Source organism: Pseudopodoces humilis, chromosome 31 (genome assembly GCF_049639895.1).
Source record: "Pseudopodoces humilis isolate 2021_Gansu_Grassland_sample_001 chromosome 31, ASM4963989v1, whole genome shotgun sequence".
In the NCBI taxonomy this organism is placed as follows: domain Eukaryota; kingdom Metazoa; phylum Chordata; class Aves; order Passeriformes; family Paridae; genus Pseudopodoces; species Pseudopodoces humilis.
In genome coordinates this window covers 350816-407815 of record NC_142230.1, presented here as the reverse complement: position 1 = coordinate 407815, position 57000 = coordinate 350816, and the positions used below count along the sequence as shown (strand labels likewise).

General features: G+C 49.7%; 3 protein-coding genes and 1 long non-coding RNA gene across 8 annotated transcripts in view; all 4 read left to right on the top strand.

Annotated features, from left to right (window-relative positions):
* The first annotated feature begins 635 nt into the window (after positions 1–635).
* LOC148182365 (uncharacterized) lies at positions 636–4445 on the top strand. Its single transcript, XR_015774747.1, has 2 exons — positions 636–714; positions 2188–4445. It is a non-coding gene; the product is annotated as an uncharacterized LOC148182365 (long non-coding RNA).
* A 4024-nt stretch (positions 4446–8469) lies between these two features.
* Positions 8470–26201, top strand: LOC106628973 (SLAM family member 8-like). 4 transcript variants are annotated; one of them, XM_088068499.1, is made up of 8 exons: positions 8470–8599; positions 13753–13845; positions 17858–18199; positions 19605–19925; positions 21915–22034; positions 23409–23497; positions 24329–24618; positions 25892–26201. In XM_088068499.1, exons 1-7 carry the CDS (start codon positions 8527–8529, stop codon positions 24608–24610), a joined length of 1320 nt encoding a protein of 439 aa, XP_087924625.1. In that variant the 5' UTR covers positions 8470–8526; the 3' UTR covers positions 24611–24618; positions 25892–26201. The 4 variants fall into 4 exon arrangements, with proteins under 4 accessions (XP_087924625.1, XP_087924627.1, XP_087924626.1 ...); XM_088068501.1 differs by lacking the exon at positions 13753–13845; XM_088068500.1 differs by lacking the exons at positions 17858–18199; positions 19605–19925; positions 21915–22034; ... (1 more) ...; positions 24329–24618; positions 25892–26201 and adding an exon at positions 16213–17823.
* Positions 26202–29651: 3450 nt separating this feature from the next.
* On the top strand, positions 29652–41832 carry ETV3 (ETS variant transcription factor 3). 2 transcript variants are annotated; one of them, XM_014262843.2, is made up of 5 exons: positions 29652–29771; positions 32529–32584; positions 34341–34578; positions 36125–36240; positions 40648–41832. In XM_014262843.2, the coding sequence occupies exons 2-5, from the start codon at positions 32539–32541 to the stop codon at positions 41709–41711; spliced, it is 1464 nt and encodes a 487-aa protein (XP_014118318.2). In that variant the 5' UTR covers positions 29652–29771; positions 32529–32538; the 3' UTR covers positions 41712–41832. The 2 variants fall into 2 exon arrangements, with proteins under 2 accessions (XP_014118318.2, XP_087924630.1); XM_088068504.1 differs by lacking the exons at positions 29652–29771; positions 32529–32584; positions 34341–34578 and adding an exon at positions 35246–35360.
* A 6763-nt stretch (positions 41833–48595) lies between these two features.
* SCNM1 (sodium channel modifier 1) overlaps positions 48596–57000 on the top strand; it is an 11079-nt gene continuing 2674 nt past the window's right edge. Inside the window, exons 1-6 of the mRNA XM_088068462.1 lie at positions 48596–48769; positions 53088–53170; positions 54684–54782; positions 56094–56143; positions 56276–56333; positions 56869–56995. Coding sequence (XP_087924588.1) covers positions 48738–48769; positions 53088–53170; positions 54684–54782; positions 56094–56143; positions 56276–56333; positions 56869–56995 — 449 coding nt within the window. The 5' untranslated portion in view covers positions 48596–48737. The remainder of the gene's footprint in view (positions 48770–53087; positions 53171–54683; positions 54783–56093; positions 56144–56275; positions 56334–56868; positions 56996–57000) is intronic.

The window sequence follows — 57000 nt, the reverse complement described above, 5'->3', positions numbered from 1 at the left end:
GGGTTCCATGGATCCAGATGGGATTTGGGGATGGAATTGGCACCTGGCAGAGGTTGTCCCCAACCCTGGGAGTGTCCCCAGGTGTCCCCAAGTGTCCCCAGGTGTCCCCAAGGCCAGGCTGGAGCCACCTGGGCTGGTGGAAGATCTCGATGATCTTGAAGGTCCTTCCATCCCAGAGAATTCCAGGGTTCCATGGATTTGGGGATGGAATTGGCAGCTGGGATGGTGAAAAGTCCCAAGGTCTCGATGATCTTCAAGGTCCCTCCCATCCCAAACCATTCCATAATCCCACAGAATTCCACTGAATTCCACAAAACTCCACAAAACTCAAAAAAACTCAAAAAAACTCCACAAAATCCCACAAAATTCTACAAAACTCCACAAAATCCCACAAAATTCTACAAAACTCCACAAAATCCCACAAAATTCTACAAAACTACACAAAATGCCTCAAAATCCCACGAAACTCCATAAAATCCCGCAAAATCTCAAAAAACTCCACAAAAATTCCACAAAAATTCCACAAAACTCCACAAAAAATCCACAAAACTCCGAAAAACTCCACGAAACCCCACAGAACTCTATAAAATCCCACAAACTCCCACAAAATCCCATAAAATTCCATGAATTTTCCAGTCGTTCAAGGACGACGTGGACCTGAAGCAGGACCTGCGCTGCGACACCATCGACACCCGCGAGGAGTACGAGCTCAAGGTCCGCTCCCGCCGGGAATTTTGGGTGGGAAAATCCCAGATCCCGGTTTTTTTATTTATTATTATTATTTTCTTTTTTCCCGTTTTTGGAACGGGTGGAAAATTCCCGGGATTTCAGGCGTGAGGAGCTGGGATCATCGGGATGGGAATTTTGGGAATCCGCGGCTCGCGTCTCCGGGGATGGAACGGATGGAGAGGGTCCGGGGAGGGATCTGGGATGGATTTTAGGGAAAAACAATTCCAAGAAATTCCCATCCTCCCAAACAATTCCCGAGGAATTCCCACCCCCAATTCCCGTACCCTGAAGCAATTCCAAGAAATCCCCAACCCTCCCAACCAATCCCAAGGAATTCCCACCCTGAATTCCCATACCCTGAAGCAATTCCCAAGAAATTCCCATCCTCCCAAACAATTCCCAAGGAATTCCCAACCCTCCCAAACAATCCCAAGAAATCCCAACCCTCCCAAACAATTCCCAAGGAATTCCCAATCCTCCCAAACAATTCCCAAGAAATCCCCAACCCTCCCAAACAATCCCAAGAAATCCCAACCCTCCCAAACAATTCCCAACCCTCCCAAACCATTCCCAACCCTCCCAAACAATTCCCGAGGAATTCCCAACCCTCCCAAACAATTCCAAGAAATCCCCATCCTCCCAAACAATCCCAAGAAATCCCAATCCTCCCAAACAATTCCCAAGGAATTCCCAACCCTCCCAAACAATTCCCAAGGAATTCTCAACCCTCCCAAACAATCCCAAGAAATCCCAACCCTCCCAAACAATTCCCAAGAGATTCCCAACCCTCCCAAACAATTCCCAAGAAATCCCCAACCCTCCCAAACAATTCCCAAGGAATTCCCAACCCTCCCAAACAATTCCCAAGAAATCCCCAACCCTCCCAAACAATCCCAAGAAATCCCCAACCCTCCCAAACAATTCCCAACCCTCCCAAACAATTCCCAAGAAATCCCAACCCTCCCAAACAATTCCAAGGAATTCCCAACCCTCCCAAACAATTCCAAGGAATTCCCAACCCTCCCAAACAATTCCCAAGGAATTCTCAACCCTCCCAAACAATTCCCGAGGAATTCCCAACCCTCCCAAACAATCCCAAGAAATCCCAACCCTCCCAAACAATTCCCAAGAAATTCCCAATCCTCCCAAACAATTCCAAGGAATTCCCAACCCTCCCAAACAATTCCCAAGGAATTCTCAACCCTCCCAAACAATCCCAAGAAATCCCAACCCTCCCAAACAATTCCCAAGAAATCCCCAACCCTCCCAAACAATTCCCAAGAAATCCCCAACCCTCCCAAACCATTCCCAACCCTCCCAAACAATTCCCAAGGAATTCCCACCCCTCCCCCACCAACCCCAAAAAACCACCCCCCACAAACTCCCCCCCCCCCCCCCCCCCCCCCCCCAAAAAAAAAATTTCCCGAAATCCCATGGAATTTTTTCCCCCTCTCCCAGGACCCCACCAACGGCTACTACAACGTCCGCGCCCACGAGGAGCGGCCGGCGTCGCGCTCCGTCCTCTACGGCGATTACCGCGCCGCCGCCGCCGCCCGCTTCGACGCCCGCCCGCCTTCCCGCTTATCCCACTCCAGCGGCTACGCCCAGCTCAGCTCCTACCCCCGCAGCGGCCCCGAGTTCCCTCCGGAATCTTCCGCGCCCCCGGGGAGCGCCGGGGCCGACGCCTCCAGCCAGCTCTCCTACGAGAACTACGGCGGCGCCGCTTTCCCGGCCGCGTTCCCCGGCGCGTATCGCCTGGGCTTCGGCGCCGCGGCCGCCGGGCTGGAGCGGGGAGCCTACGACGCCTACGAGGCCGTGGGGAAATTCGGGAACGCCGCCCGCTTCTCCTACACTTCCCAACACTCGGACTACGGGCAGCGCTTCCAGCAGCGGATGCAGACGCACGTTTAGGGGGTGGGGAGGGGTCTGCAGGTACCTCACGAGCGTCCCCTGATATTCAGGGGTTCATCCCGATCTTCCTCCCGCCCCCCGATCCCGGGGTTCCCCCGGAGATTCCGTTCATTCCGTTGGTTGTTTTTGCCGGTACTTTTGCCGCCCCGCCTGGAGGAGGGTGAGGAGTTGGTGGTGCGCGGCGTCGTTCCCGGGGTTTTCACAGGGAGCGGTTGGGTGGGGTGCCGGATCCGGAGGGACGCGCAGATCCCAAAAATTCCCTGATCCCCCAAAGCGTTCCCATTCATTCCTCGATCCCACTGGGATCGGCAGGAGGGCTCCGTGGGATCCCGGATCCGGAGGGATCCCAAAAAACATCCTCATCCCAAAGCATTCCCATTCCTCCAGGGCTCTGCAGGATCCCAGATCCACAGGGATCCCAAAAATCATCCTCATCCCAAACCATTCCATTCCTCAATCCCATTGGGATCGGCAGGAGGGCTCCGTGGGATCCCGGATCCGGAGGGATCCCAAAAATCATCCTCACCCCAAACCATTCCATTCCTTGAGGTCTCTGTGGGATCCCAGATCCAGAGGGACGCGCAGATCCCAAAAATTCCCCAATCCCAAACTGTTCCCGCTCTTTGATCCCACTGGGATCGGCGGGAGAGCTCTGCATGATCCCAGATCCAGAGGGATCCCAAAAATCATCCTCACCCCAAACCATTCCATTCCTTGAGGTCTCTGTGGGATCCCAGATCCAGAGGGACGCGCAGATCCCAAAAATTCCCCAATCCCAAACTGTTCCCGCTCTTTGATCCCACTGGGATCGGCGGGAGAGCTCTGCATGATCCCAGATCCAGAGGGATCCCAAAAATCATCCTCACCCCAAGCCATTCCCTGAGGATTCTGCGCGATCCCAAATCCACAGAGATCCCAAAAAATTCCTCATCCCAAACCATTCCCATTCCTTGATCCCACTGGGATTGGCAGGAGGATCTGTGGGATCTCTGTGGGATCCCGGATCCAGAGGGATCCCAAAAATCATCCTCATCCCAAACCGTTCCCTGAGGATTCTGCGCGATCCCAAATCCACAGGGATCCCAAAAAATTCCTCATCCCAAACCGTTCCCTGAGGGCTCCGCCCGATCCCGGATCCAGAGGGACGCGCAGATCCCGAAAAATCCCCGATCCCAAACCATTCCCGTTCCCTGTGCCTTGATTCCGGGGCCACCCCTCCCTCAGGGACGGCTCCGGCCCCGTTTTCCCTCATCCCAAAAATCCCCCCCCGGAGCCGGAGGCCGCGGGAATTTGGGAATTTTTGGGAGCAGCCCCTCCCCCGTTCCACGCGCACATCGTTCCCGTGGGAAAGGCCGGGATCCCCCCGATCCCGGATCCCCGGGATGATCCCAAAGTTGGGATCTGGGAAGGGGGAGGGGGGGAGGTCCCTCCCATGAATGTGAATCCAGGTGGGAACGGCATTCCCGGGAATTCCGGGAGAACCAAAACCTTGGGATCGGGAGCTCGGCCACGCCCCGGTTCGGGAGCCGGGAATTTGGGGGAGAATTCCCAGCCCCAAATTCCCAAATTCCCAAATAAACCCTGATTTGGGATGGGGGAATTTGGGGGATGAATTTTGGAGGGAATTCCCAAAAAAAATAACCCCAGGAATTTTGGGATTTGGGGGATGAATTTTGGAGGGAATTCCCAAAAAAAAAAAAAACCCCCGGGAATTTTGGGATTTGAATTTTGGAAGGAATTCCCAAAGAATTCCCAGCTCCAGTTTGGGATTTGGGGGATGAATTTTGAAGGGAATTCCCAAAGAATTCCCAAAAAAAAAAAAAAAAACCCGGGATTTTTGGGATTTGAGGGATGAATTTTGGAGGGAATTCCCAAAAAAACCCCGGGATTAGGTACGAGACCCCTCCCCCAGCTCGGGATCTTCCCAAACCCCCCCCGAAATTCCCAAATTCCTCATTCCCGGTACGAGCCCTGGGACCCTCCCCCTTTAATTCCCTCCTCCCAAAATTCCCAAAATTCCCCCCCCAAAAAAATCAAAAAAAAAAACCCCGGGAATTCCCAAAGTTTTCCTGATTTCACCCCAAAAAATTCCAGAGTGGGGAGGAGAGAGAGGAGGGGGGGGAGGAAATTCCCGCTCCAGGTGCTGCATCCCAAAATTCCAGAGCAATATCCCACGGGAAAAAAAAAAAAGGAGGAATTCCCGCCCCGGCCAACGGGAAGCTTTAAAATTCCAACCTTTTTGGGGCTGGAAAATGGGATTTTCCCCCTTTTTTTTTGTTATTTTTTAGGTTGGTTTAGGCCCCTCCCCCTTTTATTTTGTTGTTTTTCCGGAAAATTCCGCGATTTTCTGGAAAAATTCCGCGATTTTCTGGAAAAATTCCGCGATTTTTCGCCGTTCCCGGATTTTATTTTTAATTTTTACGTTGGGTTTTTCCCTGTTTTTTGTTTTTTTAAATATTCTGTACTATATTTTTAGTCTTAAACACGATATATTATATATATTTAATTTTTTTATATATATATATATATATAAATATAAATGGTTAAAAAAACAAACAAAACACGAGTTTTCCTTGGATTTATTTTATTTTATTTGGGAGCATCCGGAGGAAAAAATTCGGTCGAAATTCCCGTTTTTATTTCAGGGATTTTTGCCTCTCCCGGCTTCGTTTTCCATCCAAAATTTGGGATTTTGCCCAATAAAAAATTAAGATTTTAGTCATTCCTGAATTTTCCCACAGCGGGAAAATCTGGGAATGGATGGAGGGAGGAATATTTTCCTTTTCCATGAGAAATTCCCGCAATTCCAGCGTTTTCCAAAACGCCTGGAGGGGATTTGGTGGGGAAAAAAAAAAAAAAGAAATTAAATTAATTCCATAAAAATTTATCCCGAGGATTATTCCAGGGATTTCTCCGATTTATTCCTGGCTTTATCCCGATTTATTCCCCGGGAATTTTCACCGCAAATCCCTCGGTCCTTTATATAAAAAGCGATTTTAATCCGAAAATTAATCGGGATTCCCTCGAGGAATCCCAAATTTCAGAAGGATCACACCCAAAATTCCCATTTTTTTCCCCAATCCCGCTGGAATTTCGCTTTCCAGCCCTTCCCTTCCCCACCCTGGTGATAAAACCCAACGAATTAATGGATAGAATTGGATTTTTCCTTAAAAAAAAGCTGTTGGAAGCCAAAAAAAAAGGAGGAATCGGGAAGTTTTTATTCGCGGATTTTATGTGGAAAAATGGAAAAGCGCGATCCAGCGTGCCTCAGTTTCCCCCAGCCACCCACGCCTAGCGACCCCACAGCGGGACGAGGAGACAGCGGCGTCATTCCAAGGTGGAATTCGGGAATTCCCGAGGCGAATTCCCGGGATTTATCCTTTAATCCCTCATAAATCCCGCCGTGACGAGGCCTGGTGGCGCCACCAGCACAGCGCGCCCCTCCCTTCCCGCGCCCGCCCCCGGCCGGGCGGGCTCTGAGGGCCGCAGCCCTCAGGCGGGGCTATTTATAACCTCGGGATACCGCGCGATCTCGCGAGATTTGCGTTCCCGCCATTGCCGTGGTTGTTTACATGTGACGTCATCGCCCCGCGCCAGCGCTGGGGGGGATTTGGGGGTCCCGAAGGGTTTTGGGGACCCCAAGGAAGGGAAAAAATCCCCAAAAACACCAAAATCCTTCATTTTCCTCCTCTTTCAGCCCTTCGTGGGTGGCCCGAGGGCGCCGCGGCCTCGGGGAGCTCCTGGAGGGGGGAGGGTCCCAAACGGGGCTTTGAGGGGTTCCCCCCGCCCCCTTTTTTTGGGATTTGGGGTCCCTCATCCCTAAATTTGGGTTCCCCATCCCTGGATTTGGAGATCCCGGTTTTGGGTTTGGGGTTTCCCTGGATTTGGGGGCCCTCATTCCCTGCCCAGGGCACTGATCCCAAATCAGGGAATGAGAGACCCCAAATCCAGGGAAAAAGACCCCAAATCCAGGGGAAATGAGACCCGAATCCAGGGAATGAGGAACCCCAAATCCCGGGAATTAAGGACCCCAAATCCACGGAAAGGGGAGCTCCAAATCCAGGGAAATGAGAAACCCCAAATCCAGGGGAAAAGACCCCAAATCCAGGGAAATGAGGGACCCGAATCCAGGGGAATGAGGGACCCCAAATCCATGGAAAGGGGAGCTCCAAACCCAGGGATGGGAGACCCCAAATCCAGGGAACCCCAAATTCAGGGAAAAAAGACCCCAAATCCAGGGAATTAAAAACCCCAAACCCAAAAACGGGAGCTCCAAATCCAGGGAATGAGGGACCCCAAATCCAGGGAACCCCAAATCCAGGGAAATGAGACCCAAATCCAGGGAAAAACAAGCCCAAATCCAGGGAACCCCAAATTCAGGGGAAAAAGACCCCAAATTCATGGAAATGAGACCCCAATTCAGGGGAAAAGACCCCAAAACCAGGGAATTAAAAACCCCAAACCCAAAAACGGGAGCTCCAAATCCAGGGATGGAGACCCCAAATCCAGGGGAAAAAACCCCAAATCCAGGGAAATGAGACCCGAATTCAGGGAATGAGAGACCCCAAATCCAGGAAAAAAGACCCCAAATCCAGGGAATTAAAAACCCCAAACCCAAAAACGGGAGCTCCAAATCCAGGGAATGAGGGACCCCAAATCCAGGGAAAAAAGACCCCAAATCCAGGGAAATGAGGGACCCCAAACCCAAAAACGGGAGCTCCAAATCCAGGGGTGGAGAACCCAAATTCAGGGAAATGAGACCCAAATTCAGGGAATGAGAGACCCCAAATCCAGGAAAAAAGACCCCAAATCCAGGGAATTAAAAACCCCAAACCCAAAAACGGGAGCTCCAAATCCAGGGAATGAGGGACCCCAAATCCAGGGAAAAAAGACCCCAAATCCAGGGGAAAAGACCCCAAATCCAGGGGGAAAAAACCCCAAATCCAGGGGAAAAAACCCCAAATCCAGGGAATGAGGGACCCCAAATCCAGGGAAAAAAGACCCCAAATCCATGGAAATGAGACCCAAATCCCGGGAATTTGGAGCAGGTCCCGGGATCAGAGCCCTGGGAGCAGCCGGACGGATCCCTCTGGAATTCTTCCCCAAAAAAAAAAAATAAAACCCGGGAAAAACAACAGCCAAAAAAAATTACAGGCGGGATTAACCCCTTGGACGCCAACCCAGCGCCGCCCACATTCCCGATCTCCCTCCCCCATCCCGATTTTCCAGCGGGAATCCAACCCCAAAACAAAACCCCAAAACCCCTCCCCCCCCCCAAAAAAAAAAAATCCCGCAATTCCCAAATCCCAAATGCTTCTCCCGCATTCCTTGAGAGAAAAAAAATAAAAATAAAAAATAAAAAAAAAAAATTAAAAAAAATGGGAAAACAGAGAGAGAAGCGGAAAAATTCCTCGAATTCCTCATCCCCGCGGGAAGGGGGTGGAAAACCAACCCCCAATTCCAAAAAGCTCAGGAATTGCGGGAAAAGGGATTTTTTTTCCAGGTTTTTTTTAATTTTTCCAACCTCCCCCCCGCCCCGGGAATGCGGCAGGGCCGCAAATCCGGGCACTGATCCGCAGGGTCGGGGGTCACGGGCGGCCCCCGCCATGCTGGAGCCGTCCCTCCGCTCTTCCCCAGCTCTTTCCCGGAATTTTTTCCATCATTCCCGAATTTTTTTGGGTTTTTTTTTATTTCATTTCCATCCCCTTTTCTCTGATGGATAAACGCGCGGTGCTCCCGCGTCTCGCTCCTCCTTCCTCCTCCTCCTGATTTATTTAATTTAATTTATTATTATTTTTTTTTTTTGGGGGGGAGGGGGGGGAGGGGGGGGGGGTTTCTCCTCCTCCTCTCCCTGAAAAAATCAAAAATTCCAAGAGAATTCCAAGGATGGAGCGGGAATTCCCCCGGAGCAAATCCCGGCTGCCCTCGCTGCTCCTGGCGCTGCTGGGGCTCGGCCCAGGTGAGTTTTAAAGGGGGAGACCCCCCCCCAAAAAAAAACCCAAAAACCCCCCGCGGGATATTCGGGAAGCGCTGATCCATGGAATCCTCTGGAATGTTGTTGGAATTCCTCGCTTTCCTTAAGGCGGATTTATTTTGGGTTTTTTTGGGATTTATTTTGGGTTTTTTTGGGATTTATTTTGAGTTTTTTTGGGATTTATTTTGGGTTTTTTTGGGATTTATTTTGAATTTTTTTGGGGGTTTAGTTTGATTTTTTTTCGGGATTTCTTTTGAATTTTTTTGGGGTTTAGTTTGAATTTTTTGGGGATTTCTTTTGATTTTTTGGGGGGATTTATTTTGAATTTTTTGGGGGATTTATTTTGATTTTTGGGGGATTTATTTTGATCTTTTGGGGGATTTATTTTGAATTTTTTGGGGGATTTATTTTGAATTTTTTGGGGGGATTTATTTTGAATTCTTTGGGGATATATTTTGAATTTTTTGGGGGGATTTATTTTGAATTCTTTGGGGATTTATTTTGAATTTTTTTCGAGGATTTATTTTTAATTTTTTGAGATTTATTTTGATTTTTTGGGGATTTATTTTGAATTTTTGGGGGATTTATTTTGATTTTTTGGGGATTTATTCTGAATTTTTTTGGGATTTATTTTGAATTTTTTGGGGGATTTATTCTGAATTTTTTTGGGATTTATTTTGAATTTTTTGGGGGATTTATTCTGAATTTTTTTGGGATTTATTTTGAATTTTTTTGGGATTTATTTTGAATTGTTTTGGGTTTATTTTGATTTTTTGGGTTTTTTTTTTGCTGTTTGGGACTGGGGGAAAAAGCGGCTCCTTCCGTAAATCCCACAGCGAGGGAATTCCCTGGAAATTCCCAAAATTCCCGGGAAAAAAAAAACACCGTCCCGGGGAGGGAATTCCTGCGGGAAAAGCGTCCAATGGCACCGGGAGATTAATTAGGGATTTAATTAACCTCGGGGATTAATTAACCGGGAGGGGGCGGGGCCGATTCCTCCTCCCCTCCCCAAAAATAAAACCCGGGAAAAGTGGGAAAAAATTCCCGAATTCCCGGGATTTGGGAGCGATTCCAGCCGGGAGAGGAGGAGGAAAAGGAGAAGCGGGAATTGGGTTGGAATTGGGGATTTTTTGGGAATTTTTTGGGTCGGGAATGTGGCGGGAGTGTGGATGGATCCCGAAATTTTCCTTCTCCTCCTCCCCAGCGCCCAAAATTTGGGATAAACGGGATGGATCCCGCGCTTTTCCCGCTCCTAAATCCCACCCCGGGATGGGAAAAGTGGGGAAAAAATCCTGGAAAAAAATTCCGGGGAAAAAAAATCCCTGGGGAAAAAAATCTGGGAAAAAATCCTGGAAAAAAATTCCGGGGAAAAAAAATCCCTGGGAAAAAAAATCCCTGGGAAAAAAAATCCCTGGGGAAAAAAAATCTGGGAAAAAAAATCCCTGGGGAAAAAATTTCCAGGAGAAAAAAATCCCTGGGAAAAAAAATCTGGGAAAAAAAATCCCTGGGGAAAAAAATCTGGGAAAAAAAAAATCCCTGGGAAAAAAAATCTGGGAAAAAATCCTGGGAAAAAAAAATCTGGGAAAAAAAAATCCCTGGGAAAAAAATCTGGGAAAAATAATCCCTGGGAAAAAAAATCCTGGGAAAAAAAATCTGGGAAAAAACATCCCTGGGAAAAAAATCTGGGAAAAAAATCCTGGGAAAAAAAATCCTGGGAAAAAAAATCCTGGGAAAAAAAACCCTGGGAAAAAAAATCTGGGAAAAATAATCCCTGGGAAAAAAAATCCCTGGGGAAAAAAATCCCTGGGGAAAAAAATCCTAGGAAAAAAAATCCCTGGGAAAAAATCTGGGAAAAAAAATCTGGGAAAAAAAATCCTGGGAAAAAAAATCTGGGAAAAAAAATTCCTGGGAAAAAAAATCCCTGGGAAAAAAAATCTGGGAAAAAATCCTGGGAAAAATAATCCCTGGGAAAAAAAATCCTGGGAAAAAAATCTGGGAAAAAAAAATCCCTGGAGAAAAAAATCCCTGGGAAAAAAAATCTGGGAAAAAAAATCCCTGGGAAAAAAAATCTGGGAAAAAATCCTGGGAAAAAAAATCCCTGGGAAAAAAAACCCTGGGAAAAAAAAATCTGGGAAAAAAAAATCCCTGGGAAAAAAAATCTGGGAAAAAATCCTGGGAAAAAAAATCCTGGGAAAAAAAACCCTGGGAAAAAAAATCTGGGAAAAAATCCCGGAACCCCTCGGGGGTGGGAAAATGAGGGGGGGGAGGGGTGGATGCGGAATTCCTGGGAATTCCCTGGGGAGGGTTTGGAATTCCCGGGCGGATTTTGGGAAGCGCCTCTGTCCCTTCCCGAAAAAAAACCTGGGCCGAGAGCTCAAAAAATTCCCTCGGGTTTTAAAATCGGGAATGAAATCCTGGAAAAGCGGGAATGAAACCCGGGAAAAGCGGGAATGAAACCCGGGAAAAGCGGGAATGAAACCCTGGAAAAGCGGGAATGAAACCCGGGAAAAGTGGGAATGAAACCCTGGAAAAGCGGGAATGAAACCCGGGAAAAGTGGGAATGAAACCCGGGAAAATCGGGAATGAAACCCTGGAAAAGCGGGAATAAAACCCGGGAAAAGTGGGAATAAAATCCTGGAAAAGCGGGAATGAAGCTCTGGAAAAGCGGGAATGAAGCTCTGGAAATGCGGGAATGAAACCCTGGAAAAGCGGGAATGAAGCTCTGGAAAAGCGGGAATGAAGCTCTGGAAATGCGGGAATGAAACCCTGGAAAAGCGGGAATGAAGCTCTGGAAAAGCGGGAATGAAGCTCTGGAAATGCGGGAATGAAACCCTGGAAAAGTGGGAATGAAACCTTGGAAAATCGGGAATAAAATCCTGGAAAAGCGGGAATGAAGCTCTGGAAAACTGGGAATGAAACCCGGGAAAAGCGGGAATGAAGATCAGGAAAATCGGGAATAAATCCCTGGAAAATCGGGAATGAAACCCCTGGAAAAGCGGGAATAAAATCCTGGAAAATCGGGAATGAAACTCTGGAAAATCGGGAATAAAATCCTGGACAATCGGGAATGAAGCTCTGGAAATGCGGGAATGAATCCCTGGAAAAGTGGGAATGAAATCCTGGAAAAGCGGGAATGAAGCTCTGGAAAACTGGGAATGAAACTCTGGAAAATCGGGAATGAATCCCTGGAAAATCGGGAATGAAACCCTGGAAAATCGGGAATGAAACCCGGGAAAAGCGGGAATGAAATCCTGGAAACGCGGGAATGAAATCCTGGAAAATCGGGAATGAACCCTTGGAAAACTGGGAATGAAACCCGGGAAAAGCGGGAATGAAATCCTGGAAAAGCGGGAATGAAACCCTGGAAAAGTGGGAATAAATCCCGGGATAATGAGGATTTCCCCAAGGACCGGTCCCGTGCCCGGCTGGAGCCGCCGATCCCGAAATTCCCGAAATTCCCGAAATTCCCGCAATTCCCGCAATTCCCGAAATTCCCGAAATTCCCGCAATTCCCGAAATTCCCGCAATTCCCGCAATTCCCGCAATTCCCGAAATTCCCGAAATTCCCGCAATTCCCGAAATTCCCGCAATTCCCGAAATTCCCGCAATTCCCGCAATTCCCGAAATTCCCGCAATTCCCGCAATTCCCGGCGCCTGCGGGTGGGGGGAGGGGGGAGGAGCTGCCGGGAGCGCGAGAATTTTCCAAGGAAATTCCAAAAAAAACCCCCAGAATTCCCGAGTGGAATCTCGGGAGCTTCTCCCGGGATTGGGACGAGGCTCCAGCACAATTCCCAAATTTTTGGGGGGTTTTGTCCCTGCCTGGAGCTCCCGGGAGCGGGAATTTTGTAGGAATTCTATTCCCAAAAAAAATGGGATTTTTCAGGAATTTTCCCCTAAAAAAAACCCCAAATTTTTCAGGAATTTTCCCCTAAAAAAACCCGCAAAATTTTGCAGGAATTCTATCCCAAAAAACCCCCCAACCCCCCCCAATTTTGCAGGAATTTTCCCCTTAAAAAAACCCAATTTTGAAGGAATTCCACCTCCAAAAAAAACCCCCCCAAAATCCCAAATTTCTCAGGAATTCTCCCCAAAAAATCCCCAAATTTTTCAGGAATTTTCCCCTTAAAAACCCCAAATTTTTCAGGAAAAAAACCCCAAATTTCCCAGGAATTCTCCCCCAAAAAAACCCAAATTTTTCAGGAATTTTCCCCTTAAAAACCCCAAATTTTTCAGGAAAAAAAACCCAAATTTTTCAGGAATTCTCCCAAAAAAACCCCAAATTTTTCAGGAATTCTCCCCCAAAAAACCCCAAAGTTTTCAGGAATTTTCCTTAAAAAAACCCAAATTTTCCAGGAATTTTCCTTAAAAATCCCCAAATTTTTCAGGAATTCTCCCCCAAAAAAACCCCAAATTTTTCAGGAATTTTCCCCTTAAAAACCCCAAATTTTTCAGGAAAAAAACCCCAAATTTCCCAGGAATTCTCCCCCAAAAAAACCCAAATTTTTCAGGAATTTTCCCCTTAAAAACCCCAAATTTTTCAGGAAAAAAAACCCAAATTTTTCAGGAATTCTCCCAAAAAAACCCCAAATTTTTCAGGAATTCTCCCCCAAAAAAACCCCAAAGTTTTCAGGAATTTTCCTTAAAAAACCCCAAATTTTCCAGGAATTTTCCTTATAAATCCCCAAATTTTTCAGGTATTCTCCCCCAAAAAAAACCCAAAATTTACAGGAATTTTCCCCTTAAAAAACCCAAATTTTTCAGGAAAAAAACCCCAAATTTTTCAGGAAAAAAACCCCAAATTTTTCAGGAAAAAAACCCCAAATTTTTCAGGAAAAAAACCCCAAATTTCCCAGGAATTCTCCCCCAAAAAACCCCAAATTTTTCAGGAAATTTGCCCTTAAAAACCCCAAATTTTTCCGGAAAAAACCCCAAAATTTTCAGGAATTTTGCCCTTAAAAACCCCAAATTTTTCAGGAAAAAACCCCAAATTTTTCAGGAAAAAAACCCCAATTTTTTCAGGAATTCTCCCAAAAAAAACCCCAATTTTTTCAGGAATTCTCCCCCCAAAAAACCCCCCCAAACCCCAAATTCTCAGGAATTCTCCCCAAAACCCCTCCCGATCTCTCGGTTTTCCGCAGGGCTGTTGCAGGAGGCGCCGTTTGAGGCGGAAAATGAGGTTTTGGAGATTCTGGCTGGGAATTCCACCCAGTCCCTCCTGGAGCGTTGTTCCGGTGAGATCCCGGAATTCCCGCGGGGCCGCGGCTCCATCCCAAAATTTGCGCTTTTTTGGCCGCTTTTCCCCCCAAAAATTCCGTCTTTTCCTTGGCTTTTTCGCAGGAAAAACTCTCTCCTGGAATTCGCCTTTTTTTGCTGATTTTCCCCCGAATTCCTGTCCTTTTTTCCCTCAAAATTCCAGCATTTCCCACAAAATTCCCATTGTTTTCCCCTAAAAATCCATCATTTTCCCTCAAAATTCCAGCATTTCGCGCAAAATTCCCATTGTTTTCCCCTAAAAATCCATCATTTTCCCTCAAAATTCCAGCATTTCCCGCAAAATTCCATCCTTTTTCCCCAAATTCCATCATTTTCCCCCAAAATTCTGTCGTTTTCCTCTGAAATTCCATCATTTCCCTCAAAATTCCCATTGTTTTCCTCTAAAATTCCATCCTTTTCCCAAAAACTCTGTCCTTTCCCCTAAAAATCCATCATTTTCCCCCAAAATTCTGTCGTTTTCCTCCAAAATTCCATCCTTTTCCCTCCAAAATTCCATAATTTTCTCATAAATTCCATCATTTTCCCAAAATTTCATCCTTTTCCCTCCAAAATTCCGTAATTTTTCCCCAAAAATTCCATCATTTCCCCCAAAATTCCATCATTTTCCCAAAAATTCCAATGATTTCCCCCAAAATCCAGTCCTATTTCCCAAAATTCCATCATTTTCCCCCAAAATTTCATCCTTTCCCTCCAAAATTCCCATCATTTTCCCCAAAATTCCCGTCTTTTTCCCCAAAATTCCATCCCTTCCCTTCAAAATTCCATCATTTTCCCAAAATTCCATCATTTTCCCCCAAAATTCCGTCATATCCCCAAAAATTCTGTTATTTTCCCCCAAAATTTCATCCTTTCCCTCCAAAATTCCATCATTTTCCCAAAAATTCCCATCATTTTCCCAAAATTCCATCATTTTCCCCCAAAATTCCATAATTTTTCCCAAAAATTCCATCATTTCCCAAAAAATTCTGTTATTTTCCCCCAAAATTCCATCATTTTCCCTCCAAAATTCCATCATTTTCCCAAAAATTCCATCATTTTCCCCAAAATTCGATCCTTTCCCTCCAAAATTCCATATTTTTCCCTCCAAAATTCCATCGTTTTTCCCCAAAATTCCACATTTTTCCCCAAATTTCATCCTTTTCCCTCCAAAATTCCCATCATTTTCCCAAAAATTCCATCATTTTCCCCAAAATTCGATCCTTTCCCTCCAAAATTCCATCCTTTTCCCAAAATTCCATCATTTTCCCAAATTCCCGTCCTTTTCCCCTCTTTTTTTTGGGTTCGTTCCCACCCGAACCCGGAGTTTTTCACTTTTGACCATTTTTGGCCGCTTTTCCCCCAAAATTCCCGATTTTTTCCTTCTCTTTTTTCTCGGGAATTTCTCTCTCCGGGAAGGAATTTCACCTTTTTGGCCGATTTTTCCCCCAAAATTTCCGCTTTTCCCGCTTTTTTTTGGGCGCTCCCGACGCTCCTGCTCCTCCCCCGCCTTTGTCCCGCCGCCGCTTTCAGCTTTGACCCAAAATGTCCCCAAATGTCCCCAAAATCTCCCAAAATGTCCTCAAATGTCCCCAAAATCTCCCAAAATGTCCTCAAATGTCCTCAAATGTCCCCAAAATGTCCTCAAATGTCCCCAAAATGTCCCAAAATGTCCCAAAATGTCCTCAAATGTCCCCAAAAGGTCCCAAAATGTCCTCAAATGTCCCTAAAAGTCCCCAAAATGTCCCAAAGTGTCCCAAAATGTCTCCAAATGTCCCAAAATGTCCTCAAATGTCCCCAAAATGTCCAAAATGTCCTCAAATGTCCTCAAAATGTCCCAAAATGTCCCAAAACGTCCTCAAATATCCCAAAACATCTAAAAATGTCCCCAAAATGTCCCCAAAATGTCCTCAAATGTCCCCAAATGTCCCCAGAACATCTCCAGGTGTCCCAAAATGTCCCCAAAACATCTCAAAATGTCCCCAAATGTCCTCAAATGTCCCGGAAATGTCCCCAAAACCTCTCCAGATGTCCCCAAAACATCTCCAGATGTTCTCAAATGTCCCCAAATGTCCCGGAAATGTCCCCAGAACATCTCCAGATGTCCTGAGATGTCCCCAAAACCTCTCCAGACGTCCCCCAAACGTCTCCAGACGTCCCCAGAACATCTCCAGATGTCTCCAAATGTCCCCAAAACATCTCCAGATGTTCTCAAATGTCCTCAAATGTCCCGGAAATGTCCCCAGAACATCTCCAGGTGTCCCGAAATGTCCCCAAAACCTCTCCAGACGTCCCCAAACGTCTCCAGCTGTCCCCAAAGCCCTCTGGGTGCCGTTTTTGTGTCGCAGAGCTGCTCTTCGGCCAGTCCCGCGCCCCTCCCCGCCAGGTGAACGCCGTCCTGGGCGGCTCCGTGCTGCTGGCGCCTCAACCTGGAGCTCCCAAAACATCTCAAAATGTCCCCAAATGTCCCCAAAACATCCCCAAATGTCCCCAAATGTTCTCAAATGTCCCTAAATGTCCCCAGAACATCTCCAGATGTCTCAAAATGTCCCGAAATGTCCCCAAAACATCTCCAGGTGTCCTGAAATGTCCCCAAAACCTCTCCAGATGTTCTCAAATGTCCCCAAATGTCCCGGAAATGTCCCCAGAACATCTCCAGATGTCCCGAAATGTCCCCAAAACCTCTCCAGACGTCCCCCAAACATCTCCAGATGTTCTCAAATGTCCCCAAATGTCCCGGAAATGTCCCCAAAACCTCTCCAGATGTCCCCAAAACATCTCCAGATGTTCTCAAATGTCCCCAAATGTCCCGGAAATGTCCCCAGAACATCTCCAGATGTCCCGAAACATCCCCAAAACCTCTCCAGACGTCCCCAAACATCTCCAGACGTCCCCAGAACATCTCCAGGTGTCCCGAAATGTCCCCAAAACCTCTCCAGACGTCCCCAAACCTCTCCAGACGTCCCCAGAACATCTCCAGCTGTCCCCAAATGTCCCCAAAACCTCTCCAGACGTCCCCAAACGTCTCCAGACGTCCCCAGAACATCTCCAGCTGTCCCCAAATGTCCCCAAAACATCTCCAGACGTCCCCAAACGTCTCCAGACGTCCCCAGAACATCTCCAGCTGTCCCCAAATGTCCCCCAAACATCTCCAGCTGTCCCCAAACGTCTCCAGACGTCCCCAGAACATCTCCAGGTGTCCCGAAATGTCCCCAAAACGTCTCCAGACGTCCCCAGAACATCTCCAGCTGTCCCCAAAGCCCTCTGGGTGCCGTTTTTGTGTCGCAGAGCTGCTCTTCGGCCAGTCCCGCGCCCCTCCCCGCCAGGTGAACGCCGTCCTGGGCGGCTCCGTGCTGCTGGCGCCTCAACCTGGAGCTCCCAAAACATCTCAAAATGTCCCCAAATGTCCCCAAAACATCCCCAAATGTCCCCAAATGTCCTCAAATGTCCCTAAATGTCCCCAGAACATCTCCAGATGTCTCAAAATGTCCCGAAATGTCCCCAAAACATCTCCAGGTGTCCTGAAATGTCCCCAAAACCTCTCCAGATGTTCTCAAATGTCCCCAAATGTCCCGGAAATGTCCCCAGAACATCTCCAGATGTCCCGAAATGTCCCCAAAACCTCTCCAGACGTCCCCCAAACATCTCCAGATGTTCTCAAATGTCCCCAAATGTCCCGGAAATGTCCCCAAAACCTCTCCAGATGTCCCCAAAACATCTCCAGATGTTCTCAAATGTCCCCAAATGTCCCAGAAATGTCCCCAGAACACCTCCAGATGTCCCCCAAATGTCCCCAAAACGTCTCCAGACGTCCCCAAACGTCTCCAGACGTCCCCAGAACCTCTCCAGGTGTCCCGAAATGTCCCCAAAACCTCTCCAGACGTCCCCAGAACATCTCCAGCTGTCCCCAAATGTCCCCAAAACATCTCCAGACGTCCCCAGAACCTCTCCAGCTGTCCCCAAAGCCCTCTGGGTGCCGTTTTTGTGTCGCAGAGCTGCTCTTCGGCCAGTCCCGCGCCCCTCCCCGCCAGGTGAACGCCGTCCTGGGCGGCTCCGTGCTGCTGGCGCCGGCGCTGCCGCCCAACCAGACGGTGAAGGAGATCGAGTGGAGCTTCTCGGGCGGCTCCGGTGCCACCATCCAGGTGGCCGAGGTGGGACCCGCGGGCTTCGAGCGGCCGGACCCGCGGGATCGCTTCGGGAAGCGGCTGGAGGTGTTCAACCGCACGGCGCTGCGCATCCGCCAGCTGCAGCGCGGCGACAGCGGCGTCTTCGGAGCCAGGATCAAGATGCAGCCGGCGCTGGTGGACGATCAGTCCTTCAACCTGTCCGTCTACGGTGAGTGGGGCTTCGTTAATTGATTAATTTAATTAATTAGTTTGATTTCGCTTAATTGAAGTTGGGTTTTGGGTGGGGAAACTGAGGCAGGGATCGGCCATGGGGTTGCAGCCGGGGCTGGGGGATGATCAGTCCTTCAACCTGTCCGTCTACGGTGAGAGGGGCTTGGTTAATTGATTAATTAATTAATTAGGTTCATTAATTAAATTAATTCCTTTAATGAGGTTGGGTTTTGGGTGGGGAAACTGAGGCACGGATCGGCCATGGGGTCGCAGCCGGGGCTGGGGGACGATCAGTCCTTCAACCTGTCCGTCTGTGGTGAGAGAGGCTTCATTAATTCGTTAATTTAATTAATTAGAATTAATTTAGTTTATTTAGATTTAATTTAGTTTAATTGAAGTTGGGTTTTGGGTGGGGAAACTGAGGCACGGATCGGCCATGGGGTCGCAGCCGGCGCTGGGGGACGATCAGTCCTTCAACCTGTCCGTCTACGGTGAGAGGGGCTTGGTTAATTTGTTAATTTAATTAATTTGGTTCATTAATTAAATTAATTAACTTAATAAGGTTGGGTTTTGGGTGGGGAAACTGAGGCATGGGGGACGATCAGTCCTTCAACCTGTCCGTCTACGGTGAGTGGGGCTTGATTAATTCATTAATTATCTCTTTTAATTAATTAAATGGCAGCTGGGGGTCATCAAAGTGGCACCAAGGTGACCCCGAGGTGGCATCACCGCTGTGCCCGGTGACAGTCGGTGCCCCAAACTCGGGTTTTGGTGTCCTGGTGTCACCTGGATGCCATGGAGGTGTCACCCGAGTGTCACCCGGGTACCACGGCGGTGTCACCCGAGTGTCACCGCGGTGTCACCGCGCCGCGCCCGGTGACAATCAGTGCCCCAAACTCGGGTTTTGGTGTCCTGGTGCCACCTGGATGCCATGGAGATGTCACCTGAGTACCACGGCGGTGTCACCCGAGTGTCACCGCGGTGTCACCGCACTGTGCCCAGTGACACCCAGTGTCACCCGAGTGTCACCACGGCGTCACTGCACTGTGCCCGGTGACAATCAGTGCCCCAAACTCGGGTTTTGGTGTCCTGGTGCCACCTGGGTGCCATGGAGATGTCACCTGAGTACCACGGCGGTGTCACCCGAGTGTCACCGCGGTGTCACCGCACTGTGCCCAGTGACACCCAGTGTCACCCGAGTGTCACCGCGGTGTCACCGCACTGTGCCCAGTGACACCCAGTGTCACCCGAGTGTCACCGCGGTGTCACCACTGCCAGAGCCGGTGCCCAGCGCCCCAAACTCGGGTTTTGGGGGTCCTGGGTGCCATGGGGGTGTCACAGGGGTGTCACCCGGGTACCACGGCGGTGTCACCCGAGTGTCACCGCGCTGTCCCCGCTGCCAGAGTCGGTGCCCAGCCCCCGGACGCGCAGCCGGCTCCTGGCCAGCACCCTGGAGTGGTGCAACCTCACCCTGCAGTGCCAGGGCAGCGGCAGCGGCGCCGTCAACGTCACCTGGAGACGCGACAGCGCGGCCGAGGGGGACCCCGGGGGTCGCCGGGTGTCGCCGGACGGCGCCGGGCGGCACCAGGTGTCACCCGACGGGACCACCCTGCGCGTGGCGCTGCCGCTGGCCGCCACCAACGTCACCTACGCCTGCACCGTCAGCAACCCCGCGGATCAGAAGGTGGCCGTGTTCGACCTGCAGGAGCTGTGCCGGGGAGGAGGTGAGAGCCTTCGGCGGCGGCGGCATCCTCATCATCCTCGGCGTTGTCCTTGGCGTCATCCTCATCATCCTCATCCTCATTATCCCCATCCTCATCATCCTCGGCGTTGTCCTTGTCGTCATCCTCATCATCCTCATCATCCTCATCATCCTCATCATCCTCATTATCCCCATCCTCATCATCCTCATCCTCATTATCCCCATCCTCATCATCCTCATCATCCTCATCCTCATTATCCCCATCCTCATCATCCTCGGCGTTGTCCTTGGCGTCATCCTCATCATCCTCATCATCCTCATCATCCTCATTATCCCCATCCTCATCATCCTCATCCTCATTATCCCCATCCTCATCATCCTCGGCGTTGTCCTTGTCCTTGTCATCCTCATCATCATCATCCTCATCCTCATTATCCCCATCCTCATCATCCTCGGCGTTGTCCTCATCATCCTCATCATCGTCATCCTCATCATCCTCAGCATTGTCATTGTCCTTGTCATCCTCATCATCATCCTCATCATCATCGTCATCCTTGTCCTTGTCATCCTCATCCTCGTCATCATCCTCATCATCCTCGGTGTTGTCATCGTAATCCTCGTCATCGTCATCCTCATCATCACCCTCGTCCTTGTCATCCTTGTCATCATCATCCTCATCATCCCCATCCTCCTCATCCTCGTCGTCACCCTCATCCTTGTCCTTGTCCTCCTCATCATCATCGTCATTGTCATCATCATCCTCATCCTTGTCATCCTCATCACCGTTATCCTTGTCATCATCATCTTCATCCTCATCATCCCCATCCTCCTCATCCTCAGCATTGTCATTGTCATCCTCGTCATCCTCATCCTTGTCCTTGTCATCCTCGTCATCATCACCTTCATCCTCATCCTTGTCCTCGTCATCCTCATCCTCATCATCATCCTCATCATCATCACCCTCATCCTTGTCCTTGTCATCCTCGTCATCCTCATCCTCGTCATCATCCTCATCATCATCACCTTCATCCTCATCCTTGTCCTCGTCATCCTCATCCTCATCCTCGTCATCATCCTCATCATCATCACCTTCATCCTCATCCTTGTCCTTGTCATCCTCGTCATCATCACCTTCATCCTCATCCTTGTCCTCGTCATCCTCATCATCCTCATCCTCGTCATCATCCTCATCATCATCACCTTCATCCTCATCCTTGTCCTTGTCATCCTCGTCATCATCACCTTCATCCTCATCCTTGTCCTCGTCATCCTCATCATCCTCATCCTCGTCATCATCCTCATCATCACCTTCATCCTCATCCTTGTCCTTGTCATCCTCGTCATCATCACCTTCATCCTCATCCTTGTCCTCGTCATCATCCTCGTCATCATCACCTTCATCCTCATCCTTGTCCTTGTCATCCTCATCCCCACCCTCATCATCCTCGTCCTCATCATTGTCATGGGGAAGGTGACACACCCAGGGTGACACAGATGAAGGTGACACACTCAGGGTGACACACCCAGGGGTGACACACCCAGGGTGACACAGATGAAGGTGACACAATCAGGGTGACACACTCACGGTTACACAGGGTGACACAATCAGGGTGACACACTCAGGGTGACAGACGGTGACACACTCAGGGTGACACACTCACGGTGACACACCCAGGGGTGACACACCCAGGGTGACACAGATGAAGGTGACACACTCAGGGTGACACACTCAGGGGTGACACACTCAGGGTGACACACTCAGGGTGACACAGATGAAGGTGACACACTCAGGGTGACACACTCAGGGTGACACAGATGAAGGTGACACACTCAGGGTGACACACTCAGGGTGACACAGATGAAGGTGACACACCCACAATGACACACTCAGGGTGACACACGGTGACACACCCAGGGGTGACACACCCAGGGGTGACACAGCCGAGGGTGACACACTCAGGGTGACACACTCAGGGTGACACCCCCCGGGTGACGCCGCTGTCCCCCCCAGGAGGCTCCTCAGCTTTCTCCACGTCCGGTTACGTGGTGCTGGCTCTGATCCTCGTGGCCGTCGCCCTCGGCGGCGCCTTCTGGTGCTGGAGGGTGAACAGCGAGAAGGCGGCGGAGGCAGGTGCGGAGAATCCCAAAATTCCCAAATTTCCCGGTTTGCCCGGTTTCCTGTTTCCCGTTTTTCCCGGTTTTTTTGTTTTCCCGTTTTTCCCATTTCCCGTTTTTTTGTTTTCCTGTTTCCCGCTTTTCCCGGTTCTCCCGTTTCCTGTTTTTTTTCTTTTCCTGTTTCCCGCTTTTCCCGGTTCTCCCGTTTCCCGCTTTTCCCGGTTTTCCTGTGTCCTGTTTTTTTGTTTTCCCGCTTTTCCCGGTTTTCCCGTGTCCTGTTTTTTTGTTTTCCCGTTTTTTCCCATTTCCCGTTTTTCCCATTCTCCCGTTTTTTTGTTTTCCCGCTTTTCCCGGTTTTCCCGTGTCCTGTTTTTTTTGTTTTCCCGTTTTTTCCCGTTTCCCGTTTTTCCCGTGTCCCGTTTTTTTGTTTACCCGTTTTTCCCGTTTTTCCCGTTTCCTGGTTTTTTTGTTTTCCCATTTTTCCCGTTTCCTGGTTTTTTTGTTTTCCCGTTTTTCCCGTTTTTCCTGTGTCCCGTTTTTTTGTTTTCCCGTTTTTCCCGTTTTTCCTGTGTCCCGTTTTTTTCTTTTCCCGTTTTTCCCGTTTCCTGTTTTTTTTGTTTTCCCGTTTTTCCCGTTTTTCCCGTTTCCTGGTTTTTTTGTTTTCCTGTTTCCCGTTTTTCCCATTTTTCCCGTTTTTCCTGTGTCCCGTTTTTCCCGTTTTTCCCGTTTTTCCCGTTTTTCACATTTCCTGGTTTTTTTGTTTTCCCATTTTTCCCGTTTCCCATCTCCCCGTTTTCCACGTTCTCCTGGTTTTTTTCTTTCCATGCTTTCCTTGGGTTTCCTCCCACTTTTCCCAGGGTTTTTCCCCATTTCCCTCCACTTTCCCCTCTCTTTTTTCCCACTTTTCCCTCTTCTTTTTCCCGCTTTTCCTGCTTTTCCCCACTTTCTCCCCCATTTTCCCCACTTCCCCCCATTTTCCCTGTATTTTCCCCCTTTTTTCTCCATTTTCCCTGTATTTCTCCCCATTTTTTTACCCACTTTTCCCCATTTTCCCCGTATTTCTCCCCATTTTCTGCGTATTTCCCCCAATTTTTCCCTGTATTTTCCTCCGTTTTTACCCACTTTTGTCCCCATTTTTTCCCCATTTTTTCCCCATCTTTTCCCCATTTTTTCCCCATTTTTTCCCCGTTTTTTCCCCATTTTTTCCCCCCCTTTTTCCCCCCTTTTTCCCCCATTTTTTTCCCCTTTTTCCCCCTTTTTTTCCCATTTTTTCCCCGTTTTTTCCCCATTTTTCCCCCGATTTTTCCCCCTTTTTTTCCCCGTTTTTCCCCATTTTTCCCCCCCGTTTTTTCCCGTTTTTTCCCGTTTTCTCCCCGTTTTCTCCCCGCAGCGGCCGCGCCGCCGCCGGCCGAGGAGAGCCCCGGGGAGGCGCCGTACAGCGACATCGTCTGCAGGAGCCCCCCCGAGGGCAACGACCAGGTGGGGACCCCGAAATCCCAAAAATCCCACCGGAATTCCCAAAAAAACCCCACGGGAATCCCAAAAAAACCCCATGGGAATCCCAAAAAAACCTGCAGGAATCCCAAAAAACCCCACGGGAATCCCAAAAAACCCCATGGGAATTCCCAAAAAACCCCATGGGAATTCCCAAAAATCTGCAGGAATCCCAGAAAATCTGCGGCAATTCCCAAAAAAACCCACAGGAACCCCCAAAAACCCCATGGGAATTCCCAAAAAACCCACGGGAATTCCAAAAAACTGCGAGAATCACAAAAAAACCCCATGGGAATTCCCAAAAAACCCCACGGGAATTCCCAAAAAACCCCATGGGAATTCCCAAAAAACCCCATGGGAATTCCCAAAAAACCCCACGGGAATTCCCAAAAAACCCACGGGAATTCCAAAAAACCCGCGGGAAATCCTAAAAAACCCCATGGGAATCCCCAAAAACCCATGGGAATTCCCAAAAAACTGCGGGAATCCCCAAAAAACCAATGGGAATTCCAAAAAAAAAAGAAGCGGGAATTCCAAAGAAACTTGGGAATTCCCTAAAGAAGAGTGGGAATCCCAAAAAATGCAGGAACCTCAAAAACTGGGAGGGATCCCAAAAACCACGGGAATCCTAAAAAAATGTGGGGATCCCGAAAACTGGGAATTATCCCAAAAAACCGGGAGGGATCCCAAAAAACCGCGGGAATCCCAAAAACTGGGAGGGATCCCAAAAAAGTGGGATTGCAAAAACTGGGAGTTATCCCAAAAAATCGGGGGTCTCTGGGGTGTCCCCAAATGTCCCCAAATTTCACCCCACAGGGTCCCAGCGCTCCCCCGGAACCCAGCGAATCCCAAAAAACCCAAACGACCCCGAAAACGGAAACCCCAAAAACGGAAACGGCCCCAAAAACGGAAATGACCCCAAAAACGGAAACGACCCCAAAAACGGAAACGGCCCCAAAAATGGAAACGGCCCCAAAAACGGAAACGACCCCAAAAACGGAAACGACCCCAAAAACGGAAACGACCCCAAAAAGTTCCCCGGGGGGGGACGAGAAGGGCCAGAGACCCCCCGAGGACACGGCCGAGGAGGTGACATAGGGCCACAGGTGAGGGGACCCCAAAAATGGATCTGGGGACCCCAAAAAGGGGTTTGGGGACCTCAAAAATGGATCTGGGGACCCCAAAAATGGATCTGGGGACCCCAAAAATGGATCTGGGGACCCCAAAAAGGGGTTTGGGGACCTCAAAAAGGGGTTTGGGGACCTCAAAAATGGATCTGGGGACCCCAAAAATGGATCTGGGGACCCCAAAAATGGATCTGGGGACCCCAAAACGGGGTTTGGGGACCTCAAAAAGGGGTTTTGGGGACCTCAAAATCAAAAATGGGGACCCCAAAAATGGAGGGACCCTAAAAAGACCCACCCAAAAATGGATCTGGGGACCCCAAAAAGGGGTTTGGGGACCTCAAAAATGGATCTGGGGACCCCAAAAATGGATCTGGGGACCCCAAAAAGGGGTTTGGGGACCTCAAAAAGGGATTTGGGGACCCCAAAAAGGGGTTTTTGGACCCCAGAAATGGACTTGGGGACCCCAAAAAGGGGTTTGGGAACACAAAAAGGGGTTTGGGGACCCCAAAAATTTATTTTGGGACCCCAAAACCCCGGGGTTAAAGGGTTGGGGGTGACCCCAAAAAGGGAATTTTTTGGGACCCCCCGACCCCATAAAATCGGGAATTAAAGGGTCAGGGAGGAGGAACGACCCCCAAAAAAAGGGGATTAATGCTTTGGGGAGGGGGTTCCCCCAAAAAACCCGAGACCCCAAAAACCCGAGACCCCAAAAACCGGGACCCCAAAAAACCAGGACCCCAAATACCCGGGACCCCAAATAAACCGGGACCCCAAATAAACCGGGACCCCAAAAACCCGGGATCCCAAAAACCTGGGACCCCAAAAACCGGGACCCCAAATACCCGGGACCCCAAATAAACCGGGACCCCAAAAACCGGGACCCCAAAAACCTGGGACCCCAAATACCCGAGACCCCAAAAACCTGGGACCCCAAAAACCGGGACCCCAAATAAACCCGAGACCCCAAATAAACCGGGACCCCAAATAAACTGGGACCCCAAAAACCCGGGATCCCAAATACCCAGGACCCCAAATACCCGGGACCCCAAATAAACCGGGACCCCAAATAAACCGGGACCCCAAATACCCGAGACCCCAAATAAACCGGGACCCCAAAAACCGGGACCCCAAATAAACCGGGACCCCAAAAAAAACGGGACCCCAAATACCCGGGACCCCAAATACCCGGGACCCCAAAAACCTGGGACCCCAAAAACCGGGACCCCAAATAAACCGGGAATTGTTCCCACAGGGCCGGGACCTCCTGGAAGGGCTGAGCAGCGTCTTGTGCCAAACCCCGACCCCAAATCCGACCCCAAATCCGGCCCCAAATCCGGCCCCAAATCCGGCCCCAAATCCGACCCCAAATCCGACCCCAAATCCGGCCCCAAATCCGACCCCAAATCCGACCCCAAATCCGGCCCCAAATCCGGCCCCGAGCGCCGCCCGAGCCCCTCGGCCCCAAAACCGGACGGATTTCCCCAATCCCGACCCCAAAATCCCCGGATTTCCCCCCAATTCCTGCCCCGAGGTTGTTTTGGGGAGGGGGATCCCAACCAGAGGTGCTGGGGGTGAGATTTGGGGGTCCCAGGGGGGATTTGGGGGGTCCCAGGGGGGATTTGGGGGTCCCAGGGGGGATTTGGGGGGTCCCTCGGGGGATTTGGGGGTCCCAGGGGGGATCTGGGGGTCCCTGGGGGGATTTGGGGGGTCCCTGGGGGGATTTGGGATCAGGGAATCCCCTCGGCCCCAAAACCGGACGGATTTCCCCAATCCCGACCCCAAAATCCCCGGATTTCCCCCCAATTCCTGCCCGAGGTTGTTTTGGGGAGGGGGATCCTGGGGGGGTCCCGGGGGGATCCTGGGGGGGTCCCGGGGGGATCCCGGGGGGTCCCGGGGGGTCCCGGGGGTTTTGGGATTCTCCGGGATGAGCGGAAATTTGGGAATTTGGGGCTTCCCCCTCCCCCCCCTCCCCCCACTCCACAGCACCTTCACCGGGGCTGGGGACACCGGGGACACCTGGGTGACACCTGGGTGACACAGGTGACACCTGAGGGGACACCAGGAGGGGACAGGTGACACCACGAGGGGACAGGTGACACCTGGGGTGACACCAGGGTGACACAGGTGACACCAGGAGGGGACAGGTGACACCAGGAGGTGACACAGGTGACACCAGGAGGGGACAGGTGACACCAGGAGGGGACACAGGTGACACCAGGAGGGGACAGGTGACACCAGGAGGGGACACAGGTGACACCGAGAACGGACAGGTGACACCAGGAGGGGACACAGGTGACACCAGGAGGGGACACAGGTGACACCAGGAGGGGACAGGTGACACCAGGAGGTGACACAGGTGACACCAGGAGGGGACACAGGTGACACCAGGAGGGGACAGGTGACACCAGGAGGTGACACAGGTGACACCAGGAGAGGACAGGTGACACCAGGGTGACACAGGTGACACCTGAGGGGACACCAGGAGGGGACAGGTGACACCAGGGTGACACAGGTGACACCAGGAGGTGACACAGGTGACACCAGGAGGTGACACAGGTGACACCAGGAGAGGACAGGTGACACCAGGAGAGGACAGGTGACACCAGGGTGACACGGGTGACACCAGGAGGGGACAGGTGACACCAGGAGAGGACAGGTGACACCAGGGTGACACAGGTGACACCAGGAGGTGACACAGGTGACACCAGGAGGGGACACAGGTGACACCAGGAGGTGACACAGGTGACACCAGGAGGTGACACAGGTGACACCAGGAGAGGACAGGTGACACCAGGGTGACACAGGTGACACCAGGAGGTGACACAGGTGACACCGAGAACGGACAGGTGACACCAAGAAGGGACAGGTGACACCTGGGGTGACCCCGATTCCCCCCCCGAACAGCCCCCGCCCCTCCCCCGCTCTGTCGCCTGTCGCCTGTCGCGACAGAGAAGGGGGCGTGGCCAGCACCCACTGCCGTGTAAATAAATGAAATAAATACATAAATAAAATAAAATAAAATAAAATAAAATAAAATAAAATAAAATAAAATAAAATAAAATAAAATAAAATAAAATAAACAAATACGTGTGCCTGACCCCGGGGATTTGGGGCTGTTTTGGGTGGATTTGGGGGGGTTTTGGGTGGATTTGGGGCTGTTTTGGGTGGATTTGGGGGGGTTTTGGGTGGATTTGGGGCAGTTTTGGGGCAGTTTTGGGCTGTTTTGGGTGGATTTGGGGCTGTTTGGGGTGGATTTGGGGCTGTTTTGGGTGGATTTGGGGCAGTTTTGGGCTGTTTTGGGTGGATTTGGGGCTGTTTTGGGTGGATTTGGGACAGTTTGGGTGGATTTGGGACAGTTTGGGGTGGATTTGGGGCAGTTTGGGGTGGATTTGGGGCTGTTTTGGGATGGTTTTGGGGCTGTTTTGGGATGGTTTTGGGGCTGTTTGCGAGGTTTGGAGCAGTTTTGGGGCGGTTTTAGGGAGATTTGTGGGGTTTTTGGGGCAGTTTTGGGTGGATTTGGGGGAGTTTGGGGCTGGTTTGGGGCAGTTTTGGGGTTGCATTGGTGGTTTTGGGGGTGGTTTTAGGGAGAGTGGGGTTTTGGGGCAGTTTTGTGGATTTGGGGCAGTTTTTTTTGGGCTGTTTTGGGTGGATTTGGGGCAGTTTGGGGTGGATTTGGGGCAGTTTGGGGTGGATTGGGGCAGTTTGGGGTGGATTTGGGGCAGTTTTGGGATGGTTTTGGGGCTGTTTGGGAGGTTTGGAGCAGTTTTGGGGCAGTTTTAGGGAGATTTGTGGGGTTTTGGGGCAGTTTTGGGTGGATTTGGGGCGGTTTGGGGCTGGTTTGGGGCAGTTTTGGGGTTGCTTTGGTGGTTTTGGGGTGGTTTTAGGGAGATTTGTGGGGTTTTGGGTCAGTTTTGGGTGGATTTGGGGCGGTTTGGGGCAGGTTTGGGGATTTTGGGGCAGTTTTGGCAGTTTTGGGATGGTTTTGGGGCTCTTTGGGAGGTTTGGGGCTGGTTTAGGCCTGTTTGGCTCTGATTTTGCTCTGATTTTGCTCTAATTTTGCTATTTTGGGCTTATTTTGGGCCTGTTTTGGCCCTGACTTTGGCCCTCCTTCTGGTTCTGATTTTGGGTTGTTTTTTTTCTGATTTTGGCCTCTTTTGGGGCTGTTTTGGGGCAGTTTTGGGGCGGTTTTAGGGAGATTTGGGGTGGTTTGGGGCTGTTTTGGCGCAGTTTTGGGGCGGTTTTAGGGAGATTTGGGGTGGTTTGGGGCTGTTTTGGCGCAGTTTTGGGGCGGTTTTAGGCTTGTTCAACTCTGTTTGGATTTGTTTTCAGGCCTGTTGAGGCCTTTCTGTTCACTTCTGATTTTGGCCTGTTTTGCTCTGTTTTGGGGCTGTTTTGTTCTGTTTTGAGGCTTTTGGGCTCTGTTTCGGGGCTGTTTTGCTCTGTTTTGGGGTTTTTTGGGCTCTGTTTTGGGCTGTTTCAGGCCTGTTCGGCTGTTTTGGGGCTGTTTCAGCTCCGTTCCGCTCTTTCGCGCTGTTTTAACTCACTTTTAGTCTATTTCAGCTCCATTTTGGGGCTGTTTCACCTCCGTTCCGCTCCTTTTCTCAGGCCGTGTTTATGAGGGGACGGGGGGGGGGGGGTGGGGGAGGGGCTCGGGGGGGCGTTTCCCGCGCGCGCGCTCCCGCCGCTCCCCCCCTCCCCTCCCCAACCGGAAGCGGAAGCGCGTGGGCGCGCGCGCTGCCCGGAAGCGCGTGGGCGGCGGCGGCGGTTCCGGTTCCGGCGGCGGCGGCGGCGGCGGCGCGGGGGAGGCACCGGGAGGAGGAGGAGAAGAAGAAGAAGAAGAAGAAGAAGAAGAAGAAAGAAGCAAAGAAGCGGCCGCGGCGCCACCACCAACAACACCAGCGCGGCACCGCAAGGAGAACCGAACCCGCTCTCCTCCCCGCCCCCCGCCCCGCACAACCGGGAACGATCCGCCCCCCCCCCACTACCAACCCCCCCCCCCCCCCCCGCGCCTCACGCACACCCCGCCCGCCTCCTTCCCCGTTCCCCCCTCCCTCCCCTCCCTCCTCCTCCTCCTCCTCCTCCTCCTTCTCCCGGAACCCGCCTCGCTGCTCCCGGCCCGGCCGCCCCCGCAGGTGCGTCCCGGTGGGGGAATCACGGGGGGCGACACCGGATTTTGGGCTGAGGTTGGAATTACCGGGGGTTCCCGGAGGCGCTGAACGCCTTGGGATAAAGAGAACCCCCCTGGCTACCGGGGAAAAACAAACCGGGGGTTGTGTTTGGGCGGGGGGGGCGCCCCCGTTAAATGTGGGGGGGGGGGTCCCGGTTACCGGGGAGAGGGAAGGGGGGGTGGGATAAACACGGCGATACCGAAAAGGCGGATCCGCGGTGGGCGGAGGAGGATTATCCCCGAGCCCCCCCGCCCTCCCCGGTTACCGGGGGTGGATAAACACCGCCCCCCCCCCCCTCCGTTCCCGGCTGGGGGGCGAGGAACGGGAATCGGGGATCCGTCGCCCCCCCCAGCCCGGATTTGCCGGTGTGGGCGGCGATTCCGGGGGTGTCTGGGCCAGGGGGAGCGGCAGCGCCCGGGGCTGGGGCCGGGCCGGGCCGGGCAGGCCGGGACAGGCTCGGGGCGGCTCTAACGGAGCCAGGAACGAGCCCCGGCCCCGCCGCCGCCGCCGCCCCGGCGCCTCTCGGCCCCTCCCGGCGGCCATTTGGGGCCTTTGAAGCTTTTCCCGGGGCCCGCGGGGGAACCGGGATGGGCCGGGAGGGGGGGGGGGAGGCACCGGGGATGGAACCGATCGGGGGCGGCCGGGAATTACCGGGGGCTCCGGGAACTGCCGAGGGGCTTCGGGAGCCGATCGGGGGCTTCGGGAGCCGATCGGGGGCTTCGGGAACTGCCGAGGGGCTCCGGGAATTGTCGGGGGGCTCCGGGAATTGTCGGGGGGCTCCGGGAATTGTCGGGGGGCTTCGGGAGCTGCCGGGGGACTCCGGGAATTACCGAGGGGATCCGGAAATTGCCGGGGGGCTCCGGGAACCGCTCGGAGGACTCCGGGAATTTCCGAGGGTCTCCAGTTAATCCCGGAGGGTCTCTGGGCATTCCCGGGGGTCTCCGTTCATTCCCGGGGGTCTCTGGGCATTCCCGGGGGTCTCTGGGCATTCCCGGGGGTCTCTGGGCATTCCCGGGGGTCTCTGGGCATTCCCGGGGGTCTCGGCTCATTCCCGGGGGTCTCGGTTCATTCCCGGGGGTCTCCAGTTAATCCCGGGGGTCTCCGTTCATTCCCGGGGGTCTCCGATCATTCCCGGGGGTCTCCGATCATTCCCGGGGGTCTCGGTTCATTCCCGGGGGTCTCCGTTCATTCCCGGGGGTCTCTGGGCATTCCCGGGGGTCTCGGTTCATTCCCGGGGGTCTCCGTTCATTCCCGGGGGTCTCCGTTCATTCCCGGGGGTCTCGGTTCATTCCCGGGGGTCTCTGGGCATTCCCGGGGGTCTCTGTTCATTCCCGGGGGTCTCCGTTCATTCCCGGGGGTCTCGGCTCATTCCCGGAGGGTCTCTGGGCATTCCCGGGAATCTGACGTGAATTCCAGGCCCAGAGGGCTCCGGTTCTCCCGGGGCTCTCCTTCGGTTCCACTTCTGGAGTCTCCCAAATCCCGGGAATCTCCACATTCCCAAATCCCGGGAATCTCCACATTCCCAAATCCCGGGAATCTCCTCTGATTCCCAAATCCCATTTTTTTTCCCAGTCTCCACTCCATCCCCCCTCAGCGGGCAGGGAAATCGGGAAATCGGGAAAATCCACTTGGGAAACCCCGGCGGGATCAACAGCTGGGATTTCCTCCCCTTTATTCCCGTTTTTTATTTCCTTTCCCCCCCCTTTTTCCCCCCTTTATTCCCCTCTTTTTCCCCCCCATTTCTCCCCATTTTTCCCCTTTTCCCCCCATTTTTTCTCCCCATTTTTCCTCCCCTTTATTCCCCCGTTTTAACCCCTTTATTCCCCCTTATTTTCCCCTTTTTTTCCCCCCTTTTTCCCCCCCTTTTTCCGTCTTTATTCCCCCCTTTATTCCCTCTTTTTTTCCCCCATGTCCCCCCCATTTTTCCCCTTTTTTTCCCCCCCTTTTTTTTCCCCCTTTTTTCCCTATTTCCCCCATTTTCCCCCCCTTTTTCCCCCTTTTTCCCCCCCTTTTTCCCCCCCTTTTTCCCCCCCTTTTCCCCCCTTTTTTCCCCCCCTTTTTCCCCCTTTTCCCCCCCCTTTTCCCCCTTTTTTCCCCCTTTTTTCCCCCTTTTCCCCCCCTTTTCTCCCTCTTTTCTCCCCCTTTTTTCCCCCTTTTTTCCCCCTTTTTCCCCCCCTTTTCCCCCGCCTTTTTTTCCCCCTTTCCCCCCTCTTTTTTCCCCTTTTTCCCCCTTTTTCCCCCCTTTTTCCCCCCTTTTTCCCCCTTTTTTCCCCTTTTTTCCCCTTTTTCCCCCCTTTTTTCCCCCCTTTTTCCCCCCTTTTTCCCCCTTTTCCCCCCCTTTCCCCCCCCTTTTTCCCCCCCTTTTTTCCCCATTTTTTCCCCCTTTTCCCCCCCTTTTTTCCCCTTTTTTTCCCCCTTTTTTCCCCCCTTATTCCCTCTTTTTTCCCCCCATTCCTCCCCATTTTCCCCCATTTTTTCCCTCATTTTCCCCCCTTTTTCCCCCCCCCTTTCTCCCCTTTTTTCCCCCTTTTCCCCCCCATTTTCCCATTTTTCCCCTCCCCTCCTCCCTGGCACATCTGGGCTCTCTCCCAGCTGTGGATTTTGGCAGCCGATCCCGTCTGGGAACTGAGCAGGGTTTGTTTTGTCTCCTTCCTGCAATTCCAGGCAGGGAAATTTCCCTTTTTTTTCCCCAAAAAATTCCCAATTTTCCCCCCTTTTCAGGAGGCAGAAAATGAAAGCCGGCTGCAGCATCGTGGACAAGCCCGAAGGAGGAGGGGGTAAGAAATTCCCAAATTATTTTTTGAATCATTTTTTTTTTCCAGGATAAAAACATTTTCCGGGAATATTTTTCCCAAAATTTCCACTCCGTGGTAGGAAAAAAACCCAAAAAAAAAAAAAAAAAAAATCAATGGGGGAGGTGCTGGGTTTAAAATTCAATTTTTTTTTGTCCCCAGAGATGGATTTGGGATGAATTTGGGATGAATTTGGGATTATTCCCTCCTGGAATTTCTTTCCTGGCAGGAATGTGGAAAAAAAAGAGAATTTTTCCCAAAAAATAATACAAAAAAACACCCCAAAATTCTGATTTTTTCTGGGTTTTTTTTTTGTCTCAATTCCATCCCTGGAATTCTGACTGAAATATTCAATGGAATTCCAATTTTTCCTGGGTTTTTTGGGGTTTTTTGGTGTTTTTGGATGGATTTTCCAAGGAAAACAGGGCTGGAAAGGATCAGAAATGGAGGGAAATCCTGGATTTTCCCACATGGAATATTGAATTCCACCCAAATTTGATGATTTTTAGTCAATTTTAGTTGATTTTAATATCTTCTGGATGGATTTTCCATGGAAAAAAGGATCAGAAATGAACGGGAATCCTGGATTTCCCTGTTCCCACATGGAACATTTTACAGAATTCCACCTCCCACCCAAACCCCACTCAATATTCCCAAAATAATTCCATTTTTTTCCCATTTTCTCCCTATTTCTTCCCATTTTCTCCCTGTTTTGTCCCATTTTTTCCCATTTTCTCCCCATTTTGTCCCATTTTCTCCCCATTTTTTCCCATTTCCTCCCCATTTTGTCCATTTTCTCCTGTTTTTTCCCATTTTCTCCCCATTTTTTCCCATTCTCTCCCCACTTTTTCCCATTTTCTCTCGGTTTTGTCCCATTTTTTCCCATTTTCTCCTGTTTTCCCCATTTTCTCTCCATTTTCTCCCCATTTTTTCCCATTTTCTCCCCATTTTTTCCCATTTTCTCCCCATTTTTTCCCATTTTCTCCTGTTTTTTCCCATTTTCTCCTGTTTTTTCCCATTTTCTCCCCATTTTCTCCCATTATTTCCCGTTTTTTCCCATTTTCTCCGTTTTTTTTCCCATTTTCTCCCCATTTTGTCCCATTTTTCCCCACTTTGTCCCATTTTCTCTCCTGTTTTTTCCCATTTCCTCCCCTTTTTTTTCCCATTTTCTCCCCCTTTTGTCCCATTTTCTCCCTGTTTTGTCCCATTTTCTCCCCGTTTTGTCCCATTTTCTCCCCGTCTTTTCCCATTTCCTCCCCATTTTCTCCCATTTTCTCCCCGTTTTTTCCCATTTTCTCCGTTTTTTCCCATTTCCTCCCCATTTTGTCCCATTCCCTCCCCATTTTTTCCCATTTCCTCCCCGTTTTCTCCCATTCCCTCCCCGTTTTCTCCCATTTCCTCCCCATTTTTTCCCATTCCCTCCCCGTTTTTCCCATTTTCTCCCCATTTTCTCCCATTTTCTCCTGTTTTTTCCCATTCCCTCCCCGTTTTTTCCCATTTCCTCCCCATTTTTTCCCATTTCCTCCCCATTTTTCCCATTTTCTCCCCATTTTCTCCCATTTTCTCCTGTTTTTTTCCATTCCCTCCCCGTTTTTTCCCATTCCCTCCCCGTTTTTTCCCATTCCCTCCCCGTTTTTTCCCATTCCCTCCCCGTTTTCTCCCATTTCCTCCCCGTTTTCTCCCATTCCCTCCCCATTTTTTCCCATTCCCTCCCCGTTTTCCCCCATTTCCCCATCCCAAGGCTACCATTTCCCAGAGTGGGCTTACAAGACGGAGTCGAGCCCCGGCTCCCGGCAGATCCAGCTGTGGCATTTCATCCTGGAGCTGCTCCAGAAGGAGGAATTCCGGCACGTCATCGCCTGGCAGCAGGGGGAATACGGGGAATTCGTCATCAAGGACCCCGACGAGGTCGCTCGGCTCTGGGGGCGACGCAAGTGCAAGCCCCAGATGAATTATGACAAGCTCAGCCGAGCCCTCAGGTGAGCAGGGATCAGGGAAAAAAATATTGGGAATTTTTTGGGATTTTTTTCAGATTTTTTTTCTGAATTTTTTAGGATTTTTTCAGAATTTTTGGGGATTTTTTGGGGGATTTTTTGGGATTTTTATCAGAATTTTTGGAGATTTTTATCAGAAATTTGGGGATTTTCAGGGGTTTTTTTTTTTGTGATTTTTGGGGGGCAGTTTGGAGGTTTTTTCCTCATTTTTTTAGGGTTTTTTGGGATTTTTTTAGGGTTTTTTGGGGGTCTGTAATCTGGGGAATTCGTCATCAAGGACCCCCACGAGGTCGCTCGGCTCTGGGGGCGACGCAAGTGCAAGCCCCAGATGAATTATGACAAGCTCAGCCGAGCCCTCAGGTGAGCAGGGATCAGGGAAAAAATACTGGGAATTTTTTGGGATTTTTTTTAGAATTTTTTGGGAATTTTTGGAGATTTTTTTCAGATTTTTTTTCTGAATTTTTTAGGATTTTTTCAGAATTTTTGGGGATTTTTTGGGGGATTTTTTGGGATTTTTATCAGAATTTTTGGAGATTTTTATCAGAAATTTGGGGATTTTCAGGGGGGTTTTTTTTTGTGATTTTTGGGGGGCAGTTTGGAGGTTTTTTCCTCATTTTTTTGGGGTTTTTTGGGATTTTTTTAGGGTTTTTTGGGGGTCTGTAATCTGGGGAATTCGTCATCAAGGACCCCCACGAGGTCGCTCGGCTCTGGGGGCGACGCAAGTGCAAGCCCCAGATGAATTATGACAAGCTCAGCCGAGCCCTCAGGTGAGCAGGGATCAGGGAAAAAAATATTGGGAATTTTTTGGGATTTTTTTTAGAATTTTTTGGGAATTTTTGGAGATTTTTTTCAGATTTTTTTTCAGAATTTTTTAGGATTTTTTTCAGAATTTTTTAGGAATTTTTTGGGATTTTTATCAGAATTTTTGGAGATTTTTATAAGAATTTTGGGGGTTTTTTTTCAGAATTTTTTTTGATTTTTATCAGAATTTTTGGGGATTTTTCCGGATTTTTTTTGTGATTTTTGGGGGGAAGTTTGGAGGTTTCTTCCTCATTTTTTTAAGGATTTTTTTGGGTTTTTTAGGGTTTTTTGGCGATTCTGGGGTTTTTTCCTTCTTTTTTTTTAGGGATTTTTTGCAGGTTTTTGGTGGTTTTGAATTATTTTTTTTTTCATTTTAGGAATGAATTCTTTGGGAATTGCAAATTTCCTATTGGAATTCTGCCTTTTCCCTTTGGAATTCTTTGTAATTAGGAAAAAATCCTGAACTTTTAAGGATATTTAAGCTCCAAACCATTCCAAAATTCCACATTTTGGTTTCAGCAGGATTTTAGGAACGAATCCTTCGGGAATCAGGAAGGAATTGTGGATTTTTGAACCGTAATTTTTCCCTTTTTTTTTTTTCCCTTTAAAATTTAAATTTAATTGGTTAAATTTACTTATTTAATTATTTATTATTTTCTTTATTAATTTCATTGATTAATTTTATTAATTACCTCTTTAAAATTTATTCAATTGGAATTTAAATTCCCAGATATTACTACAACAAGAGGATCCTGCACAAGACCAAGGGCAAAAGATTCACCTACAAATTCAACTTCAACAAATTGGTGATGCCAAATTATCCCTTCATCAACATCCGGCCCAACGGTGAGCCCCGGGAATTTTGGGAATTTCGGGAATTCTGGGAGTTTTGGGAAAAGAAATAATTATAAAAATCCTCCAAAAAAAAAACCCCAAAATCATCCTGGGAAAAAATAAAAATCCCAGCTGGGAGCGAATCCCGGCTGCCGTGGGGGATGTGGGATCAGGATTTATTTTTCCCTGGGGATTTTTGGGATAAGAGGATCAACCTCGGGATGCAATCCCGGAGCGGCTCAGGTGAGGTTATGAGGCCTTTTAAAGGTGGTTGGGATGAAAAATCCTCGGATTTTCTGGTTTTTCCTCTTTTTCCTGCTTGTTTTCAAGGAAAAATTGGAATTTTTTAACCCGTTTCTGCCCCTGGTGTTGTGAGGAGTTTGGATGTGCTCGGAGGGAATGGGAATTCTGTGGGTTTTGGTTAAAAATCCCAATTTTTTCCCACAGTGGGGACAGGATAATGAGGAAAAGTTTGGGAATGGGGCATAAATGTTGTTTTTTTTATGGATTTGTCAGGTTTATCCCAGAGTCAGCAGCGGTTTCTTGGGAAAAAGGGGATTTTTGATGCAACTTAGGCCCCTAAAAGGCAAATTCCTACAGCTGAGGATGGTCCCGAGCCAGGCAAGGTGGGAAAATGAATCGATGGAAATAGGAAAACCTTCTGGAAGTTGTTATTCCCAAAAATTCCCAACTTTTCTCCACAGAAATCTCAATTTTGAGGAGCCGGGCCTGGGCCCGAGCTGCTCCAGGGGAAGGCCTGGAAAATTAATCCAGCAGGGAAAAAACATGGAAAAAATCCAGGAAAATTGGGAAAATTGGTCATTGTTTAATCCATAAAGATAAAATTTCCCTCTGGAAGTCGATATTCCCAAAAATTCCCAACTTTTCTCCACAGAAAAATCTCAATTTAGAGGAGCCGGGCCTGGGCCCGAGCTGCTCCAGGGGAAAGCCTGGAAAATGAATCCAGCAGGGAAAAAACATGGAAAAAATCCAGGAAAAGTGGGAAAATTGGTGATTAATGGATCTGTAAACATAGAAAACCCCTTTGGAAGTTGTTATTCCCAAAAAATTCCCAACTTTTCTCCACAGAAATCTCAATTTAGAGGAGCCGGGCCCGGCTCCAGGGGAATTCCCTTTGGAATTTTGCCTTTTCCCTTTGGAATTCCGCCTTTTCCCACCTGTTTTCAGGGATAAGAACGTGAAACTTCCCGATCTGCCGAGGTTTCCTCGCGTTTAAAGCAGAAATTATGGAATATCCTGAGCTGGAAAAGGGAATTCCGACTCCAGGCCCTGCTCAGAACATCCCAGAAATTCCAGCAAAATCCTGGGAATCCCCAAGCTCTCCTGACTGGCTGAAAATCCCAAATTTGAGCTTTTTTTTTAGGAAAAAAAATCCTTTCCTGTAACTTCCAGCTCTCCCCAGCTCCTTTTCCGGTGCCATTTTGAGGAATATTCTCCTTTTCTCACCCAAAAAATTCGGGAAGGGGGTGGAAAATCCTGGAGAAAAACCCCCTAATTCCAGGTTTTATATCCCAACCCCACCCCAGCGGGAATGAAAAAGGTTGGGATTAACCGAGAACGTTGGGATTAACCGAGAACATTGCGAATTCTCCCAAATATTTTATTTTTATTTTTATTTTTTTTTTTGGATTTATTTTTTATCCAAGTGCCCCAGGGAAAGGGAGCCGGGAACCGCCCGGACTCGTTTTCGCTCCAACTTAATTACGGAATTACAGCTCCAGACATTCCCACCCCCGTTCCTTGGCTTGGAAAAGAAATTCCCTTCTCCCAAAAAAACAACAAACCCCAAAAACCCCGGCAGGGCCCACACAGGAGACACCTTGAGGAATTTTTCCATCGTTTTTTTGGCTTTTCCCGGAGCCTTGGAAAAACAAAACCTTGGGGGAAAAAAAAAACAAATCCAAGCTGGGATTCCCTCAGGGAGGGGAGGAGGCTCCGGATGGAGACTCCAGCCTGGAAAAATCCCATTTTTTTCCCACACAGAACCTGGTTTTGCTGCTTCCCATCCAGATTTTTCCTGGTTTTTTTTCCTTGCTGGATTCGTTTTCCAGGCTTTTCCCCCTGGAAGCTGGATTGGGATCCTCCAAATCGGGATTTTTTTTCTGTGGGGAAAAGGTGGGAATTTTTGGGAATAACAACTTCCAGAGGGATTTTTTATCTTTATGGAGTCAATAATCACCAATTTTCCCACTTTTCCTGCGTTTTTTCCCTGCTGGATTCATTTTCCAGGCTTTTGTCTGGAGCAGCTCAGACCAGGCCCGGCTCCTCAAAATTGAGATTTTTACGTGGGGAAAAGTTGGGAATTTTTTGGGAATATCGACTTCCAGAGGGAACTTTTATCTTTATGGATTCAATAATCACCAGTTTTCCCAATTTTTCAGTCTTTTTTCCGTGTTTTTCCCCTGCTGGATTCATTTTCCAGGCTTTTGTCTGGAGCAGCTCGGGCCCAGGCCCAGCTCCTCAAAATTGAGATTTTTCTGTGGAGAAAAGTTGGGAATTTTTGGGAATATCGACTTCCAGAGGGATTTTTTGTTTTTATGGATTAAACAATGACCGATTTTCCCAATTTTCCTGGTTTTTTTCCATTTTTTTTTCCTTCTGGATTCCTTTTCCAGGCTTTCCCCTGGAGCAGCTCGGGCCCAGGCCCGGCTCCTCTAAATTGAGATTTTTCTGTGGAGAAAAGTTTGGAATTTTTGGGAATAACGACTTCCAGAGCAATTTTTTTATCTTTATGGATTCAATAATCACCAATTTTCCCACTTTTTCAGTCTTTTTTCCATATTTTTTCCCTGCTGGATTCATATTCCAGGCTTTCCCTTGGAGCAGCTCGGGCCAGGCCCGGCTCCTCTAAATTGAGATTTTTCTGTGGAGAAAAGTTGGGAATTTTTGGGAATATCGACTTCTAGATGGGTTTTTTAACCCATTTCATCCCGGTTTTGTGAGGGATTCCCAGTTGAAAATAGGAATTCCTTGGATTTTGGCTAAAAATCCCACATTTTTCCTTGGAGAATGCAATCAGGATAACGAGGAAAAGTTTGGGAATGAGGCATAAATATCCCTTTTTCTTCCCTAAAAGGCTTTTTCCAGGTTTATCCTGGAGTCAGCGCCCCAGAATCCCGGGATTGTGGGTGGGGAGGGATTTGGGTGGGAATTTGAGGGATTTTTGGTGGCTATCCAAGATATTTCCATGGATATTTGTTACATTTCCATGGATTAATGAAACTCCCCCCCCTCAGATGAGACATTTATGGGGATATTTATTATAATTCCATGGATATTTCAGACTTTTCCATGGATATTTGAGACATTTCCATGAATTCATGAAACCCGCCCTCAGAGGAGATATTTCCATGGATATTTGAGATATTTCCATGGATATTTTTGACTTTTCCATGAATATTTGACACATTTTCATGGATATTTTAGACTTTTCCATGGATATTTGAGGTATTACCATGAATGCATTAAATCCCCCCCTCAGAGGAGAGATTTCCATGGATATTTGAGACATTTCCAAGGATATTTTCGACCTTTCCATGAACATTTGACAGATTTCCATGGATATTTGAGGTATTTCCATGGATATTTTAGACTTTTCCATGGATTTTTGAGACATTTCCATGAATTCATTAAATCCCCCCTCAGAGGAGAGATTTCCATGGATATTTGAGGTATTTCCATGGATATTAGAGGTTTTCCCATGGATATTTGAGGTATTTCCATGGATATTTGAGACTTTTCCATGGATTTTCGAGACTTTTCCATGGATATTTTAGACATTTCCATGGATTTTTGAGACTTTTCCATTGATTTTTGAGGTATTTCCATGGATATTTGAGACTTTTCCATGGATTTTTGAGACTTTTCTATGGATATTTTAGACTTTTCCATTGATTTTTGAGGTATTTCCATGGATATTTGAGACTTTTCCATGGATTTTTGAGACTTTTCTATGGATATTTTAGACTTTTCCATTGATTTTTGAGGTATTTCCATGGATATTTTAGACTTTTCCATGGATATTTTAGACTTTTCCATGGATATTTGAGGTATTTCCATGAACATTTGAGGTATTTCCATGGATTTTCGAGACTTTTCCATGGATATTTTAGACTTTTCCATGGATATTTTAGACCTTTCCATGAACATTTGAGGTATTTCCATGGATATTTGAGACTTTTCCATGGATTTTCGCGACTTTCCCATGAATCCATGAAATTCCCCCCTCATTCCAGCCATTCCCACCAACATTCCCACCAACCCCTCTCCATCCCAACCCACCCCCACAGACCCAAACCCCTTAAAAAAAAAAAAAAAAATCCCATTTTTCCCGCTCCACCCCCGTCCCGTTCTGACTCTTATCCCGTTTTTCCGCCGTTTTTTCCCCCGCCCCCTCAGGCGTCGTCCCTCAGAGCGCTCCGCCCGTCCCCACCGCCTCTTCCCGCTTCCACTTCCCCCCTCTGGACCCTCACTCCCCCACCGACGATTCCCAATCCCGCTTCCCGCCGGGATCCCTGCTCCAGCCTCACCCCGAATCCTTGGGAGACGCCGACAGGAAGCCGGAATCCTCGGAATTGGAGGAAAACCCTTCGGATTGGCGCCGGGATCTGCTGGCTCCGTCTCATTCATCCGCCGCCGGCGCCGCCGCCGCCGCCGCCGCCGCTCCCAAACGCAAGCCCGACGTGGTTCTCCCGCTGTTTTCCAGACCGGGAATTTTCCCGGATCACCCTCACAGCCCTTTCGCCGTCTCGCCGTTGGCGGGGCGTCCCGGCGTGCTCAACGTTCCCATTTCCCCGGCCTTATCCCTGACTCCGACGCTCTTTTCCTACAGCCCCTCGCCGGGGCTGAGCCCGTTCGCCGCCGGGAGCAGCTGCTTCTCCTTCAACCCCGAGGAAATGAAGCACTACCTGCATTCCCAAGCCTGCTCCGTGTTCAATTATCACCTGAGCCCTCGGACTTTTCCGCGTTATCCCTTGGTGGTGCCGCCCTTGCAGTGCCCGGTGCCGCTGGAGGAGCAGCCGCAATTCCCCATCAAGCTCCAACCTCCTCCCGCCGGCCGGAAAAACCGGGAAAGGCTGGAAAGCCCCGAGGCGGCTCCGGTGAATCCCAGGGTGAAGGTGGAGCTGGAGGAGAAAGAGGAAAAAGGGGAAAAACGGGAGGAGGAGGAGGAGGAGGAGGAGGAGGAGGAGGAAGAAGGGAAAACGGTTTTCGCCCGGCCGGCGGCTCCGGCGTGGATCCCGGCGCATCCCGGTTTTTCCGGAGACGACGGCGCCGAGAAAACATCCCGGGATTCCTCGGGCGACGCCGGCAATCCGGAGAGGAGGGAGGACGCCCTGATGCCGCCCAAGCTGAGGCTGAAACGCCGCTGGAACGGAGATTCCCGGCAGGAAATTCCCGAGGATTCCCGGCAAAACGGGATCTGGCACCTCCCCAAAGCCGTGGCCGCCGCTTCCGACACCTAATCCCGGGAAAAACGCAAAACGAAACACACAAACACACACAAAAATCACCTTGGGAGAACGGCCGGCAAAGAAATCCGTGTATTTATGTAGCAAGGTTGCCGAGAAATTCGGGATAAAAAAAGCGGGGGTGGGGCGGGGGGGGGGGGGGGGGGGAGGGGGAGATTTGGGGATTTTTTGGGAATTTTTTCGGGAATTTTTTGGGGTGGGGAGGGATAAAGGGGGGGGGAGGGGAAGGAGGGGGAGGGGATTTTTTGTTTTTGGTGTTGGGGGAGGGGTTTGTGTTGGTTTTTTTTTTTGTTGTTGTTGAATTTGCAGGTGGAAGACGCCGGAATTCCCGGAAAAAAAAAATATATATATATATTAAAAAACAACCGGAGCTTCAACCACCGGCACGGAGGAATTCCCGGGATTTTTGGGAATCTCCGGATCCGGGGAGGTTTTGGGGTTGTTTTTCCTTTTTTTTTTTGAATTTTTTTTGGTTTTTTTGGGGGATTTTTTTTTCTTTTGGGATGAGAGGTTTTCCCGACCATCCCGGATTTTTTATTGAATTTTAGTGGTTTTTTTTTGGTGGGAAAAGGAGGAGCTTGGGAATTTCCACACCGGGAATTTTGCACTGTTCCAAAGGAGCCGGATCAGGGAGAGAGAGAAGAAGGAGAGGGGGGAAAAAAAGAAAAATTCAGGAAAAACTCGGGATTTTAACCAAAAAAAAAAAAACAAAAAAAAACAACAAAAAAATTCCCACTTTTCCCACTTTTTAATTTTTTTTTTTTTAAATTTTTTTCCTTCTCGTAAAAGCCATGAGCAAAACTCCAAACTTTTTTCAGGGAACGGGAATAACACAAAATTAACCGGATGCCTTTAATCCTAACTCATTAAAAAAACAGGAAAAAAAAAAATAAAAAAACACCATTTTTATTCCTTAATTTTATTTTTTATTTGTGTATCCGGAACGGGAAATTTTTTTTTATGGATTTTTCCCGTTGCGGAATCGGCGTGGATGGAATTTTTTAATTTTTAATTTTTAATAATTTTTAATTTTTATTTTTTTTTTGGGGGGGAATGCTTGGAAAGAACGCTGGAATGATTGAGGTGAATGCCGGAATTCCCAGATTTTTTGGGATTTTATTTTTTTTTTATTTTTCTTTCCCTTCACCCCCGAGTTTGACTCTTGCCTTAAAAAAAAAACAAACAAAAAAAAAAACAACAAAAAAAAAGAAAGTTGGGACTTTTCCGCCGGGAATTTTTTCCGGGAGCGCTCGGATTTCGTGGATAATTCCCGGAATTTTTGGTTTTTTTGGGAGGGGGGGGTTTTAAAGGGGAGGGGGGAGGGGGGGGAAATCCCAAATCCTGGATTCCGTAGGCTCCGGAAAAACCCTCGGAAAAAAGAACCAAACCCAAGGACGGAGCCGGAAATTCCCAAGGATTCGCTGAGCGGAGCACAAATTTTGGGAATTCCCAAATTCCCAACCCGGCCGGGTTGGGGGATTCTCGGAATGTGGAGTTTGAAAGAATTGGGGGTGGAAAACCCTTGGATTATCCCAAAAAAAAAAAAACCCCACAACGAACCCCATGGAATTGTAAAGGAAAGCCCGGAGAGGGCGCGAGGACGAACTCAGGAATTACACGAGGAGGCCTTTCCCGAAATTCCCGAAGAAATTCCCGAAATTCCCGCTGCCCATCCCAAAATCCAAGTGCCGGAACCGTCGGGAAGAAGGAAAAAAAAAAAAGAGGGAAAAATCCCGGAATTTTTCCCTCCCAGCACCTCCAAATCTGTCGGATTCGAGGCGGAATCCGGCGGGAAAAGAGGGGAAAAAAGGAAAGCGAGGAAAAGTCGGAATTTTCGCGGCTTTGGAAATTTTTTCGGGATTGGGGGTTTTTTTGGGAAGGGTGGGAATGTTTTTTTGGTTTTTTTGGTTTTTTTTTTTTTTTTTCCAAAGCCATTGCACTGCAAAAAAAAAAAAAATTTAAAAAAAAATTTAAAATAAAATAAAATTTAATAAAAAAAAAAAACAAAAAACTTGGGAGAGTTCAGGGAATTCCGGACTCAGGACGACGGATCCGGAGATTTCTCGGGAATTCCGGAATTCCCGACGGAACCCGGGAGGAGGAAAATTTAAAAAAAAAAATAAAATAAAATAAAATAAAAAAAAGGAGGAAGAGGAAGGAGAAAAAAAAAAATTAAAAGCAGGAAGAGGAAAAGGAAAGGGTTAAAAAAAAAAAAAGGATTTCAAGGAAAATTCCAGAATTTTTATGGAATTAAAAAATATAAAATAAAAAAAATTAAAAAATTCAAAGGAAAAATAATAATAAAAAAAATATAAAATAAAAATAAAATCCTAAAAAAATTCCGACGTGCCAAAAGAACAAGAAAAACCCTCGGGAAGTTGGGAATGGTTGGAATTCTCTCCCGGATCGAGGATCCCGTTTTTCCAGCAGTTTTTTAATTTTTTTTGGAATTTTTTTGGGTTCTTTTCGCTTTTTTTGGGGGTTTTTTTGGGTTTTTTTTGGTAGAGAAATCCGTAGGAAAAATAGGAAAAAAAAAATAGCAAAAAAAATGATAAAAAAAGAAAAAAAAGACTTTTTATGGGTGGGACAACCTCAAAAAAGAGGGAATTTTTTGGGGGAATTTCCCAAAAAAAAAGGAAAGGAGGAATAAAAATAAATCCGAGAGCATTAACGGGGGTTGTCCCAGATTTTTGGTTTTTATTTATTCCATAATTACGTTTTTTTTTTAATTATTTTAAGGTTTTTTTTTTTCGCTTCCTGGTGGGACAGAAAAACAAAAAAAAAAAATTAAAAATAATAATAAAAAAGAAATAAAAAATAAAACCCAGGAATTTTCTCGCGGTCGAAATCATCCAAAAAAAAAAAAAAAAAACAACAAAAAAATAAAATCCGGAAAAATAAAAAAGTTTGGATTTTCCCGGAAAAAAAAAACAAAACAACAAAAAGCAAAACCAGGATTTGAATCTTTTTAGAGCTTTTTTTTTTTTAAATTGATATTTACGCTTTTTTTTTGGGGGGGGGGAGGTTTAAAAGGGTTAAAAAACCCCTTTTTTGTTTTATTTTATTTTGATTTTCTTGATTCTTTGGATGGATTGAAAGCTTTTCCCGACCGGAATCCATCGGGAAAACGGAATTATGGGATGGAGAAGATGGAATTGTACATAGGGTGTAAAGCAGAGGGCAAAAAAAAAAAAAGAAGGAAAAACCACCAAAAAAAATGAGAAAAAAATGGAAATTTGTGCCTTTAAAAAATTCCGATTTCTATCCAAATCCGCTTCAGGAAAGGTCACATATATATATTATATATATATATGATGGAATGTTAGAGAAATTTATGGATAATATACATATTTTTTTTTCCAGGGGTATCCCATAGCTCCATATTTTGTTATGGAAGTTGCAAAAAAAAAAAAAAGAAAAAAAAAAAAACCGGAAAAAAAAAAATAAATAATGGAAAAAAAAAATTATTTTACCTCGACTTGGAAAAGTTCAATAAAAATCTTTTAACAGAGAAAGGGTTTGGGGGTTTTTTGGGAATTTTGGGGGTTTTTTGGGGTTTTTTTGGGAATTTTGGGGGTTTTTGGGGCTTTTTTTGGTATTTTTGGGGGTTTTTTTTTTGAATTTTGGGGTTTTTTTTGGGAATTTGGGGGTTTTTTTTGGGGTTTTTTTTTTTAATTTTGGGGGGGTTTTTGGGAATTTTTGGGGTTTTTTTTTGGGAATTTTGGGAAATTTTGGGGTTTTTTTTGGGGAATTTGGGGGGAATTTTGGTTTTTTTTTGGAATTTTGGGGGTTTTTTTGGGGAATTTTGGGGGGGTTTTAGGAATTTTGGGGGTTTTTTTGGGAATTTGGGGTTTTTTTTTGGGGAATTTTGGGGGTTTTTTTTGGGAATTTTGGGGGGAATTTTGGGTTTTTTTTTTAATTTTGGGGGTTTTTTTTTGGGAATTTTGGGGGTTTTCTTGGGGAATTTTGGGAAATTTTGGGGTTTTTTGGGGAATTTGGGGGGGTTTTGGGAATTTGGTGGGGGTTTTTTGGGGAATTTGGGGGGGTTTTTTGAATTTTGGGGTTTTTTTTTGAATTTTGGGGTTTTTTTGGGTGAATTTTGGGGTTTTTTGTGTGAATTTTGGGGTTTTTTGGGGAATTTTGGGGTGTTTTTGGGAATTTTGGGGGTTTTTGGGGGGAATTTTGGGGTTTTTTTTTAATTTTGGGGGGTTTTTTTGGGAATCTTGGGGGATTTTTTGGGGAATTTTGGGTGGTTTTGGGGGGGATTTTGGGGTTTTTTTGGGGAATTTTGGGGGTTTTTTTGGGAATTTTGGGTTTTTTGGGGGGGGATTTTGGGAAATTTTGGGGTTTTTTTTTTTTTGGGGAATTTTGGGGTGGTTTTGGGAATTTGGGGGGGTTTTGGGAAATTTTGGGTTTTTTTTTTTTAATTTTGGGGGGTTTTTTTGGGAATTTAGGGGTTTTTTGGGAATTTGGGATTTTTGGGAATTTTGGGGGTTTTTTGGGGAATTTTGCGGGGTTTTTTGGGAATTTGGGGGGTTTTTTTGGGGAATTTTTAGTGGTTGGGATTTGGGAAGAGGAGGAATTTGGGGATTTTTTGGTGTGAATTGGAAAAATTCCCGAAATTCCGGTGGTTCTGGCTTTGGGCTTTGGGATTTTTTGGGGTTTTCCAAAGATTTATTTTGGAATTTGGGATCCGTTTTCCCAAAATTTTGGCGAGGAGCATCCAGGGATCTCCTGGATCCCAAAAATTCCCGAAATTCCGGTGGTTCTGGCTTTGGGCTTTGGGGTTTTTGGAGTTTCCCGATGTTTTTGGAGGGTTTGGGATTTGGGAAGAGCGAGAATTTTGGGATTTCTTGGAGGGTTTTGGCGTGGATTGGAAAAAATCCCAAAATTTTGGTGGTTCTGGGTTGGGATTTGGGGGATTTGGGGTTTGGGGGATTTGGATTTGGGATATTTTGGAGGATTTGGGGACCTCCCTGGTGGCATTTTGGGGACAGAGGGGGCTCGGGGGTGGCACCCCCTGATCCCAAATCCTCCCTGTCCCCAAATCCTTCTTGTCCCCAAATCCTCCCTGTCCCCAAATCCTCATTGTCCCCAAATCCTTGTCTCCAAATCCTCCTTGTCCCCAAATCCTCCCTGTCCCCAAATCCTTCTTGTCCCCAAATCCTCCTTGTCCCCAAATCCTCCTTGTCCCCAAATCCTCCCTGTCCCCAAATCCTCATTGTCCCCAAAATCTTGTCTCCAAATCCTCCTTGTCCCCAAATCCTTGTCTCCAAATCCTCCTTGTCCCCAAATCCTCATTGTCCCCAAATCCTTCTTGTCCCCAAAACCTCCTTGTCCCCAAAACCTTGTCGCCAAATCCTCATTGTCCCCAAATCCTCCTTGTCCCCAAATCCTCCTTGTCCCCAAAACCTTGTCTCCAAATCCTCATTGTCCCCAAATCCTCCTTGTCCCCAAATCCTCCCTGTCCCCAAATCCTCATTGTCCCCAAAACCTTGTCTCCAAATCCTCCTTGTCCTTGTGAGTGTCTCCAAATCTTCCCTGTCCCCCTGTCCCCAAATCCTCCTTGTCCCCAAATCCTCCTTGTCCCCAAATCCTTCTTGTCCCCAAATCCTTCTTGTCCCCAAATCCTCCTTGTCCCCAAATCCTCCTTGTCCCCAAATCCTTCTTGTCCCCAAAACCTTGTCTCCAAATCCTCATTGTCCCCAAATCTTCCCTGTCCCCAAATCCTCCCTGTCCCCAAAACCTTGTCCCCAAATCCTCCCTGTCCCCAAATCCTTCTTGTCCCCAAATCCTCCTTGTCCCCAAATCCTCATTGTCCTTGTGAGTGTCTCCAAATCTTCCCTGTCCCCCTGTCCCCAAATCCTGCCTGTCCCCAAATCCTGCCCGTCCTCGTGGTTGTCCCCACCTGTCCCCAAATCTTCCGTCCCCCCCAGCCCCAGGTCACTCTGTGTCCCTTAGGCCACTCCGTGTCCCCCAGGCCACCACATGTCCCTCACACCCTGCGGTCACTCTGTGTCCCCCTGAGGTCACTCTGTGTCCCCCCCAAACCCCGAGGTCACTCTGAGTCCCCCCGAGGTCACTCCATGTCCCTCAGGTCACTCCGTGTCCCCCCCAAACCCTGAGGTCACTCCATGTCCCTCAGGTCACTCTGTGTCCCCCAGGTCACTCCGTGTCCCCCTCACACCCCGAGGTCACTCCGTGTCCCCCTCACACCCCGAGGTCACTCCGTGTCCCCCAGGTCACTCCGTGTCCCCCTCACACCCCGAGGTCACTCTGTGTCCCCCATCAGGAGGTCACTCTGTGTCCCCCCGGTCACTCCGTGTCCCCCTCACACCCCCAGGTCACTCTGTGTCCCCCCCAAACCCTGAGGTCACTCCGTGTCCCCCAGGTCACTCTGTGTCCCCCTCACACCCCGAGGTCACTCCGTGTCCCCCTCACACCCCGAGGTCACTCCGTGTCCCCCCGGTCACTCCGTGTCCCCCTCACACCCCGAGGTCACTCCGTGTCCCCCAGGTCACTCCGTGTCCCCCTCACACCCCCAGGTCACTCTGTGTCCCCCAGGTCACTCCGTGTCCCCCTCACACCCCGAGGTCACTCCGTGTCCCCCCGGTCACTCCGTGTCCCCCCGGTCACTCCGTGTCCCCCTCACACCCCCAGGTCACTCCGTGTCCCCCCGCTGTCCCCCGGCCGCCCCCGCCTCCCCTCCCCGTCCCCGCCGTCCCTCCGCCCCCGCGGGCTCTGTCCCGCCGTTCCCGGCCGGGGGGGGCCGGGCGAGGCCGGGGATTGGGAGCGGCCTCCAGGCCTCTCCCTCAGCCCGGCCCCCAAGGCGGGACACGGGGGGGTGAGAACCGGGCAACCCCCCCCAGAGCCCGCCGGGCACCCACCGCTACCTTCGGGCCTTGGGGGGGCTCGCTCGGAGCCCCCCGAGGCCGCGGCAGCCGCCGGGGCCGGGGATGGTGGCGGGAGCGGCCGGAGCGGGGCGGCGGCTCCGGGAGGAGCCCTGACAGAGCCTCCACCATGAGCGTGAGGCCTCCGCAGGCCCAGGACAGGTAAAGCCGTGAGGGGAAAAACCCCGAGTCGGGCACGGCCAGAGGGAATTTGGGGACATTTGGGAAAGATTTAGGGTGGGGAAAAAATAAAAATGGGGAAAAGGGGAGGGGGTTTGGCTCGGGGTGGAGCCGAACGCCCGGGTTTGTGAGGGGAGGGGGGGGGGCGGACACGGGCAAACCGGGATTTGTGGGGAAAAGTCTGGGATTTTGGGGGGAAATTGTGGGATTTTGGGGTTTAGCTCGTCCCGGAGCCCACACCCCGTCCCTGCAGTGTTTTGGAGTGAAAATCTGGGATTTTGGGGTGAAAATCTGGGATTTTGGGGCTAAGACAGGGGGCTGAGCTCATCCCGGAGCCCTCAACCCATCCCTGCAGTGATTTGGGGTGAAATCCTGGGATTTTGGGGTGAAAATCTGGGATTTTGGGGCTAAGACAGGGGGCTGAGCTCATCCCGGAGCCCTCAATTCATCCCTGCAGTGATTTGGGATAAAATTCTGGGATTTTGGGGTGAAATCCTGGGATTTTGGGGTGAAAATCTGGGATTTTGGGGCTAAGACAGGGGGCTGAGCTCATCCCGGAGCCCTCAATTCATCCCTGCAGTGATTTGGGGTGAAATCCTGGGATTTTGGGGTGAAAATCTGGGATTTTGGGACTTAGAGAGGGGGCTGAGCTCATCCCGGAGCCCTCAGCCTGTGCCTGCAGGGTTTTGGGATAAAATTCTGGGATTTTGGGGTGAAATTCTGGGATTTTGGAGTCAAACTGTGTGATTTTTGGGGTGAAATCCTGGGATTTTTGGAATTTTGGGGTGAAATCCTGGGATTTTGAGGCTCTGGGAGTTCAGGGAGGGGGCTCAGCTCATCCCAGAGCCCTCAGCCCAGTCCTTGGGGGAAAAAACCGGGAATTTGGGATAAAAATCCGGGATTTGGGGAATTTGGGGGGGGCTCAGCCTGCCCCACCCCATCCCTGCAGTGTTTTGGGATAAAAATCCGGGATTTTGGGAGTGGGAATATCCCAAACCATCCTGATTTTTGGGAATCAGCTTTTCCCTGGTTCATTTTGCTCCATTTTAAACCAAATCTGGGAATTTTTTTGTGGGGATAAACCCTTGGAAAACCCTGGAGGTTTTTTTGGGATAAATTCAGGAATTTATGGATCGGGATCCCTGCTCCGGCTTCTTTCCCACACGGATTTGGGAATTCCCTTGGAATTAAGGGGGAATTTTTGGGGATTTAAGGATCTTTCCTATCCCAAAGAATTCCAGGATTCCCTGGGCTGGTTTATTTGGGATTTTTGGGATAAATCCCGAGTGATTCCGTGGATTCCTCATCCCTGGAAGTGCCCGATTCCATCCCGGATCCCGCAGGAATTCCCTGGATTCCCTTTCCCAGGGGAAAAAAGTCGGGAATGGGAAAAAGGATCCCCTCGGGACAGGGAATTCCCAGGATCCGGAATTCCCGGCCAAACCAGCTCTGCCACTTCCCGATTTTCCAGGAGTGGCTTCCCGTTAATCATTATCCCGCCGGGAATCCTCGGAGCTGGAATCGGGAGCAGCTTCCTGCAGAATTCCCGGGGAAAAAAAAAAAATCCCCGAAAACCAGGAAAAAATTCCCGTTTTCCCATATTTGGGATCGCTTTAAAGCAGGAAAAACGGGGGGAAAAATTCCCGTTTTCCAAAGTTTCTGACCCTGGGATTCCTTCCCTAAATGGGGTTGGAATTCCCAGCTGGAAAATCCGACGGAATCTCGGTTTAAAGCAGGAAAAAGGGGAAAAAAATCCCCCATTTTCCAACTTTTCTGACCACTGGGATTCCTTCCCAAAATGGGTTTGGAATTCCCAGCTGGAAAATCCGACGGAATCTCGGTTTAAAGCAGGAAAAATGGGGGAAAAAATTCCCATTTTCCAACCTTTCTGACCCACTGGAATTCCCTCCAGGCCGTGATTTCCCACGGAAAACTGAAATTCCAGGAGCAGCCTGAAGGGTTTTCCCATCAAATTCCCAATTTTTTACGGAGCAAAACCTCGGGAATATCGCCGCAATTCCCGATTTCTCCCCGAATCCCAACAAATCGGGAACCCTTTGGAATTCCCGAATCCACCAAAATTTGGGATCTCGGGGAATTATTTTTTTCCTCCCCCCCCTCCCCGCGTTCCCACGGAGGAATTCCGGGAGTTTTGGATCCCGCTGGAATTTTCTCCTCGGATTTGCAACATTTGCTTCCCTCCCTGCCGGGGGCTGCGGCTCCGCTGCTTTCCCAGGAAAAAAAAACCGGGAAAAAACCCACGGAGAGAACGGAGAAAAGTGGGAATTCCTCCCTTTTCTCCCCGTGTTTTAAACGGGATTTATCCCAGATTTTCTGGGATTTTCCAGCTGGGAATTCCCAGTTTATTTTGGGAAGGAACCCAGTGGTAAAAAACGTTGGAAAATGGGAATTTTTTCCCTGTTTTTCCTGCTTTAAACTCTGCTTTTTCCCGGTTTTCTGGGAGATTTTTCCAGCTGGGAATTCCCGGTTTATTTTGGGAAGGAATTCCCACGGGCCGGCACCACCTGGATCCATCCCAAACCTCGGGAAATTGGGATTTTTCCCGGTTTTTTCCCCTCCTGGCTCCACCCCAAGCTCCCCCCGGAATTCCCGGGAATCGGCGCCTCCCGAGGAATTCCGGGATCGTTCCCGGAAAAGGGGAGGAATCCCAAAATTTTCATTTGATTCCCGTTTTTTTCCCAGCTTTAATTCCTTCCTTTCCCCCCCTCAGATTCCCAGGGAAGCAATTCCCAATTCCCAGATTTTTCCCGGATTTTGGGGACGTTTCCCTGATTTTTTTCCCCAGGTTTTTTTTTTTTTTCCCCTCCCTTCCCCCCTCGATTCCGAAGGATTTTTGGGAATTCCGACTCTTCCCAAAATATTTTCCCCTTCCTGGAGCTGGGAAAAAAAAGGGAAAAAAAATCTCCTGGTTTGGGAAAATCTTGGGAAATTCCGGCCGGATTCGATCCCAATCCTTCCTCATTCCTTTTTCACCTGGAAAATTCCCGGGGAAAAAAAAAAAAAATGGAAAAATCTGGGTTTAAAGGCAGAAAAACGGGGAAAAAATTCCCATTTTCCAACGTTTTTTACCGCCGGGTTCCATCCCAAAATCAATTGGGAATTCCCAGCTGGAAAATCCTATGGAAAAGCAGGAAACGCGTCCAACATTTCCCTGGGAATCGCCCAAATTCCCGGATTTTCGGGATTTGGGTGAAATTTCCTCATTCCCAGCTCCGGGATTTTCGGGAATTCCCAATTTTTGGGGGGCGGGAAAGGCTGGGATCCCTCCGGAGATGCGGGAATTGTGGGAATGGCGGGAATTTCCGGAGCTCGGCCGCCCAATTAAGGCAATTAAGGAGATTTAATTAAGCCGAATTAAAGGAGTTTTTAATAGCCTCGTTAAGCCCCGGCCGCTTCCAGAGGGGCTGGAAAAGCCTCTGGAAAAACCTCTGGATCGCCCCCAGATGGGAATTCGGGGATTTGGGAATGGGAAAAACGTCTCGGGAATGTCAAATCCCGAAATTCGGGGGTTTTTCCGGGAAAAAAAAAAACGGGATTTTGTGGATAATCCCGAGGGTTAATCCCGGTTTTCCTACGGATCCGCCGGGAATGTTCAGGGCAGCGTCGGGGTCTGGGGTCTCCGGGGGGAAAAGGAGCTGGGAATGAGGCTGGAAAAGCCGGAAACGGAAAAATCCCGGGTTTTCTTCCTGGGATTTTCTCCCTTCTGGGGGCTCATCCCGGGGTAATTCCGGGATCTTCCAGGGGAAAATTTGGGATCCGATCCCAGGGAATGGGGACAGGGCAGGAGGGAACGGCCTCGAGCTGGGCCGGGGTTGGAAATTTGGGATGAGTTTCCCATGGAAAAAGGGTTGGGAAGCGCCGGGAGGGGCTCGGGGAGGGGTTGGGTCCCCATCCCTGGGGTTTTCCAAGGAATTCCTGGATTTTCCTCCGGCTCATCCTCAAGAAAAGAGGGATCCAGGGGGAATTCCCAGCTCGGAATCGGGAATTTTCCCATGGAAAAAGGGTTGGGAAGCAGCGGGGGCGGCTCGGGGAGGAATTGGGTCCCCGTTCCTGGAGTTTTCCAAGGAATTCCTGCCAGGATTGGATATTTGGGATGATTTTTCCATGGAAAAACATTTGGGAAGCAGCGGGAGGGGCTCGGGGAGGGGTTGGATCCCCATTCCCGGAGTTTTCCAAGGAATTCCCGGATTTCCCTCTGGATTTCCCAGCGCCTCCTGGGTGGGGGAGGGGCGCGCGTCATTCCCGGAATTCCGAGGAATTCCCGGATTTCCCGTTCCAGGTTGAGCAGCCTCTCCTCTTCCCTGGATTCCCCCTCGGAGCGGCGGCACCGGCGGCGACCCTCGGATTCCTCGGAATCCACAGGTGGGAATTCCGGCGGGAATTCCGGCCACGGTCACTCGGGGGTCACTCGGGGTCACTCAGGGTCACTCAGGGGTCACTCAGGGGTTACTCGGGGGTTACTCGGGGGTTACTCAGGGGTTACTCGGGGGTCACTCAGGGTCACTCAGGGGTTACTCGGGGGTTACTCGGGGGTTACTCGGGGGTTACTCAGGGGTCACTCAGGGGTTACTCGGGGGTCACTCAGGGGTCACTCGGGTCACTCAGGGGTCACTCAGGGGTCACTCAGGGTCACTCGGGGGTCACTCGGGGGTCACTCGGGGGTCACTCGGGGGTCACTCAGGGGTCACTCAGGGGTCACTTGGGGGTCACTCAGGGGTCACTCGGGGGTCACTCGGGGGTCACCCCTGAGCCCGGCCTGCGGAGCCTCATTCCTTCCTCTTCCTCCTGTCCGTGTGTCCATGTCCGTGTGTGTCCGTGTGTGTCCGTGTGTGTCCATGTGTCCGTGTGTGTCCGTGTGTCGGTGTGTCCGTGTGTGTCCGTGTGTGTCTGTGTGTGTCCGTGTGTGTCCATGTGTCCGTGTGTGTCCGTGTGTGTCCGTGTGTGTCCATGTGTCCGTGTGTCCGTGTGTGTCCGTGTGTCCGTGTGTGTCCGTGTGTGTCCGTGTGTGTCCGTGTGTCCGTGTGTCCATGTCTGTGTGTCCGTGTGTGTCCGTGTGTCCGTGTGTCCATGTCTGTGTGTCCGTGTGTGTCCGTGTGTGTCCGTGTGTCCGTGTGTCCATGTCCGTGTGTGTCGGTGTGTCGGTGTGTCCATGTGTCCGTGTGTGTCGGTGTGTCCGTGTCCGTGTGTCCGTGTGTCGGTGTGTCCATGTGTCCGTGTGTGTCGGTGTGTCCGTGTCGGTGTGTCCGTGTGTCGGTGTGTCGGTGTGTCCGTGTGTCGGTGTGTGTCCGTGTGTCGGTGTGTCCGTGTGTGTCGGTGTGTCCGTGTGTCGGTGTGCCGGTGTGTCCGTGTGTCGGTGTGCCGGTGTGTCCATGTCCGTGTGTCGGTGTGTCCGTGTGTGTCCGTGTGTCCGTGTGTCCGTGTGTGTCCGTGTGTCGGTGTGTCCGTGTGTCCGTGTGCCCGTGTGTCGGTGTGTGTCGGTGTGTCGGTGTGTCCATGTGTCCATGTGTCCGTGTGTCCGTGTGTGTGTCTGTGTGTGTGTCCGTGTGTGTGTCCATGTCCGTGTGTCGGTGTGTCCGTGTGTCGGTGTGTCGGTGTGTCCGTGTGTCGGTGTGTGTCCGTGTGTCGGTGTGTCCGTGTGTGTCGGTGTGTCCGTGTGTCGGTGTGTCGGTGTGTCCGTGTGTCGGTGTGTCGGTGTGTCCGTGTGTCGGTGTGTCGGTGTGTCCGTGTGTCGGTGTGCCGGTGTGTCCATGTCCGTGTGTCGGTGTGTCCGTGTGTCGGTGTGCCGGTGTGTCCGTGTGTCGGTGTGTCCGTGTGTCCATGTCCGTGTGTCCGTGTGTCGGTGTGTCGGTGTGTGTCGGTGTGCCGGTGCTCGCAGGGCTGGTGCAGCGCTGTGTGATCATCCAGCGGGACCAGCATGGCTTCGGCTTCACCGTCAGCGGCGACCGCGTCGTGCTCGTGCAGTCCGTGCGGCCAGGTACGGACACACCGACACACGGACACACCGACACACGGACACACCGACACACCAACACACCGACACACCGACACACGGACACACGGACACACGGACACACGGACACACGGACACACCGACACACCGACACACGGACACACGGACACACGGACGGCCGGACACGGACGGACACGGACGGACACAGCCGGACACGGACAGACACTGACGGACACAGCCGGACACTGATGGACACTGGGCTGGACAGGGGCTGGACACACAACCGGACACACAACCGGACACACAACCGGACACACAACCGGACACTGGACTGGACACACAACCGGACACTGGACTGGACACTGGACTGGACACTGGACTGGACACACAACCGGACACACAATCGGACACTGGACTGGACACTGGACTGGACACACAACTGGACACACAACCGGACACACAACCGGACACTGGACTGGACACACAACCGGACACACAACCGGACACTGGACTGGACACACAACCGGACACACAACCGGACACACAACTGGACACTGGACTGGACACTGGACTGGACACACAACTGGACACACAACCGGACACTCAACCGGACACACAACCGGACACACAACCGGACACGGGGCTGGAGAGGCCGGACAATGCCCAGGGATCTCCTCGTCCATCGCCATCCTCAGCCTGGGGGGGACATGGCGGGAAAACGAGGGAGAAAATGGCGGGAAAACACTGGAGAAAAAGGCGGGAAAACACTGGAGAAAATGGCGGGAAAACAGTGGAGATAAATGGCGGGAAAACAAGGGAGAAAAAGGCGGGAAAACACTGGAGAAAGTGGTGGGAAAACACTGGAGAAAAAGGCGGGAATGTGAGGGAGAAAATGGCGGGAAAACAGAGGAGAAAAAGGCGGGAAAACACTGGAGAAAATGGCGGGAATGTGAGGGAGAAAATGGCGGGAAAACAGAGGAGAAAAAGGCGGGAAAACACTGGAGAAAATGGCGGGAATGTGAGGGAGAAAATGGCGGGAAAACAGAGGAGAAAAAGGCGGGAAACACTGGAGAAAATGGCGGGAAAACACTGGAGAAAATGGCGGGAATGTGAGGGAGAAAATGGCGGGAAAATTGGGGAAAGGGAGAAAACGAGGGGGAAAACGGGAGAAAAGGCAAAAACCTGGGGAAAAAGGAGGAAAACGGTGGAGAAACTGAAGGAAAGCATGGAAAAAAACCGGGAAAACGTGGGAAAATCGGCGTTGAGGAGGGTTCTGGGCTTGAGGGAGGGGGGAAAAAAATCCCTCGGGAACATTCCCGGCAAATCCGTATCCAGGTGGGGCCGCCATGAGGGCCGGGCTGCAGGAGGGCGACCGCATCGTCAAGGTCGGCATTCCCCGAATCCCAAATTCCCTCGGGGGAATTCCCGGAGTTTTTCCGGCCCCTTTTTAATTTCTTTTTTTCCAGCCCCGCGGAAAAAAACTTTTCCCGGTTTTTTTTTTTCGTTCTGTTCCGCAGGTGAACGGGACGATGGTGAGCAACAGCTCCCACCTGGAAGTGGTGAAGCTGATCAAGTGTGAGTCCGGAATTCCCGGGAATTCTCTCCCCATTCCGTGGGAAAAGGCGGATTCGGGGCGGTTGGGGGAGAGTTTTCCGTCCTTTGGGAATTCTGGGGGAGCCCGGGAGCGTTGCCACCCCTCTTTCCACACTTTTTTCCAGGGAATCCTTCGTATCCCAAGTTCTTCCCGGGAATTCTCCTCTTCCGGGAATTTTTTCTCGGAAGTTTTTTCTCGTTTCTTATCCCAAATTTTTTTCCTGGAAATTTTTTCTCACCCCTTTATCCCAAATATTTCCCGGCAATCCCTTCCCTCCCGTTTTCCTGGAAGTTTCTCCTTCTCTTTCTCCCTTTTCCCAGGATTATTTTTTTTTCTGGAATCTTCTTTATCCCAGATTTTCCCAGGAATTCCTTCTCGCTCTCATTTCTCCCGGGATTTTTTTCCCCCGGGATTTTATTTTTTTTTTTCCTTTTCCCTCTGTAAATTTTCCTTCTTTATCCCAAGCTTTCCCTGGAATTTCTCCGTATCCCGTTGTTGTTTGTTTCGTTTTTCCAGCCGGTGCCTACGTGGCCCTGACCCTGCTGGGATCCCCCCCCGGATCCGTGGGAATTCCGGGATCCCGGCAGGAGCCGGAGCCCTCGGGATGTCCCCAAGGGCCCCCCCAGCTCATCACCGAGCCCAGGCCCC

Excerpts from the sequence above, each read along its gene's own strand:
- LOC106628973 (XM_088068499.1), top strand. The coding sequence starts at position 8,527 with ATGGAGCGGGAATTCCCCCGGAGCAAATCCCGGCTGCCCTCGCTGCTC. Across the intron at positions 22,035-23,408 it reads CGAGAAGGCGGCGGAGGCAG|CGGCCGCGCCGCCGCCGGCC; the intron begins GTGCGGAGAATC and ends TTCTCCCCGCAG. Across the intron at positions 23,498-24,328 it reads CCCCCGAGGGCAACGACCAG|GGTCCCAGCGCTCCCCCGGA; the intron begins GTGGGGACCCCG and ends TTCACCCCACAG.
- ETV3 (XM_014262843.2), top strand. The coding sequence starts at position 32,539 with ATGAAAGCCGGCTGCAGCATCGTGGACAAGCCCGAAGGAGGAGGGG. Across the intron at positions 32,585-34,340 it reads CAAGCCCGAAGGAGGAGGGG|GCTACCATTTCCCAGAGTGG; the intron begins GTAAGAAATTCC and ends CCCCATCCCAAG. Across the intron at positions 36,241-40,647 it reads CATCAACATCCGGCCCAACG|GCGTCGTCCCTCAGAGCGCT; the intron begins GTGAGCCCCGGG and ends CCGCCCCCTCAG.